We start from the raw sequence: 72,089 nt of genomic DNA, 5'->3' as shown, positions 1-72,089 counted from the left end.
TCCTACCAACTCAGAAGCGAGTTGGAAACTCTTCATTGCTCCTGTATAGATAAGAAAGTGGGGGAGGGCAGTAGCAGACAAGGCCACCACGGAAACTTGTTTCCAGCAAGCTTTATGTTGGAGTCTTGGCAGTTTGTGGAAGGATTTTGTGTTCTGCCTTCCCCCCCTCCTCTCTCTCTTTGGATTGAAAAACAGGGTGCGACGATTATGCGATGAAATACGGTAATATATAACGATAAAGCTTTATTTGATTGAAGATGATGATAATAATAATAATAATAATAATAACCCGTGACGCAACGGTCCGTGAGGGCCACGTCCTACCTACCGACTGCCGGCTTCACTTCCACCTGCCGAGGTTGGAATTATGGGGTGACGCGTGGTTAACAAGACAAGTCTTCAGCTAATCTGTGGTCTTCAGTCTTTGCAGGTTTCCATGGCCGCGTCACGCTACTAATTTGTAGCTCCTCAATTTCCTCACGACGGTGGATGGCCACCAACCCCATACACAGGCCGAAATCTCAGAACCAGGGGTTCCGGGTTCGAATCCTGGCCTGGCCATGAATGTTTGATCTTTGCAAATTAGCCAAAAGTGGCACAAAAAGCGAAGTATAATAAAAGAAAATCAATCAATAAATTGTTTATTGTTGGTTGACGTGAATTGTTAATATGCCTAAACTATTAAAATACTCTAATAGCAGGTTTTCTGTTGCAAATTATTATTTGAATTTTGAGGGCATCCATGACGAAGTGCTTTGCATACTGCTCTATGAAACCGGAGACCCTATGATCGATTGATTGATTGATTTGCTTTATTTTAATTCGCTTCTTGTGCCACTTTTGGCTAAACGCGACGATGAGGATGGTCGATGAAATGATGAAATTAATGAAGGGACACTCACAATGAACACCGAATGAACACAATGCCAAAGCCGGTGTTTAAGCAAGCTGTGCTAACCACTCTACCACGGAGGCCGGAATCCTTCTTAATGTATAGGAGAAATCGTTCTTTGACATCGAACTAAGAACAGTTAATATGCGTCACCTCGGAGTTATTATATTTTAAATTTCGAACAATCAATTGAGATTTATTCTTCACCATTATTTTGTCCACATCAAAACTTCCACACAATAAGATCAATTACACTAAGGACAACAGCATTAGAGTCTATGCTTTAAGGAATGATTAAGCACACAACGATGACGGAAAATAATTCACATGATTAAAGTGATGCATTACATCAGTGAAACATAAATTTTCGGTCATGAAGAAAGATTGAAAAACGCAGGGACACAATAATCGATGTGTTTATTTATTTTATTTCGCTTTTCTTCCACTTTTGGGTAATCACAAAGATAAGTATGAAAGGTGTGTTAAGATGAAATTTGTGAAAGGACAACTACAAACGTAAATGGATAGGACACAGTCCAAACCCCACAGACCATTATACTGACCTTATGTCATGACGCCAGATCCTCGTTAGTGTGCAAAATGCACTCCATGGTCACAATGACGTAAGCATTCGTAGAATTGATTTGTATATCATTCTTTCTTTTTTTCAGAAAAACGCGAGCTAAACTATTGCGCGTTCTGTGATATGTTCATTACTTCTCAGGAACACTCGCGGCCTTCAACCAGTTTTATCCTTAAACAAAATTGCGGGTTAGGATGTTAACAGATACTTCAAAGACAATATCCAAAAAATTACTTGTCACATACGCAGAATGTAAAACATTTTTATTTTCTCGTTTCTTCTACATCCTTGGGGAGTAAAGACGGCTGGAGCGTGGTGCTGGTCATATGACCTCCAAAATGTCCGAACTCGAGAATATGCGACACCCTACTGCCACAAACCCTTAAATGTGCCTTCATGGCACGGTTCTATACGCACGACGAACTTTACCTTACCTTTACTACTACTAAGTACTCATGCCCGGAATTTTTGTATTTTTGATCCCTCATTATGTCTCCATTGCTAACCTGTTTCATTTCCAGTCATGACAGCAATTAGTCGATGCAATAAAAATACGTCAAACTTAAAATGAAACAGGTGTCGGCGCGCGCACACACACACACACACACACAAACACAAACTCAAGGAGAGAGAGAAAGGCGGGGTTGGGGTGGGGGAGGAACACAAAATCCTTCCACAAACTGCCAAGACTCCAACAAGACGCTTTGCCGGAAACAAGTTTGCGTGCTGGCCTTGTCTGCTATTGCCCTCCCCCACTTTCTTATCTATACAGGAGCAATGAAGAGTTTCCAACTCGCTTCTGAGTTGGTAGGAAAACGGAAGTACATTTCATTTTATCCCGTCTGTACATCCGAAATGGTAATCTGGCGGTTAAGAAAGCAACGATGAGTATGAGCGACGAAATGGTGAAACTGATGAAGGGACAATCACAAAGAACACTCCTGCACAGGTCGGGATTCGAAACCGGAACCCCTGGCGTCGTAGCGTGCTGTGCCACTCTACCACGTAATATTTTTTATGTACTCATTTTTAGCTACTTCCTTTGTTCCTTATTTTATTAAGTGTATCCGAATATTAATGTTGCTGCTATGTAAAGTCCAACGTTCATAATTTAATATCTGACTAAATTGTATTTTTTCAAAATTGTTCCACTTTGTATCACACATCTACGATACCGAAGATATTTTTTTAAAAAAAATTCTAACGTTCCTTCATTTAAAATGTGTCTGACATGCCTTAAAATGAAAACGTCTTATCTGGCCAAATATTCGAGAGTCTACCTATTTAGCGAAGCGTTTTTCTGTTGTTTGCGACGTGAACAACGTAACGTCTCGAAGGTAGTGAAGTATAAAGACATTTGTAGACATGTGAGCACTTTTGTTATCATATTCACTGATTGTAAATGTCAAATGATGGGGAATTGCAGAATTACGCCTGTTTATTTGATGGAATTCTAAGTGAAAAAGAAGAGAGGAAATGGAGATATTAATACTAACATTTATTGAACGTTTTATCCTGGATGCGAACCCGGCTTCTTAAAGGTAAGTGATCTCACTTTGTATTTGTTGAATATGTATTTAGTGTACACATTTGTGCCTAATAAAGAAGTCCAAGAAAAATGTATTTTTTAGCTAATACGTTTTAGAATTATTATTTTTTTAAGTATTTGTAGGTGTGTTTTACAACAAAAGAGCATTTCGGTATCAAAGCAGAGGGACACAAGAAAGAAAATGCAAGGGCATTAAATGAAAACTCCTTAACTTCATTAGGGGTAACATCTGAAATAAATAAATCAATAAATAAATCTAAGCGTACATATGGTGAGACATGAATCCATAGGGACAAAAGTATATTTTTGGTGAAATGGATTAGAATCACTGCGTGCACCCTAGAAAGTTTGATAAAACACCTCAAGTGTTTTTCTTAAGAGAAGTGTAATACTACCAAATAGGACCTCTGGCAAGAAATCGCTAATAGGCGGTGTGTGCCAAACAAAGAAGACGACGACAACCTATCTCCAGTTCTCAAGGGCATTTAGTGGAATGAGTGATTATAAAGTTTTATTTTGGATTTGTTCAGTAATATGGTGCAGGCGATAATCGTTCAGGTGTGTATATGTATATGATTAATTGAATTAGGTTATTTTACTTACCTTTTTGTCATTTTAGTATATATATATACTAAAGCAAGATATATATATATATATATATATATATATATATATATATATATATCTTGCTTTAACCCACGGAAATAACTATTTCTGCTTCTGCATTTTTCAGCAGTGTACAAATACGCCACAAGCTGCTTCTACATGGAGCCAATCAGATTCGCAGTGTTCGATTTAAGGGAGGGGTAGGAGGTTAGAACTACATTTTACAGCGGAGGTAGATGAAGAAATTGGGATCCTTAAAACTAGCGTGAATGGGAATCTCGGTCTTTTACGATTGGTTACAATGGAAGGAGAAGGTTCTTCGCTATCCAAGGGAAGAAAGAGAAAAAATCCCGTTCGCATGTTTTTCTCCTTTGATGACATACGACGAGAATCTCACTGTCTTATTCCGGGCTGCGGAAAGAAAGTTGCGGTAAGTGCAATCTTCGGGCAGGTTGAAATGTTTCAGTTCTCGCCGTAAATTCCGTTATTTAGGATTTCAGGATGGGACTTATCTTAACTTGTCGAATCTCATAGCCGTCCTAGACCGAAGCCACCTTGATCGTGTTATTACTATTTAAACATCATAAGTGTTTTCTATCTTATAAGTTACATTCTTCCTCTCAATTGTTCTGCCAGTGAGGGTCAACGTAGAGAACGTGGTCTCGAAAAAGGAAACTGAAAACAGCTCGTCTAAATGTCGGAGAGCCTTAGTTTAGAGTGCAATGGGGTTATACGTCGTATAGAGCGACCACAAGGGGAAAAAAAACGCCGAAAAGTGTACGCACAGATTTTCCTTCTTCCATTCAGCTCTGGCCATAAGAAAGCATGCTTTACTGTGCCCCTCTCCTCCACGCGAGAGTACGGTGCACGCGAGCCGCGAGTCTGCTCAGGTTTATATCCTTGTGGTCCCACAGTAGTTTCTGTTCATTTCTGCAGGAATTCAATCTTATCATAAAAAACTAACTAAACTTTTTGCTCTGATTGTCGTGGATTAAAAAAATGTTAGGATGCAGGCGAAAGGAAATGGAAAATAATTAACGTTTGTAAATTACACGTAGGATTGTGCACGAGTGCACTCTTGCTCACACATCACATTCTGCTATGAGCCAGCGTATTTAAAGGTGCTTGAAGACTATGGGCAGATCTTTTCATGTCTGCAGGTTTGCCTTGGGAAAATTCAAATGCCTAGTTTCAATACATTAATTAATTTAACTTTATTTGGGATTCTATGAAATTATTTGCATGGAGGTGCATATAGAAACGTTCATTTCATCATGTTAACGTTTGAAAGCAACTGATATAGTCTGACCGTGGGCAATAGTTGCTTCGGCATTTCAAAACTCGGCTCCATATGCATGTGTGGGGGTTAGAGGAGTATTTTATTTCCTATTTCGGCAATTTTACGTAGCTTTCCTACCTCTTCAGTTATTTACTATGTTGAGGTTGAATAGATATTGGGACAAACTCAATGGTACGTCCATACCTTAGCCAGGGTTTCAAATAGCAGCTTAGCTGATCAGTCACGGAGCAGGCAACGACTTTAGTCTTTACGGTGTTCTTCAAGCAGCAATTTTAGTATGGTGTCTTGATACTAATTTTTTCATGGCCATTATTTTGTTGGCCGTGACGATATAAGTTGTTATTGAACATTGTATCTAAAACTCAAAGTTTGCTGATTTACGTGAATGCTGAACTCTTACTCCAAATTGAAATGAATGCAATACTCCTTGACTACTAAAAAGTGATAGCGATACTTGAAGTGAAGGTCGGCTTCCCCGATGTCGCAGTGGTAGCGTCGTCGCCTTGTATTCCAGGGGTCCCGGGTTCGATACCCGGTGGAGGCACACAGTGGTTCGGATCCAATTTTATAAACTGTAGGTTCAGTTCCGATTAGCCTTACTGTGCATAAAGTCTGACTGTTAAACGTGACTCAGTCTTACAGATAAGAATTAGAAGTGGAAAAATGTCGATTTACTTCAAATACCCTTCAGAGGATTTTTTTTTTAACAAAACTGAAAACCGCATTTTTGTAGTTACGTTCGTCTGATTCCCGTAGGACGATAGGTGAAATACGTTTCCCGAGAAATATTTGAAAGGAGTTGTGTTAAGATGTCAAGCATGTAGCCCACAGCCATGCTGTATGATGAAAGCATAGAGGATAAGCCCCACACTTAATCTAGGTTCACAACAAAGATAGCGACTGAGAGGCCTAGCGTAATGAAAGGCAAGGAAAACTGTTAATCATTGGAAGAGACAATGAGTTTCATGTTTAGATCATTCTATCATATGTATAATTAATGAAATTGCTTATAAAAATAAAAAATGGTACAAAATGCTTCAAAGTAATTGAAAATATCGTCTCCAGGAAAAACCGAGAAAAGGAATACGCCCATTCAAACTGCAAACCTCGATTTGCATACTATATAGAAGGAATTTCCACCACATACTTGAAATTAGTTTGAGAAAATCTAAAATACGAGGAATCCCTATTCTCGTGTTGCTATTTCCTGTCAAATAAGAGGCTGTTGCGGTCTACTTCCGCGCTATACATTGAAGAAACAACGCTTTATACTCCGAAGTAGATACCAATGGTTCATGGACGCCCGCATTTTTTTTCAGGGAAGGGCAAGCAAGGTAGTTTTTTCCAGGGGGGGAAACAAGGTGCATGTCCTACACCATAAGTGTTGTCTTTTAAAAAAAAACATTACTTTAATTTGAAGTTATGTTCATGCAATAATTAACATATATTATTGTAGCTGAAATGACATTATATGTGATATATATATATATATATATATATATATATATATATATAATTTTTGGTTGACTTTCATTTTCCAGGGGGGTCGTCCACCCCTTGCCCCTCTTTCGGACGTCCTTGCAAAGGTTCTATTTTTATTTCGCGTCTACCACTGTTAATCGCGATGATAAAGGATGCGATAGATGATGGAAGTGGTATAAAGACAATATCTTCTAGTCCAGGTTCTAATCAGACTTTAGACTTCGCATTGTATTACGCTAATTAATTTGCCACGGGATCGGCTACTTTGTGTTTGTCTGCTCATCAAATGATTAATTAGTTATTCAAACTCTATAGGTAGCAAAGCGATATAAAATAACGAAACGGAAAAAATCCACTTGACGTCTTGTAGTACTATCATCAACCTACAATTTCATGCTCACAAATCCACACAGGAAACTTCTTGTGGCATTAGTTTTGCGGAATGGCCTTGGGAAATAAAGATCGCCCATTTCCTTGTTCAGCTCTAGACAATTCAGGTGCCTTATCGAAGCTGCTCTTGAGCACGCAGGGTTTCTAACCTACTTCGCCGTAATTCAGTTGTTGTATCTTGATCAATATGCTGCATTGAACATTCCACTCAGAAATCCCATCCTATTCAACAGGGCGAGCTCACTACCATCCACTATGTGTAGGGTATTCTATAGTATTTTAATCAGGCGTAAAAAGTGCTGGGATTCCAATTTGTGACTAATCTCCATACATTAAGCATATTGTTATATAATGACAGTTAGTGGTCTCCATATATTTACGTATATGGGTATATTGTACGAATACACAAACTCGCACATAGATTTTACTTTGATATTAATTCTTTCAGTATGAATAAAACTATTTTCTTTATAGGGAGATCATAGTGGTAACCTAGAGAAACATATCAAGCGGAGGCATCAAGATAAGCTGTCATTTCTGCAGAAGAAGAAAATGAGAAATGCTATCTCTAGTAATCCGAAAGCCAATATTCTCCTAAATGTAAAGATGACCGCAGACATCCTCAGGCAGTCTTGCATCCGACTCATCTCGGAGCACGGACGTCCTTTTTCACTGATGAATGACCAAGCATTTCAAGATATAGTGAATCCTCTTTTGGAAGCGATGCCAGCTTCTGACAGGTGCGTATTTTCATCAATGTCGTCAGATTGTCCTTTACATGTATTCCTTAGTATGTTCACATTGTATACGAATGAAATTATTTTCATTGTTAGTAACGGACAGTCTTAATCAGTGTTCGGAAAGTTACTAGAGTCAGTTGCTTGGTTCAAAAAGTAGGTTCGGTGCAGCTACTCAATTTAAGAATAACTTACTTTTGCAGTTACTTTCTGTTGGATATTTTATTGCGAAAAATTGAACACACCCAATGATCATTAATTACAAGAAAATAAATATTTAAGAAATTTTATTTTGGATTTTATGTCTGTGGTATGTCATCGCATTGTAATATTATGACAACAATCAAGATTAAACCAAACACTGAAGTTTTAATGAGCAACTAGAAATGACGAATTGCAACAAAGCGTGGATGTCCTAAATTCAAAATGGAACGAAGCCCAGCTTTCTTGCCTTAGTAGGAGATTCCGAAAAAAAAAAAAGGAAACAAAAGCGTCCAGAAAAGAAATAGTTGGAAGCTAAACTACCCCTCTAAGAGAAAGGCCCTTAAATCAATTTGACGTATACAAACAAGACTAATTATTCAAATGCCAACAACTCTAAGCTGATTTTTCAAAGGATGACGCTTGGTCCGCGCATAGTCCATCGCAGCTATTTCTGGCTTTCAAGACAGAACCCACTCCTTAACTAGCTCAACTACTGTCCTCGCGTAGCTGGGCAGGACTGAAATTTTGGAGGGCTCCCACCAGGAATTTAACCCTGGACCGCTAGCGCCAAATGTTAAATCACTAATAATTTGGCTACGCGGGAGCCCATAGTTGAAACAGTGTTGCGAAATTTAACTTTTTCCCCCAACGCTACAAATTTTAAAGTTAAAAATTTGTCTTAAAGAATAGTAAAAGTAACGTCATAAAGTTACATCTATTGCAAAAATGAAACTCTGCTACGGTTACAGCTACCTTCTTTAGTTAGAATTCCTTAGAAATTCATTTCAGGTTACTTCAAATACATTGATTTTATTGATCCAGCCTCATGTAATGAAGGTAGAGAGTTCTGTATATCCTTACAATGTTTAGAAGGAATGCAATTACGTTAAGTTAGTTTTTCAAATAACTGTAAAACTAGTTACTCACTGACATAATCATGAGTAATTTCAACTGCAACAGTTACTCTTTGAATAAGTAAACTAAGTATAACTGTCTGGAAAAGTAATTTTCTGAAGACTGATATGTATGAGACACATTTTTTCATCAAATGATATTTAACACACTTTTGTACACTCAAACAAAACTAATTAATATAAAGTTTTCAAATATTATGTCAAATTTTCCTCAATTTTACAAAATTGTTACATATACAGTGCGTTCGTTTTAAACTCTTATAACACAGGTTAGGTCGGAATATGTAATATAAATACTGTATAATTGTCTGCATGCTAGACGTTACGGGACGAAAGTGCCGGCATCTGTCCCATATCACGTGCTAACTCTGCGCAGAGACAAAACAAACTCACTGTACTCCATATGCCTAGAGACAGGTTATGCTAACATTCTGTAGCTTTCCAGTGCTGGATGGAACTGAGCATGCAGTACAACTTATTTAGATATCCCCTATATACTATTGTTAATATATTTTAGAAAATAAAAAAAATATAGGTGTCACATATATCCTTTTCACAGCCTTAGGTATATCTGAATGAAGCAAAAATACCTATTGCCAAAGCCCAGTGCTGTGACCAGGGAGGGTGGTGTTATAACTTCCTCATTAGTTCAAACTTTACTAAAGAGCGTTGATTGCATCAAATAACACTGTTTATTGCATGCAAGCTGCGTTAGTTTCTAGACACACTGATAGAGGTTAACCTATTATGGTTTTAAATAACAATCTTTTTCACTTTCACCAAAAAAGTGTTCTGCTTTCTCATATTTGTAGCATTTGCCTAGTTGATGAAAGCTTGATAATATAATTAATTCATACTATTTGAAAAATATTTTTAAGAATTTTAATTCTATTTTGGGTTTGAAACAAATGTCTTGAAAATTTCAAAAATCAAGAAACAACTTATCAATTAAGGATGAAAGCAAATTTTATTCTCTGCAGGTTTATCGTGAACAAGGAAGGTGTACGGAACATGCTATTCAGTCAGGCCCAGCAGATCAGAGAAACAATACGCGGCGAAATGGAGGGAAAATTGATACATCTAAAAGTTGATTCTACTTCGAAAAATGGACGATCATTCTTTGGTGTCAACGTTCAGTTTGTTGTAAATGGGGCTCTCCAATTGCGTACTTTGTCAGTTCAAGAGTTATTTGTGTCTCAAACAGGTAGCAATTTGCGTTACGAATTGTTGAACATTCTGGATAAGTATAATGTGCCCGTGGAGAATATATATAGTTTAACTACAGACACTGGAGCAAACATGATTAAAGCCGGGAAACTTATTGGGGAAGATCAAGAAACACAGATGTCTAATATTTCTCAAGACACTTACGAAGATGAAGATATTGAAATGGAATTGACGAGTAAAGATTATCGTCTCCAATCCGTTCGTTGCGCGTCGCATACTCTTCATTTAGTCGTAAATGATGCTCTCAATTCCATTCCTGAAGTTAAGGATATTATTGTGACATGTCAAGCAGCATGCCGTGTCTTACGATCGCCTACAGCACGGCGTCAATTGAATGCAGAATCACTGCCGGTACCATCCCTTGATGTCCCGACAAGATGGAACAGCACAAATGATATGCTCCAGTCACTTTTTACACTTAAAAAGTTCATAGGGGATTACTATCAAGAGCAAGTTAAAATAAAGCAAGAAGACTGGATATACATTGAGGCTATTTTGACGTCACTGGAACCAGCCAAAGTAGCCACAAAGAGGCTGCAAGAAGAACAGATTCTACTTGGCGACTTCTACGGGATATGGCTGGAGTGTCGCCTTAAAACATCAACAATCAACACAGACCTTGCACGCCACATAGTAGAGGGCATGAACAAACGAGAAAAACAAGCATTATATGTCAATAACGAAGAGAGACTTCCATCATTATTTGAGTATCCAGGATTTCTTGCTTCTATTTACATGGATCCCAGGTACTTTTCTGTTTTAAGTGAAGAAAACATCCATGTGGCGAAGGTGTATCTCCAGAAGTTGTGGTTAAGACTTGAACACATGAAATCCTTATCAGTGTGTGGAGAGGTAAAGAAACAAGAAGATTCCAGCACTGAAGATGATGACAGTGACCATGTCACAAACTACTTAAAGAAACAAGATTTATTGCGGCGGAATACCATATCTGCACCAAAGTTTAATATTGCGTCATTATTGGACACTTACTTTGTTTCAACTCGAAGACTGAAAAGGACTGAAAATGTTCTAAATTTCTGGGAAATTAGAAAATCAAGTTGTCCCGAATTGTACATTTTGGCTTGTATTGTTCTCTCTACTCCTGCAACACAAGTTAGTGTCGAGAGACTCTTTTCATCTCTGAAATTCATACTAAACCCACTCAGGTGTAATATGGCAACCGAAATTATTGATGACATACTTGTTATTAGAAATAATTATATTTTCATGAAAAAAAATCTAACTAAATCTTCATTAAAAAGCAATCTCAGAAATAGCAGCACAGAATTGACTACAAACATTGTAGCAAACTTTGTGGAATCCAATGATACACCACAGAAAGATCTTGTACAACATGTTGAAAATGTGGGGAATATTACTGTCTAGATTAATAATGTATATAATTACTTGATTTTTTTTGTGATCTTATAGTTCATTATACATAAGTAGCTGTAACCAAAGAAAATCTTTTCAGAGGTTCCATAAGAAGTAATTTAATTAAAAGAACAATTTTGCTCGTACTTGTTTAATGTTTCCTAGTAATTAATAAATTTAGTTTTGAGTAGCTGTCTTACCTGTTCACAAAATTGCACAGATATACTGATGTTATACAAGAGTATGAAATATATTTTTATTCATGTCAAATTTGTGGAATTCTGTTTAGTTTTAAATTGACACCTGAAGGAAATGACAGTGTATTTGCTTTGTTTTGAAAGATACAAAATTTCTCTAGTTTTTTAAGTAATAAGGTCTTTTTTTTCCTTGTTTTAGAATTTACCTTGGAATGATTAAGAGAATAATAAAGATATTCAACAAAATTTTAAAAACTGTTTCAATATATACTTTTCAGAACCTCCGTTCTATTCTTATGCTTATACAGTACGAATGCATACTTTAAATATATGTATATTTACATTTTTTTAAAAAAAATTGAGCTTCGATGTTGTAGGGAGTTGAATATATGGCAAATATTGTTATTCCTTGGTTGGTGAACAAATCCTAATTTTTTTTTATTGTATTAATTCCCATGATATCTGTTTCTTTGTGAGAGATTAGTGTAAATTTTTAGATTTTTTATGATAAATTTGACAGCCATTTTAGAATGTACCTCAAAATGTAACATTTAGAGCACATTACTCAGGAACACCACTCAATAACAGACGTTACTGTTAGCCTCCTAATATGTAACCTAAAATCAATTCTTGTTTTTCAAACACGCTACTTCCTAAGGTTAAGTTTAGTTCTCTTGTTATAAAATTCTCTTAATAAAATATCAAAAAATGGCAACATCATTGTCATTATCTTGTCTAAGTAATTATTGCATGGCATCTGATAAATTATCAAAAGACGCACGCAAATGCAAATTAATGTACATTAATTACCTTGATGGACGCACGTGTCTGCCTGTGTGTGTATCCAAATCAGCATGTTACTTTCTAATGTTCTGGACAATGAGTTTTTGAAGAATGGAAACCGAATAGTCAATCACTCTACTACCAAATCATCCCGTGTAACAGCATGGAATGTAAATGGAGATGACAAATAGCATCCACATATCTTTTGAACTTGACTCATTTTGTTAGAATCAGTCGTTCCACATGTCTTATCGATACCTCAAAAATACTGAACCCACAATTGTAATATTAAAATGGGCTCCAATAACTATCAAAGTTTAATTTTTGCATGGCTGAGTTGGGGTCATGTAAATTCTTGTCCTCGCTAAAGTACAGTATGCGTACGTTGCACAAGACTATATAAAAACAAAGTAAATTTGTTACACACACATAAGTGCGCGCCCGCAATTGCATAGCTGAAAGTCTACTGAACACACACACACATCAACTTTCGAGCACTAACGATGACCATTGCCATAAGCACAATCTCTGGCGTGTGTCCAAACATGCACTTCTATGTTCACTATCTAGTAGTAGCAATTTATGGTAGAAATCAATGGTCACTAAAAGTGCATGTTACAACGTCTGCCCACACCTGGGAGTTAGGAATGGAAGACATCGCCATTATGTTATTAAGTGTCCTGTTCAAAATGTCCTTACTTTTATTTTTAAGAAATTTGCCAGAGAACGAAGCGCGATAGTTTTCAATTACATAGAAAATGATGCACCCCCTCAGAGGAGTAACCACAAATTCTTGTCTGCGGGGGGAGTACTTGGATAAACTATTAATAATAGTAGTAATAATGGCACTATTATTATACGTACACAATTTATATAGCCTATATTAATACATTACATAATGAATTCATTCGCCCCACAACAAACAACAAAAAATATGCCTCTGAAATGTGTGCGCTTCTTCTCCCCCAAACAATTGTTCATACATTTAAGACTCAACTGTTTGTAATAGTCTGACGTACTTACTTCTTGTTACTTCTCCCTCTGGTAATTTACAATGCATTACAGAAAATAAATTGCTAGCGAAGCGATCAAGAAAACTTTTAGATCCAAATTTTTGCAAACTGAAAACAATATTGATTTAATATGGCGCAAAAAAATCATGGAGGCCCATGACATTCTCTTTTACATTTTTTTTTCTATTTACATCGTTCGGCGTCCAGGGCTGACTGCCGCCGTCCCCTATACATCGACCACAAGGAAAAAAACCTTGGGACGAAAAGTCCCCGCGCAGCTTTCCCTTCTTCCCTCCACCTCGGGCCATAAGGAAGCATGGTCCACTCTCCCCCTCCCCTACAAGCGGGAGTATGGTGTACAGGAGTCGTGGGTCTGCGCAGGTTGTTTTGCTCATGGTTCCACTATAGCTAAGGGTTTGAAATTGACAAGACTGTAAGAAAAGCAGATATTGCGAGCGAAACGAGCTAGACAATTTTATATAACTTTATTTACATTTGTATAAAGATATAAATCGAAAGGGGGCAATTGCCCTTCTGTGCCTCCTTGCAGATGCTCTTGACCGTCTGGAAGAAATAATGCACGAAAGACGTGAAAACTAAATCCGTCTTTAGTATCGTTTTGTCCTGCAACTCTTAGATTCTGCAACCTTTCTTTCCATAGTTCAATGTTTGCAACCTTACCCCTTAGAATTGATTTCCGTCCAAGGTTGAGGCCCAATCTCCCCCCCCCCCCTGTGGTTGCGCCACTGCACCTTCTTTAGCCGTAGTTGTTTTGTGAACTTTCATTGGCTTAAAAATACTTCATTTTCTTCAAGAGCATAATATAGTTTAATAACCGGCGATAAAATTCCTCTCCCCTAACTTTCTGGATTAAAGTATAATAATATAGGGGCATGGAAATCTGAAAGGGGGGTGCGGATGGCCACCTCTCTCCTTTAGAAAACGAATGTCAGCTAAAAGTATATATTTCACACGTATAATTTGATTCCAGTCATAGTAATTTACATTAATTATTATAATGGGTATGCAGGAATGCGATAATTTCGAATTCAAGTGGTGTTTCTTGAGGGGGCAACACTATTATCGGGGTAATATGCCCCATGGAAAAATACCTCGCTTCTCCCTCCGTCGAAAATATCTGCAGACGTCCATGATTAGGGCGGGGCATTAACCCCCCCTTTGGACTTCGTGCGCACGCCTATGGCTACTCATTTCTACACTACATGGAAGGTTTATTCAATTTCGAGCCAAAAGTGTAATTTTCAAATCAGGGTTTTTAAACGTCCACGAACCCATCAACTAATGGGTTCTATTGGGTTCCGCAACAATACTGGAACCTGTTCTATCACAGTGTAAATTCGGTCCAAGTTGCGTATTGTTTCATTTCAAATATGGAACTTAGACCGTCTTTAAATTGATCCGGAACGAAGGACCCTGTGCCGTATTTCAATTGATCCAGAAAAAAGGTTCCTGGAACTTATTTAAATACCTTAAACATAAAAAGGCTCTTTACGGTCCAGATCCATTTATGCTTGCTAATATTCCCTGCTGAACCTGAATTGAATTGATTTAAAATTCCTGATCCTTTAACAACCCTGGTGGAAATTCATTAATTTACAAACAACCATATTTTTAACGAAACATTAATCCCACACAATATACTGACTTATTTTTCGCAATGTTCCAATGAATGGCAAGAGATTTGGGCTATTCCTTTTTCTTCCTTGATGTTTAATAGATTATATTTGTCACGCACCTATAACGTTACTAGCAAACATTTGTGAATTGTTCTTTCCTTGTAACGTTAACATCTACCATACTGAATTTATTTACGTTCCTTATGCAGATGGTATGTACCCAACTGCATTTTGTTCCGTTCCGCTACAGTGGTTTACATTTTGTTACATTCCTATGTAACGTTAATTAACCATATTGCCTTTCACTTCGTTCCGTTACGGAGGATTGCATTCATTACGTTCCTATGTACCGTTATTTACTACCATGTTGCATTTCGTTACGTTTTTTTGTAACGCTAGTATATACCACAATGCATTTCGTTACTACGTTCCTTGTATCCTTGTAACGGTAGTATATACCATATTGCATATTACGTTATGTTCCAATGTGCTCATTTCGTTCCGTTCCTTTATAACGTTAATATCTACCATAATACATTTTGTTACGTTCTCTGTAACGTCAGTCTGTAACATATTGCATTTCGTTACGTTACATGGGTACCAGCAGCTGAACCATACTCTTCCTCCTACAAAATGGAACGTAACGTGTAACGCAAATTGGGTACGTTACGACTCCCTGCCTTCGGGTTCTTTTACATCTCGGTTCTTTGGGGATTCTTTCATTTCTATGTCCAGGGTTGTCTTGGGTACTTGAAAACTTGTAGGCTGGTATAGCAGTGGTTGTTCTGCTGCATCAATATTGATTGGTGATCGGTGGATGGCTTCCGCTTATGTTGAGGCTGTCCTTCTTCCTAGTTTTCTACGCTTATCACAACAATTTGAGAGATGTTCTGTAGATTCACATATCCTACACGTAATCTTTTGACCATAGTACGTTACCCAATATCGATCACCTTTGATAGTGATGTACGATGGAATTGGTTTTTTAAGCGTCATGCGAAATCGCTTTGTACCGGTACGCGTAGGGTATATATGTTCATCCGTGTACTTTTCATCATCAACATATTTCACATCACCATATGTTGTCAGTGTCTGTTGTAGAACGTCCATTGGAAGTTCCATAGGAACTACATGTACATTCACAATTACACTATTTTGATCCGCCCATTCCAGTTTTACCTCATGCTCCCCATTGTCATCAGTGCATACTAATGTGCCTCCCGATCGTAATATTATCTGCTCGCCTAACACTCGCGATATTAACTTTATAAACACACACTTACGATATTGATCGATTTCAATACTAAGCACTTGATCTTCTGTTAGTGACAAATTCTGCTGTATCCACCGATGCAGTTGTATCGATGTCGGTTTTTGTCGCACATTCGTGAAGACCAATTTCACACTATTCACTCGCCGTACAGACATGGTTCAGAACACAGAAGATAGACAACCGGAATTTCACTCGCTTGCACGTAAATGCTCAACACGGACCGCACGTAGAGACGATGCACCGCGTGCCAGTGCTGGCAGCGAACTCAGGGGGTGCTCGTTTGGCGGCGCAGATCGTATGCGCAGTTGTCCGTGGATGCATGACGTCACCATCGAAACACTCGGCACGGAAAAGGCTGGTTTCTTATGCAAATATTGAGAAATTTGACAACGAATATCTTCTAAAATATAGTAGCAAGGGAAAAGTTACAACTTTTACTGTTAAGATTCATCTTTTCTAATCAATTTATCACAAAGTTGATTCAAATGTGTAAAATGGTTTTCAAGAAATCGTGTTACGAAGGAACCCCTGTTTTGTTCTCTCCAGGCTTCCAATGTAAGGGAGTTTTAACTTAAGCGCGTTGGATTTCTTTTTGCTCAATGTTTAGAAATAAGATTATTTTGTTCTTGTCAACTGAAATCATGCCTAAATGCTATGGAAATCTGTAAAAACTATTATCAGAAAACTAACGGAAGAAATCTAAAATATCACAGCTTGATTGATATAAAAAAATGCGAGATTGCCCATTTTTGTGAAATGTGCGAGATCTAAAAGTAGAACTTTATAATATTGTATGTAAATGTAAGGGTGTAATAAACGTGACTGCTTCCCAGGCACGTATGAAAGGGGGGCTTAGGGGGCTCAAGCCCCCCCGAAAGTTTTCGGTTTACACTAGATAAAATGAGATTTTTTGTTTCTTGGGGTGTCAAATAAAATAATGTGACGTTAATTTAAGGAGAGAAATAATTATCGAGGCAAGACGGAGAATATTCTATAACCCTGTTATTGGTAACAGCTCGTATCCAAGGTGGGAATCAGGGGGCTCAAGCCCCCTTTCAGAAAATTTTCAGTTTACGCTAGATAAAATTAGGTTTTTGGCTTCTTGAATAATATGGTGATAATTTGAGAGAGATCATTATCTAGGCAAGACGGAGAATGTTCTATAACCCTATTATTGTTAATAGCGCGTATCCAAGGTAGGGATCAGGTGGTTCGAGCCCCCCCCCCCGCTCCCCAAGGAAATTTTTCAGTTTACACTGATAAAATTAGGTTTTTGACTTCTTGAATAATGTGACGATAATTTAAGGAGAGGAATAATTATCGAGACAAGACTGAGAATGTTCTATAACCCTGTTATTGTTAATAGTGCGTATCCAAGGTGGGCATCAGGTGTCTCGAGCCCCCTCCCCCAGGAAATTTTTCAGTTTACACGAGATAAAATTAGGTTTTTGTCTTCTTCAATAATGTGACGATAATTTAAGGAGATAAATAATTATCGAGGCAAGACGGAGAATGTTCTACGGACCCTGTTATTGTTTATAGCGCGTATCCAAGGTGGGGATCGTAACTCGTGCACTCCCCCACCAGGAAAGTTTTCATTTTACACTAGATAAAATTAGGTTTTTGACTTCTTGAATAATGTGACGATAATTTAAGGAGAGGAATAATTATCGAGACAAGACGGAGAATGTTCTATAACCCTGTTATTGTTAATAGTGCGTATCCAAAGTGGGCATCAGGTGTCTCGAGCCCCTCCCCCAGGAAATTTTTTAGTTTACACGAGATAAAATTAGGTTTTTGTCTTCTTCAATAATGTGACGATAATTTAAGGAGATAAATAATTATCGAGGCAAGACGGAGAATGTTCTACGGACCCTGTTATTGTTTATAGTGCGTATCCAAGGTGAAGATCGTAACTCGTGGACTCCCCCCACCAGGAAAGTTTTCATTTTACACTAGATAAAATTAGGTTTTTGTCTTCTTGAATAATGTGACGATAATTTTAGGAGAGAAATACTTATCAAGGCAAGACGGAGAATGTTCTATAACCCTGTTGTTGATAATATTTGATAAACTTTTCTTACGCTTTCGGTGTTGTCGTAGCGAACTTGAACACTATGTAGAAGAGACTTGTCAGCATTTGGAAGCTGCACAACAAAGGTAGCGCCGCAGGTAGGGCGATTCGGATTCATTGTAATTTTTTAATCTCTGGAAAGCTCGAGAGGGAACGTTCTTGAAAAAGAGAAGGAGTCGAACTACTGCCAATATTTACGGATCGTGATATCTGCGAAACGTTCTAGAATATAATGAGGATATTAATACGCGGCTTCAATTTCCAGGTTGATCTGTACAACAGAATAGGTGGAGATTTCAGAGGTAAGTGTGACAATTCATACAGTCGATTAGTGATCAGTCAGTGTCCATTGGTTGATTTATAAGATCTAGTGATTCGAAAATGAAATGGACTAAATACCGTAAAGTAACGAAGTCTACCACTAGTTCCAGTTCGGTCCCAAAGCTAAAGACATTGACGACAGCGGAACTTCGAGTAGTGCTACGAGTAGTTCGGGTCGAAGGACGAAGAGATCGAAGGTCTCTCTCTCTAAAGCGAATATTTCTGCAGTATCGGGCTGGGCATTGGAGCGATTTATTAAAAAAGAAATAAGCTGCACAGATCAACTGAAAATCAAAGTTTTGAGTGATGATTTGGTTGTGCCAGGACCAAATTTTGTGTATGCAGTCCGAGAATTTCATGGCATAAAAAAATACTTTTAAGGCTACTGGGTTCGACACACACTCAACAGACAATTTTGGACACTTGCGAGTGCTTAGGCATGAATATGAACAATTTGGTGGGTTTCGGCTTTTATAAGAGCTGCAAACATGGGAGGACAAGACACATTAGTGGTGTTCAGGCTCGAATGAGAGAGAAATATTCGTGAACTGTCTGATTCCAGTTCCCAGCACACAGTTTGAATCTCGCGTTGTCAAGTGGATTGTGCATTCCGTGCATGTGTAACACCTTCGTAAAAACACTTCTGGTACATAGATGTTTTGATGCCTGATGAGAAGAAATGGATAAACATACATACTGAGATGGTTCCGGCACACAATATTAATGCATGGAAACAGAGGAGTTGAGTGGTAGAAAATGTCCCGATTTCACGTTCTGATTAAAATGACAGCCTTAAACAGTGGCGACGATTTAGGAGATAGTTGCTCCCCATTCTTTTGCCTCCACACTATCACACTATGGCCTCTTAATGCTTGTCTCCTTGTCCACCCCCCCACACACACACATTTTGGAACCCAATTGCCACCACTGGCCTTAAACATACAATTGTGATACCCCTTTAAAAAATGGTGTTCAGCCGCCGCCCCGAAAGGAATTCCTGAATTCGTGCCTGCTGCTTCCCGTAAAATGTCACTGCACTCTCCACGTTCTTCTTCTTCTGTCTTTTCTTTGGCGCCGTCAATAGCTTCAACACGTTGTTTTTTTATATTTTTATTTGTCACATATTTGTTTTAATTAGTATTCTGCTCGTCCGCCACCTGAACGCAGCAGCTACGGCTCAAAGGGCAGTGTAGTTACACCGGAAGAAGGCTCGGAAATGGCAGGCTTCAGAAGTTAACTCATCCAAATTAAATTAAACAGGTATGTGCTCTCTCTAAATTTAAATCATAGTTCACAAATAATTTGATTAAAAGTTGTAAAAGTATCTGTTTTATTTAATAGCGGGAACGCCCCCCAATTCTCGTTCGACAATTTCTCTCTCTCTCTTATCTGCCCCAGTAAAGCGACAAAATAAATAAATGAATCAATGCTCTTTTAGCCAAAATATGCATTTTTGTGTCGTATGTAACGGAATAATAAAAATGATTTCCCCGGGAAAATATGATTTATCCCTCCATCTTTACTATTGTGCTGTCACTAGCTACAACATATTTTGATTTCTATTGTTCCCACATATTTATTTTAATATTAGTATTGTGAATCATATTCCACTGTGTTACCTCACGTAGCCCCCCCCCCCTTACACACGTACGACTTCAGTTGTAAGTTTTAGACTAAGCTTGTCAAATATCCACTTATATCTTTGTATTCTTGAGCCATTTAAAAAAAAATCATTTCGCCCCTTCTTCTGGACTATTTCATAGGAATGTGTTCCCACTGGAAGCCCCTTTGCAGATCGAGATCCGGGGCTATAGCCTTCCCAAGCCAGCGTCTCCTCCAAATACTATCTTGGCCTCATGAAAGACAAATATATGTATTTCTACAAAATATTAATTTGACTTGGCAGCTTCTCTTTTCGAACAGGAATAAGTTTTAAATTTTAATAGCTTATAAATTTACACTATCAATTTTGAGTAAAGGTTTTGCGTAACCCTAAAAGTACATTTAGAGACTGCAAGGTCAACTCTCGATATTTCAGATATATTAATAATTTTCATCACAACGTCTTGTAATAATTATTTGTTACTTCAATAACCTCCTCGCAAATGTTTCTCGCATATTAAAACATATATGCCAATTTCTGTTTATTTCCTTGTAATGCTGACCTCCGTGGCGAAGTGGTTAGCACAACGCTTTACGATGCCAAGGGCCCCCAGGTTCGAATCTCCGCCCGGGCTTGGGTCTACTTTCCTTTCTTCAATTTCATCATATCATCACGCATCCTCATCTTTGCGATTAGCCATATGTGACAGATAAGCGAAGTAAAATAAACCAAATCTATTAATCAATTATTTTTTTAAACTCTTTAATTCTTCTTTAGCATGCCACGTTTTTGTTAAAATTATATTACGATTTGTAAAATGACGAAATTCTAAAGGAGAACACGCAACTTTCTTTGTAGCGCATCGGTCAGAAAGTTTCAGGAATATGGATTTTCCAAATACATTTTTTCACATGTACTTTGCCCCCTTTTAAAAGTAGCGCGTTTTCAATTATATTACTAATCATTAAAAGGATGCCTCAATACAATCTTGGAGGATGACAATTATTATTTTCGCCCTCCTAAAAGTAATAATATGCTTTCGCTCTCTGAATTTCCCATATAAATGCTAGGGGCCGTCTGCTTCAGCCGAGCTCACTGCTTCTCCGGTGACGTCACGCGTTCGTGCAAGATCGGCAATCTTCGGACGGCTTTACCTAATCTCTATATTCCTTGCAGCGAACTGTTCAGCTAATCGTATTACTGCCGGAAGATACTCGTATATAAAATCATTGAGTAATGAATCTTTTTTCTAACAAGTATATTTTTTTGCAACTAGATGGCAGCATCTAGTGATACTTACTTCTTTCATGTTCTCCAAGTACATTTATTTGCAACTAGATGGCATCGGTGATATATAAATTACTGTGTAGGAAGTATTTTTTGGGAATCTAACTTGCGTCACATGCAATAATTCTCATGTAAGCTAGTTTTTACTCAGACAAATCAATAGTTTTGTAAGAAGAATTCTTTGCATTCCAAAGTGTATGTGTGAAGATTGACGTACTTACGGGAGCGTGTGAATATTGAGGCATTGAATGACCTCTTAAGAATGAAATGAATCTAAGTAAGGTCATAGGTTTTCGTAGTGGTTTTATTTTCTAATTTATAAAAACTTTTCCTTAACCAGTAACTTCAAGCAAATTGAATGTTGTCAAGAATTCTCATGTAACCTAGCATGGGCGTCCGGAAGGGGGGGCAAGGGGAGGCCGTGGCCCCCCCTGGAAAATGAAAGTCAACCAAAAAATATGTATTTCACACATATAATTTCATTTTAGCCACAATAATTTGTGTTAATTATTGCATGAACACCATAAATTCATATTTAAGCAATGTTTTTTAGGGAACAACACTATTTTGGGGGAAATTTTGCCTTCGTTTGCCCCCCCTGGAAAAAATTACCTTCCTTGCCCTCCCTGGAAAAAATCCTGCGGACGTCCATGTAACCTAGTTGTTTTTCTCAGACAAATCAATAGTCTTGCATTCCCAACATTCCTCGAGTGTGCGCGCGTGTGCGTAGACGTGACGTCGACCTGTTAAGAATGTCACGTCAATAATACTAGCTTGGGAATGTTATGACCTTCTCTTTTCTCTATAAAAAAGAGAGAGATAGAGAGGGTTATGTAACTTGCTGAGCTAAGAGGAATTTCCTGAGAATTCTTTCCATTCTAAACATTCCTGTGTGTGTGAGTGAGTGTGTGTAGAGATTGATGCGCTTATGTATGCGTGTAAACATTAAGGCATTGGCCTGCCCACCTAACTCTTCTTCATTTAATTATTCTAATAATATATGGACATGAATATAAATTATGTAGTTCTAAATTATGTAACCTTCTCCACTAACCTGTTTTCGCATCCCTTTTAGGTCCAAATACTTTCCTTACAATCTTATTTTCAAATACTCTCAATTTATGTTCCTCTTTCAATATAATAGACCAAGTTTCACATCCATATAATACTACAGACAAAATTACTGGTTTGTATATTTTAACTTTTAGTTTCTTAGAGAGAAGTAACATGCATTTCCTGAATTAAGCCTACTTTTTATTTTATTTCCTCTTTAATATAATTTTCATTTGTTAATATTACTCCTAAATATTTGAATTTAGAAACTAGTTCAAATAAGTTGTTATCATATGCTTTCATTAGATATTAAATTTAGATTTTTTTAATTAAACGAAATAGGTTTGTTAAAATAATAATTGTTAGATCATATGATATTATTTCTTGTGATACATGTTTGTTGTCCGTGTTAATGTTTTTTTTGTTTGTTTTAACAAGATTCGAATTCTTGAAGGGAGGAAAGAGGGGGTTAAGTTTTTCGAGAATATCACGCATTCCATGTTTATAAGTAATTAACATTTTTAATAGAAAGCGTATCTTTTATCAATATTTCATGAGATTTGATCACCTGCAAAAGTTAATCCGTTTATCTCCTTGTTCTATCACAATAAGTAACTCAAAATGTAAAATTTTCCTCATCTTCTGCTTACACATTTTCTCTTTTCACACAATCTCTATCTCGATCAATTATATCCCTACCTCTTAAAAAACATGTTCTCTACCATCTTTAAATGTACAACAGTCGCACAAGGGGCAAAAAAGCGCAGTAAAATAAAGCAATTTAATCAATTAAACACTACAAGAATAAATTTACGCTGTGTGTTTGTGTTAGAAACTCAAAAAACATCCATAAACTCAAATCACCTTCTTTGGAAAAATGATTGCAATTAAGAAATTATTAGCCCCGTCTAGTTCGCTACACTTTTAGACATAAGACGGAGTGCAGGTACATTCCAGCGCCAGGCAAGTACAGTAGAACTGTGTTCAACCAAATAGACGAATAGCTGTATTCAAGTTCAAAAAATTCAACAATTGCCTCTGCTTTAAACATTCATTTGTTTAGTTAGCTCGCCCCATGTAACCATACACCACACACTACACCGCTCCAGAACGTAGTACTACACATGCAGACACCAAATACACTACTTAACACCAGACCAACAAAATAGACGAGTTCATGTTGCACTGTGTAACCGTTTATCTGTGGTGTAAAAACTAGACGCACATAAGTAGTGAGAATATATTATATTTATAACCTCAATTTACTAATTGGGGAAATTCCCCTTAGCAAACCAATCAACACAATTCACGTGACTTCGTCACAGGGGGGAGGGGTCATGACATCCCCGAGCCAGTATTATTGATGTGACATTCTTAACAGGTTAATGCCCACACATAGTTGTAAGAACATCAATCTCTACACTTCGGAATGTTTGGAATGCAAAGAATTCTCGTGACAAAACAAGTAATCAGGAAATTCCCCTTAGCCAACTAATCTACACACATCCCCGAGCCAGTATTATTGATGTGACATTCTTAACAGGTTAATGCCCACACATAGCTGTAAGTACATCAATCTCTACACTTCGGAATGTTTGGAATGCAAAGAATTCTCGTGACAAAACAAGTAATCAGGTAATTCCCCTTACCCAACTAATCTACACACATTTGCGAGACAGTATTATTGATGTAACATTCTTAACAAGTCAATGCCTTAATGTTTACACGCATACATAAGCACATCAATCTCTACACACACACACACACACTCACACACACAGGAATGTTTAGAATGGAAAGAATTCTCAGGAAATTCCTCTTAGTTCAGCAAGTTACATAACCCTCTCTATCTCTCTCTTCTTTTATAGAGAAAAGAGAAGGTCATAACATTCCCAAGCTAGTGCGTATTATCGATGTGACATTCTTAACAAGTCAACGTCACATCTACACACACGCACACACACTCGGGGAATGTTTGGAATGCAAAACTATTGATTTTGTCTGAGTAAAAACAACTAGGTTACATGAGAATTCTTGCCAACATTCAAATTGCTTGAAGTTACTGGTTAAGGAAAAGGTTTTTTTTTAAATTAGAAGAAAAAACCACCATGAAAACCTATGACCTTACTTAGATTCATTACATTCTTAACAGGTCAATGCCTCAATATTCACACGCTCCCGTAAGTACGTCAATCTTCACACATACACTCAGGAATGTTTGGAATGCAAAGAATTCTTCTGACAAAACTATTGATTTGTCTGAGTAAAAACTAGCTTACATGAGAATTATTGCATGTGACGCAAGTTAGATTACCAAAAAATACTTCCTACACAGTAATTTATATATCACCGATGCCATCTAGTTGCAAATAAATGTACTTGGAGAACATGAAAGAAGTAAGTATCACTAGATGCTGCCATCTAGTTGCAAAAAATATACTTGTTAGAAAAAAGATTCATTACTCAATGATTTTATATACGAGTATCTTCCGGCAGTAATACGATTAGCTGAAGACATATGACTGAGCGCTCTCGAGTTCACGTAGCTAATTGCTAGGGCCCAAATATTACTAAAATATCTTAAACTTGTATATTTCTTATACCGCCATGATGTTACTGATTAGTTACAAGCACAAACAGTGTGAATAACAATGTCATTCATAACACTTGGAGGATATGAGAATATGCAAGTACGGTATCGGTTCAGATATAAATGGACCAAATGTATACTGGAGTATTTTGCAAAAATTTTTAAAATTGACTCATGAGAGACAATTATTTTTTACACTTAAAAAAAGTAATAGATTTCGCTTTAGTTATTTGAAAAAAAGTAAAATTTTAAAAAATTGGGTGTCATAGGAGAAATTATCTAAATCTTAGAACTTTTATACAATAAAATTGAAATTTAAGCTCTTGCGTAAAACAAATTTTCAGTTTTTTACACTTGGAAAATCAGCTAAAATCATGATTTTCAGTTAAATTACACTAAGAGAGCTCACTATAAAATTGTTAGATTTTGGGGGGGGGGTGTTTGCTCGTGCCCCCTTTTTAACTACTTATCATAATTTTTAATTTTCAATTTTGCTGTGATTCTAAGAAGTTTGCTTCTTCACAAAATTTTCTATGCAGAGATCAAGTGAAGAAACTAATGTAGCAGAATGTAGTGTAATAGGTTCAAGGTGGTTTCATTCTCTTTGTATTAGGAGATATTATACTTGTATCTGTCGAGTTCTTTGAGTGGGTACAAGTCCAATTCGGATTAAAGTATTTGAAAGGGGTAAAATATACCCCTGTACCACCCTGTATCAGTATTTGGGATTTTTCCTTCGTCCAGTTCAAGTAACCATCATTCATCCTTATAGTTGTGATTAGCCAATAGCGGAAGGAAGAATGGCTACGTAAAAAAGACAAAACTTCTGAAGGGAAGTCATCCATTTACTTCTTTTATTAGAAAATTCATTGAATTTTAAAATCAAATTTGAAGGAAATGTAGACTTAAAGGGAAATTCAAATGAAACCCTCAATTTGTTTTTGTTTCTCATCTAGTAGATTTCTGTATGTAGGGTTGCACAAGTTTGTTACACTCTAGCACAGATCTATTGCTGATCTACATATATTTTCAACTTTGAGTTAGTAACTTGATACCTCGAGAAGAATAAGTATTTGGTGTCCACATGCAGTTACTTATGAGCCTCTTCGAAGGCCTTTCCATCTATCTGCCTGCGAACTGAGTCGAATGTCGAACTTTCTCCTCCATTAGTAAACTTGATGATGTGGTAAGCATGCACATATATAATGAATTTTCATTTCCCAAAAATGTCTGTATGTTTTAGGCTGACAGAGGGCAAGAAAGCACTCCTCTCCACTGGTGCAAGTGCGTAGAGGAGGTGCCATCTTTAAAACGACAAAAATGACGTTTGGGATCTCACTTGATTAGCGTTGCAACCTTGAGGTCGTTTTGTAAGAGTTGAAACCTCATGAAAATTTGAGCTGTATACAGTCTGCCCTGCAATATTTATTGGACCTTTAACGTTTCATTTGACTCGTGTAATACAACAATCAGAGTTATCTATGTTGTAAGTAATCTCATTTGAATCGCACTAAGCCATCGGGAGCAAATAATGAAGAACAAAAACACTACTAAATCTTGTAAGCAGGTGAAAAACTACCATAGCAGACTTCTCGTCCACTTCACGGACAGTTTACAACAGATTCGACAAACAGGAGAGAACATGCCATTGTCTTATCATCTATCCACCTTGACATAATTTCTATCAGCACCTCAATCTCGAACCATTATTATCAAGCCATTGTATATAAACTCTTGATTTTCTTGACACTGGTAGATGTAAGAAAATGCGATTTGAAACGAGTAAATTGCAGAAACAAACAACAAAGTCGAATACTATTGTCAATATGATCAACTGTGCAATCTTCTCAATTATAACAGTTCTTCGTGTGTACGACTTCTAACTGCGAATAGGTACACTTGCTTCGAACAAACACTTTTTAGTGACACGGTTGCATGCACTCTCGTGTAAGCCGTACATATCTTTCAGCTCACATTTTCACACATCGATCGGTTAATTCAAGCTCAACGTCTACACGATGCAAGGTGATGATTTAACCCATTTCACGCATATTTTTCATTCGGGGAAAATGTGTGAATGAAAACCCTTCTCATTTATACACGAGCTTAGAAAGCCGTGCATCATGGGAATAATAGGTAAGATTAAGTAAGGAAATAACATAAGTTCAAATTTGCTTCTGCTGTGTATTCAGTTTTTGTTCTATCTTATCTTTCTGAGTGCACATTGAACATAAAAATTTCTTACGGTTCTTTTGAAATTTTGTTTTTTTAACGATTTTATGTAATAAATATTTTTCAGGAATTCTGAATATTTTAAAATTTTTTTGGGGCCTACATCAGGATTTTACGAGCCTAATTTAAGATTTTTAGAACTTATATTAGCATTTCAAAACCTATTTTAGGATTTGTAGAGCCTATTTTACGAACCTAAAAGCACACTTTCTAGAACCTTCATTTGGATGTAATTCTATCTATCTAATGACCTTCTTTTGCACAGTGTTCATCGTGATATTGTTCTCTGCGCACTTACAGAGGTGTCATGAATTAAAAGCAACTCCCTCAGATAAGTCTCTGCAGAGAATTGAACCTGGAATCGTCTCTACAAACACGAGAACTCTCTACGAGTTGGCAACATTGAATAGATGCATTGTCTCATGTATTTTCAGAAGCGTTTGTTTACCTCTAGGGTAGTGCCTTTGAAACAATTGATACCTGGTTCTCGGATTCAGTTACACCAATATGAATTGTCCGCAACGATGTACGAGCACTTAACACATATTTTGTAATCACTTGGTACCACTTTTTTCTATGTACTTTTGAATGTTGGTGTAGTTTACTGCAGGAACTTCCTTTGAAGTCTTTCCAATAACGTAACCATGACCGAGTATTCGTTGCAACTACATATTCTAAAAAATCTCAACAATAGACCAATTTGAAAGAACATCAAGATTGTAATTTCATGTGCCGAAGATACTATGATCGTCCTTTGACTTGTACAGCGCTAACTTGTATTAGAATGGTCCATTTACGAAGGCATATCGCGCAACTAATGACATCCCGTTGCTGTTCCATTGTTCTGTATTCGACAGACAAACGATGTTATGGTAATCATCATAAATTATGTAGTCTCTAATTGCGAAGTGAAGTAATCGATTTTGCCCGCTGTTTATGTCCATTTTTGCTCTTTAGTCTCTTGAAAATGAATTCCTTTGAGCCTAGAACGTTAGGTTAAAGTATTGGATACTTTTCATTGTTCTTTCGTACTGAATAACGATTAGATAATCATGACGCATCACTCGGACGATCTCTTGATAGGCGATCCGAACAAAGCTCCCACACACAAGCTAAGCTGCTTACGATGGAAAGATTATTTTAAAATTTATTTTCGCAAGTATGACGATTAACATGTGCCGATTATACAACAAATCTTTGGCGACAAGCAGTTCAAATGGATTGTGCATAATTCTAACAGGTATTTATTATTATACAATGTTATTTATCGCTGTTGTTGTACTTTTACTTAAAGCATTCTAAAGTTACAAAACGTTTAAGCGCTTAGATTACTTTAAGAAGTACTATTGCCAAGATTTGTAGAAATATCCAAAGAAATGAAAATTGATAAAAGTATGAACAAAGTGTTATGGTATTGAAATGAACATTTTCACAATTTTTCTTGCATTCTTTTACTCGTTAGTATAGTTTTTAGTATCCATGCACAAGTATAATGTAACTGCAGCCGATATTCAGTTGAGTATATAAATTAACACAGGTATACAATTGCTTCAAGGAGTCAATTGAGTAACCAAGTTGATCCTCACCTCACAAGTTTACAAAATATACTCTCCTTAAATTACATAGGCGGGAAAATTTCAGCTTTCAATACCTTCACGTTTTAGTTTCCCAAACGATACCTTCTGATGTATTGTGGGCATCGAAAGTTCATTCTGATTAGCATTATTTACATTAAGAATGTTCATAAAGAAATCGTCTACTGCGAATATAAATGTTATACTATATCCAATCTTTAAAGTTTGACGTGATATATTTATTAGACGTTTGTCACCATTGCGCTGAAAGTTTGTATCATTGCAAAGGTTGAAAGGTTGAAAATTCAGACAGTACAATTGCACGCAACACTAACTTTGATTTGAGAGTACCAGTATTCTATCTACCAGAGAGAACACTGCATTTTAGAAATGAGATAAGATAGCTTTTCTGTAATGGAGATGAAACAATTTCATTGTAAATTTGTCATTCCGTATCAAAGTAAAATAAATAAATTCAATCAATCAATTACTTGATTCCACTATTATTCAAACTTTTTATATGTTGACAAAAGTAAGAATCTAAGTCCACTACTAAATCTAAGCAGCTCAAATAAGTTTGAGGTTATAATCAAGGGGTCCCGGGTTCGATACCCGGTGAAGGCACATAGTGGTTCGAATCCCACTTTAAATTGTAGGTCCAGTCCCAATTAGCCTTTCTGTACATAAAGTGGACACAAATTCAATCAATCAATGACTGAGGTTAAAATGCAAATCGTAAATCTCATACTCAGATGGCGCTTGTGGTAGGTTTATGGAAATTGTCGTAAGATTTCATTGGCTCTTGAAGTTTGCAGTCTCGAGGCTGCTTCCTAATTTTGTAAATGAACCAGAAACACTCCCAATATATCAATATTGGTTGTATGTCGGCTTCATACGATAGTAGAGATGATGCATCCTAAATAAATCACAGTCAAATATCTCGATTTGTTTATAATTTGGAGATAGATCATTTGCATTCTCAATGGACGAAATATTGTCTCTCTTTTATAATCTTATTAAGAAAACACCAAACAAGTGAAGATTGTGATCTTGAAAACTTTTCGAAAAAGTATTGAAAATTGTGAATATTTTAGACAAAGTACACACCTCTTCGATTTTGCTAATTTTTAACATTGTTTGTAATAGAATGTTTGTGCAAGATTAAAATTCAGTTAGGTAATTATTCATGGGTAACATTATAGTATAGGGGAGACGGATTTCTTCAAATTTACAGGAGAAAGTACTTACGGAAATCATATTCTGTAGCGTTGTGGAAGTTCGTGAATGTAGTTTTGATCCATTTTAATGCGAATACATGTTGTTTTCTGCGAAAATCTCTGTCCGACACGCTGTCTCTGCTGCCGCCATTTGCTTTCTGCACGAGAGTACAATGTTCCTTGTGTTAAGATGATGTAAACCCATAGTCAGTGTTTCAAACTCGCCGTGTTTTCACTAGAACATGACGTGTCGAGTATTTTTTTTTAACTATGCTTGCCTAACCTAACTTAACCTAACCTAACCTTACGGAACATGGTTTTTGGGGCTAACGTCAATGGTTTTCGAGGTATTAGCATAATGTCAAATCCGGGCACGAAAGTAGGTATTTTCCGGTGAACGAGGTTGCAAGACTGCATAAATTGACAAAATATTCGCACAAAACATTCGCACAACGCGCCCTGAACCAGTACGCTATCGCCCGCCATAATGTGTTACTGAATCGAAATAATAAGTAACAGTAAGTACTCGTAAATGTAAAAAATTGACATCTTAGTTAGAAATGCGTTATTTCACCTTAGGAAATGTTCCGCATTCCAAAATAGTACGTTAGCAATGTAAAAAAGTGCGAAATATATGATTTATAGGTGTCTCCGCCATACTATAATAGTACCCATTCATGTAAGCGAGACAATAACTTTTAGCGACAGAAGTATGGAAAATCTCTTGTGTTTCATGAGGTTACAGATACGCACAAATTGAATATATGTTATTTCTTTCTAGCACTTTTTCTCTCATTGTTGGTCACTCACCAGGTGGTTTGTCAGACTGGTGGCTTGGAGAATGCCAGAACCATTTCCGGAGGACTCAACACCTTTGCGATCCAATTAGAGAAGGTACTGTTGAAATAAGCCTTAGATTAAGTTAATAAAAATCTGTACACTGAACTCAATAATTCCCTATGTACGATTGCATGTCTTATTTTGTTAGGTTAGTTCAATGACGTAGCTAGACATAAGCCTACCGGGCCCCAAGTATTCCCGAAATTATGTCAAATTACATTGTTCTACAATGCTATTTTCACAGAAACGAACACAGACCTTCTTAATTAGATTTCAGGGTGGTGTATTTGAAAATGTTTACTTGTTGTTGATTGGCTCTTGCTTGTTTTTCAGGGTGGTGTAACTGAAACGACTCTCAAATGTTGTATTGTATCGCCTATAGCCTAAGTATGGATCTTATCTTTCACAATAACCATAAAATAGCATAATCTTAATTGTTACCCGAAATTGCTTATGACGTAACAATCCCTAAGAGTGTATGTTTATTTTATTAAGTCTCTCTGAACGCTTCATGTTGACCAGGGCATTCACTTGTTTTTCTCAGCTGTCTCAAGCCTCTTAGGCATGTTTACAATGCATTGTGTTGTGCCATGCAAACCTCCTGAGCATTCAGGAACAGGTAACACTTCTGGTTTTAGAGTCAGCGGTTTGCATGGTAGCAATTATGATAATCACACGATTCGGGGATTCGGCATCGAGGAAGAGCTCGATGGCCAGGGAATATAGAGGTGAGACAAGCTGGGAAGTGACGGACTTTGGAGATTGAGTGGAGAGAGAGAAGGTGGTCAGCAAGGCAGTAGGTGAGGAGTAGAACAACGCTCTGGTCGACAAATAGGAGAGAAACTTACAGAGGACTTCGCTATTTTCATTCAGCTAAAGACTTCAGATAGACAGGTAATTATCCTACACCCAGCCATGATACAGGTTCAACGGTTCGCAAAACCCAACGAGTAACCATTGTCTTTTCAGTAGTTTAATTCCTTTGTGTAATTTGTACCTTTCGCATGCCAAGCGATAACTCGTTATGTCAATGACGAGTGGTCTCATCAAGAGGATGAATGATGAGTAGTTTACATCACCCCAGCAATTAATTGCAGAAACAACTGGTTCAGATCCCTTCATTCTATAGACTGACACGTGGTAGAGATGCGGGCCTTTTCATTTTTTTTTCAGAAAATGAAAAGAGTTGCAGTTAATTTTTAACCAGTTTAAATTCAACCCCACCCCAAATATTGACACATGGTCAAACCACACCCCAAAAATTTTGCTTATTTACTTAGTTTCTTTAGTATGTCCTTGCCATATTTCATTTTGAAAATACATAGGGTTTAAAGTTTTAAAATTAATGGGGGGAGAAGAATTTACTTGTGCCATGATAGATGTCGAGCTTTCACCTTGCTGATGAACTCGACGAAACATTAGATCAATTATTAGATATAGCACGAGGGACTACAAGTTTTAATTTAGATGTCAGCGGCCCAGCTGCAAGTTCCACCCCCAAGTTTAAACGTAGCCCAATCTTAACTAGACGCCTTCAGCGACAATTATTGGAAAAACAGAAATGTGAACCACAATTAGAGCAACAAGATCAGGATATTAGAGATTTAGACCAAACACAATTCGCAACCATGGCTCAGTCTCAGTTTGTCCCCCCAACTATTTTAGAGGGTATCCCATTTCAAGGGATAGCCGGGGAAGATGTTTCAAAATTCTTAGATAAAGTGGATAGCTTTACCATATTAAATGGATGGAACAATGCCCGTAAGCAGGAATTATTTCCAGCCCTTCTGGCCGGACCAGCGTTACGATGGTACCAGACTTGGAAAGATGGTACAGAAAATCAAGAAGTTTCTTACGAGGAGATACGAAAAAAAATTAAGGATGAATTTACAGGGTCCTTGGATCAATTCCAGATCGAGGAACAAATTCGATATAGATTACACAAGGAAACTGAGCCAGTTACGAATTATGTTCGGGACAAACAATTACTTCTACTTAAGGCAGACCCCAAAATGAGTGTTCAACAACAGATCAAACAGATCATATTAGGATTACAGGTGGATTACATGAAAGATATCCACCATAAAGAGTATGAGTCCGTGCATGGGTTACTTAAGGATTTAAAATCCTTTGAAAAACTTCAGTTCTTGATGAGGCAGCGCAAGCTGAAAGAACTGAGGTACGAAGATCAAAGGGATAGTTTATTCTCTCCTTTGCATAATACACCAACTTTTCCGCAACAGCAGCAGATTTTACTGCAGAGTAACAATCTGGTTGCTGGTGAGTCTGCGCAATCGCGACCCACTTCAGACATTGAGGCAAAATTCAAAGCCTTGCAAAAGGAGGTTGAGCAATTAAAATTATCTAATAATCCTCAAAATACCAAAGCTCAAGTCCAGGCTCAGGAAACTGGTCTGGAAGCGAGATTAGCCAGTCTCACTTTGAGATTGGATAGCATGGAGGATCAAAAACAGAACCCTGGCACCGACTCATCTACTCCAAAACAATTTAGAGAACCTTATTATAGGGATAGCTATCAGTCAGGTAATAATTATAGAGGCTCCTATCGGGGTAACAATAATAGACGACAATACAATAGGGGGTACAGGAATGGACGTAATAATAATGGTAACAACTCAGATCGCAATAGGCGATATGGTAATACCCAACAATGGCGAGGACGTGGAAACTTCCGTGGACAGAACTCGCGGGGTTCCTCGTCTTCAGCAGGGCGAGGCCAGGAAAACAGGGAAGAGCAACGAGGGAGACCACGCTGCTCTATTTGTAATTACCCTAATCACACAGCAGCCACTTGTTTTCAGAACACGGAGGCTTTAAACGAACAGTGACTGCCCATAGAAGAGACGTATGCGCAGATTTCGTTGGCAAACAAATATCAGTCTCTACTTTCCCCTATGAGGAATTAATTTATATTAACGCAGTGTTAGGGGGACAACGTCAGAGGTTTCTTGTGGATTCCGGAAGCCAAGTATCCGTCACCAGTGATCGAGGTATTCCTACAACTGACAAACGTTTTAAAATTCATACGGCCATAAGGGGAGTAGCAAAAGAACAAATTGAAATTAAAGAGATTGTCCTATTAACATTTGCAATAAACGGCCGTAATTTTACCCATCCTTTTCGGGTGATTCCAAATTTTGAACATGGGACAATCCTGGGAAATGATTTTTAAGAGCTCAAAAAGCAAACTTGGATTTTGATCAAAATCGACTCACTTTGAGGAGATTTGGTACTCCTCCGCGGAACCAGTTAAGGACGGAACACAGAAAAACCTTTGACGTTTCCATAAAAGTTGCTAGTCTGATCAGGGATTTATATGTGCCGGAATTTGTAACTTCCAGACAAATTAGAATTAAACCTAGATCTCATTTGTGCATTCCTGTCAAATTGACAAATTCTCGTAATCAGAATTTAACATATTTGGAACCAGATTTACAGTTTCAAATGGACACAGGCTTAATGGTGCCTCGAGCCATTGTAAATCCGGAGTCATTTTTAATTTGGATTACTAATCCAAATTCTTACAAAATTAAAATTAGGAAAGGGGCACGCTTAGGTACCGCAGAGGCATGGCAAAATCCAGTACCAGCTTCACGTCATACTACAGATGACGGAGGACCTAACGTTATGGTGACCAAGGAGACTGGCACCGTGACAAAACCAGTGCACGACATTACTAAATTTGACATTAATCCAGCATTGGAACCCGATCAGAAGTTGCAACTTAGACAATTATTAGAGGAGTATGTAGATGTATTTTCTTGGTCTGAGCAAGACATTGGTTGTGCCACTAATTATACGCATCGTATAAAGTTAAAGGACGATTCGGAATTTCACGTCCCAGCTTACCCTATACCAGTTCACCTGCGTAAGGAAATTAATCAGCAAATTGACAACTTGCTAGAAGCAGGGGTCATCAGTCCTACAACATCACCGTACAATTCACCAGTTTTTCTTGTTAAGAAGAAATCAGGAGCTTATCGCATGGTGCAAGATTTTCGATTGCTGAATGCCAGGTCCATTTTCGACGCAGTTTCAATTGGAAACATTTCAGAGATATTGCACAATATGGCCGGTAAGAGCTACTACTGTAGTGCTGATTTGAAACAAGGATTTTTTTAAATTCCATTAGCGGAAGAATCGAAAAAGTACACTGCTTTTACTATACCAGCCAGGGGACAATTTGCGATGAATTTTACACCTATGGGACATGTGACTTCTCCTGCGGCGATGACCCGATGTGTTCAGCTCGCTACAGCGGGTATGAATGACAATAACTTTGCCTTTTATATCGATGACATGTTTGTTTTTGCCAAGACATTTAAGGATATGTTGGTGAATTTAGAGAAAATGTTTCAATGTTTACGATCTGCCGGATTGAAACTGGCTGTACCTAAATGTTCATTTGGATACTATGAGACAATTGCCTTGGGCCACAATGTGGGCAAATATGGCTATCGTATAAGCGATAGAATACTGTCATCCATTAAGAATTATAAGGTTCCCACCACCACGAAGAAGGTTAAAATGTTTTTAGGTCTTTGCAGCTACGTGAGGAAATATGTCAAGAATTTTTCTGATATTGCATCACCATTACAGGGTTTAATTCGTAAGGGCAAGAAATTTACATGGGGTCCTGAACAACAATCAGCATTTGAGAAATTAAAGGAAGCTCTAATTACTGCACCTGTTTTGTTACCTTACGATCCAGCGAAGAACAACAAGGTTTTCACCGATGCTTCATCTCATGCGGTCAGTGGCGTATTAATGCAGCCCAATGCAGAAGGAGAGTACTTGCCATGTGCGTACTGCATTAGAACATTGACGGACACTGAAAAAAGATTGAGTGTTATTGAACAAGAACTAACGGAAATTTTATATGCTTTCAAATCATTTAGATTTTATCTTGTTGGGCGCAATTTTGATTTATATACGGACAATAAAGCTATTACGTACATTAGGACATCCCGTAATTTGAGCTCAAAGCTTCTTCGATGGAGCAACCTTTTGGAGGATTTTTCATTCACTCCTATCCATGTTAAAACTACGGAGAACATCGCCGATCCCCTCAGCAGAGAATGTGGAGAAAACGTAGAGGATGGCAACACTGAAGAGGACATTCCCGAACCCAGGACACTTACTTTATTTGATGCAACCACAGATGTCGCGGAACATCAGAGACAGGATTCATTTTTTGGCCAAATTATTAAAGTTTTGGAGGACCCAGACAGGGACGATGGAACATTACCTTTATACATCCAGAGGCAGGTCTATCATCATGTGTTGGAAGATGGATTATTATATAGACAGCAGAAATTAGGAGCTACTACCAAGAAATTATTACGCATTCCAATGACGTTACGTGATTCTGTGATTGAGACACTCCACGCTTCACCCATAGGAGGTTCTCATCTTGGATTTACCAAATGTTACAACGTTGCATTACCACGAATTTATTTTCCAAATATGAAGTTATTTATACAACGGAAAATTAAGGAATGTATTACATGCCAGCAGAATGAACGCCGTCCAGGTCTACCAGCAGGAGAACTGTGCACTTTTCCCGCACAGAAGCCATTTCAGCGGATTTGCCTGGACTTTTCAGGTCCATATCCTCCTTCATCCAATCTTCGTCATCGATACATAATCGCTGCAACAGATTTTGGGACGCGCTATTTAATAGCCAAACCAGTTGCAGATTGTACGGCCAGTACAGCAGCTGAATTTGTGTATGAGGAAATAGTGTTACGCTACGGAACCCCACAGGATATCTACACCGATCGCGGATCAGCATTTAAGTCTAAGCTTTTCCAGGAACTTGGCAATAAATTGGGAATAACAATCAAGTTTTCGCCAGTCGGCTTACATAACTCCATAGGTCTTTCTGAACGGAACCACGGTGTACTGCAGAGTATAATGAAGTGTTATGTTAATTCAAACCATACTGATTGGGTCCAATATTTACAGCCAAGTGTATTCAGTTATAACACTACGAGGAATCAGAATTTGCGGTATAGCCCATTCTTCTTAGTACATGGATTCCAACCTACTTTGCCCTGGGAACTTGCATTACACACACCAAGCTGTGAAAATGTGGAGAATGCTGTACGGTTCCGAGTATTGGAGAAAGCACGAACCAATGCTACGGATAATTTAGCGAAGCGACATGTTGAAGTAAAGAAGTATTATGATCAAAAGAGGAAACAGATCAAATTTCAACCAGGTGATAAAGTATTAATTTTTGACAGCACCCAGAAAATTGGAACCGCACGGTGCTTTTCAGGTATTTATAAAGGCCAAGCCACAGTTATCCGAGAAGAGAATCCTAATACGTACCTGGTGGAATTTCAAAACAAGCGCGGAAAGACATTAGTGGACTCTATTGCCGTCCAGAGACTCAAAAAATATTATGCGCCAGATGACGGTGAAGGCGAGGAAAACTTGGCAGGTGAAGGTGAAGATGAAGATCATCAAGAAGACAACGCGGACTCACGCATGGATAATGGTCACTAAAAATGAAAATTTATATAAGTAACAGGTTTAACATTTTTAATTTCACTTGCGTGACATAATAATAAGTTATAATAAAATAGCACTAATAATATTAACAATTAAAAGCAGACTTATTATTTAATAATGTGCTTTAGGCACAAAAGTTTTTTTTGCAGTATGTAATAATACTAGCTCAGCGAATACATCACTAGAATTTTATAGTTACTCTTCAGACGAAGGTATATGATTATATTAGCAAAGTTTATTTTTAAGCGCCAGTTATGAGAATATTTATATTATACGAATATGTAGACGTCGACGTCAAGATTTTATTGCGCTCTACTAACAAGTATTTTCCTTCGGATATTGGATAGCTACCGATAATCCTGGAAATCCATTCTGCCATCGCAGAATGATTATGAGTAAACCACAACGGTTTTAGTTTCTAACTTTGCCACAATAATATGCTAAGCATATTTTAGAATGAGTAGAGAGAATTAAAGATTCTTCAAGTTTTAGTGATGTTAGTATTTTAATGCATTTAAAGATTGCATAAATAATAATTATTATTTTATTTCAGGTAGTCAGGAGTAAATCAGTCTCAATTTTTCCTTTACCTTGTACCTCAGTACGGTTCGATTGATTTTAAGTATTTAAACATAAAGTTAACACCTGAAATTAAATAAGATAAGTTTGCAGTAAAATTTAAAAGAAGATAAGTTAAACAGTGCTAATAAATTTAGAGAATAAATAAATTATATTAAATAAATAAATTACGCAGATAATTTGAGCCTAGAGTCAGAAATAATTAAAAGTTGAGTTAAAATATTTACTAATTAGACTAGGCAGGCTTAAAGTACGTGTTAGCTTTGAAGAACTGTTTGTTTTGATTGCCTAAGCAACATGAAAATCATTGCGATTTTAGTTATTTTAAACGGATTACTTCCACACGTAAAAGCTTCTAATTTTATTTATCTGTTGAACAAGTCCTTTGACTATCCTTATAATATTATTACAATTCTATTATTAACAACATTTATTATTAGTATTTTTATAATTTTCATAATTTGTTACTGTCAATGTCAACGCAAGAAATCTATTACTTATGACCATGAGTGTACCAACGAATTACCGTTAAGCAAACTTAATAATGATCCACCATCCATTGATCAGATTTACGATGATGTTGCACCGATTGTTGAAGTGGTACCATTAAAAACGAGTCACCCGCCAATTCCCCCACCCCTGCCTCAGTCCATTATTATTTAACCTAGTGTACAACAAGGAGTTCAAGATGTATCCAGAAATATTTTAGTCACTAAAGACGACAGTATAGATTTGCCGAAGAATATTTTATCCGTTAAAGATAGAGTTCAGAAATTTGCCGTAAGCAAGGGTCCTAATTTTGTTCAAAACAGTCGCAAAATGGAAAGTGAATTGCCTATTTCACCCTGTGTTCAGCCAGTTGTAAAAGTTAAAGAGTCATTTGCGAATCAGTCACCAGTAACAGTCGAGAAAGTTTCAAGTGTTACTTTAAAAGGAGAAAGTAAGCCAAATTTTCAGGTTCCCGAACCTGTTGTATCGTTCACAGACCATATTTTTTACGACTTCACGTTCGCCTAGAATTTTTATATTAATTACGATTCAAATTTTAAGTATAATTCATTTTTTACGTTTGATTGTACCTTATGCAAGGTTTATTAGTCATTTAGTTTGCTAGCAGCTTTCCAAGTTTTGTTATTGTACGAGCACGGAAGTGTTCAAGTAAACACACTGTCGCAAGCGCGACGATATTTTTTTCCTTTCCATCCCGCCTATGATGTAAGTTTCAAAAGTCCTTGACTTCCATTTAGATTCTCGCAGCGCTTACTAGACTTCGTTTGTAGTAATTTAAAGTTTTGTACACATTGACGCGTCATGTTGGTAGTTAGCGAATCATGGCGTCGCATTTTCTTCCTCCGTTCCTTTGCTCGCTGCCTGAAGCAGCGATTTTCCCCCTCCACCTCTCCGACGGCATCCCGAACGTACCCGAAGATGTCGACCGAAAACGCCGACAAGCGAGCCTACGATTTTCTTCGCTGTAGAGAAATTAGTTCAGTCCTTCCAAGCGACTACGAAAATGCAACTTTGCAGGAACTTTGTCAGCGAATTCCTTTCTCCGCACTGTAGCTCTCTCCCGAGTACTTTGAACACGCTGGAAGTTTAGAAAACACTTAGCATGGAAATTACTACAACCAGTGGCGTTCGTTCATTAAAATTTTATGGGACCAGTTTAGTTCCGCATATAGCCATTAGAATATGATTTTCACGATAGAACTTCATGTCAACAATGTTAGGGATATTTTTGTTACATACATAACTTTTGCCATAAATCGTCGCATTTATGCACTTCAGACTAATCACGACCAATTATTTTACAAGGGAACAACAAGACGAATTTTTTTTTGTTTTTCTCGCAAAATTTTCCCGTTTTTTATAGAGATATTTATAGTAAGTAATCTTTTTTGGGAAATGGACGCACTTTTCATTAGAATTACGATAAAGATAAACAAAATTTTGATCGAAATGAGGGAAATTTATACAAAGGGTAATTTTAGCACTTTATGCACATAGAGTAATCAAAATTTGTCAGCAACATGCCCAGGCTAAGCTTCGGTGATTAGCACAGGCATGTGCAGCAAAAGTCGCCACGGCATCGTTAGCCTGTCCAAATTTAAACAGTGTGGTTTACCACAAATGTTATAATTTGAGAAATCATTATTATTATTAGGAAATTTAGTTCATTTACCCAATTTGCACCTTATTTGACGAAGCAGCAATAAATTCATTACTTCTTACTGATTAACTTCGTGTTAATGTTAGTACAGTAGGTAATAACTAGTAATTTGTATTTATATTCTAATATATTGCATAACTATTCTCTATCTAATTTGTTTAAATATACCTAAGGGATTGACACACCATTCTTATATGGGTCAAGTATACTTTTCCGCGGCGGGTCTGTCTACACGACCAAGTGATTTGAGGTATACGGCGGACTCAAGAAGTTTTGAGTGGATACATTTATTTTGTTTAAAGGAAATTTGAAATTGAGAAAGTTTTTCATTATTCTTATTGTGTTTAAAATTTGAATATCACCTTTTTAATTCCCTGATGCTATATTTGTTACCACCTGGAGTTTCAACGAAACTCAGAAGTAGCATTTACTGAAAATTTTGTTTTATATTGCATTATATTGAACCACGGCAAATCGCACCGGCCTATCGTTTATTAGGAGGCCATTAGAGGCTTGTCAAAGCAACCTTTTAGCACTCTAATAGCTTGCTTTGCGCAACTCAAATTTTTTATATTTATTTTAAGGGTTCACAACATAATAATTTATTTTATAATTTAAACAGAATTTAGAACATGCTTGCAACACTTACCTTTGTTTATTAATTCTACATTTTGTAATTTTGAAGTGAAGTCTATTACTGACAATAAATTATTTCAGTTTATTAGAACACGTAATGGTATTTTAATATCAGGTTCAGGTCAATTTATTGTTATTCAGAATTTGAATAATAATTTGAACACGCACAGATCAATTCAGCTTAACGAAGGGCAATCTATATTTTTTAATTATCAGGATTTTTCGCAGATTATTGTGGATCAACAAATTTTACATACAAGAATTTTAGCTTTCGAACAAGTAAAGATGAAGGAAATTGAGTTACTACCTAATATTCCCAAGAATTTATCTGATTTCACTATTCCCCAATGGACTCCGCTTGAACTTGCCTTAAAGCAACTTAATCAATCAATTAGTAAGCGCATCTCATTTCAGGGATTAGTTTTAAACCCTTTGCCCATGTCTATATTAGTTTTGTTATTTGGAATGTTTTATTAACCGCAACCCTAGGATATTATTTGTATAAACATTATCAGCTTTCTAAACAGGTTCACTCAGAGCATCACGGTAATAATTAATAGTTTAAGGCAACACATTAATCATAATTAATTACGGTTGGATATTTTATTTCAATTTTCCTTATTTATTTTCAAAGAGTTATGGCAATTATTTTATCTATTTATTTAATTTATTTTATTTTGATGAGACAATTTAATTTGATTTTAGAGAAAAGGCAATGGAAATAAGTTGGTATTGTATACTTGCATGAACATGAATTATACATTTCCTATCCTTCACTATTCCCTTTCTTTGTCATAATTTTCCTTTTAACCTAACCTGTCTATACGGAGCACCATGGACAAGCAATGCCTACACCATCCATGGGCATTTTTCATGACGGACATCCGCAGGCAGTCCACTATTACCAGGCAGAAAGACTTATTACCATACTACAGGGAGACATGCAGACATTTTTAAGTACTATTTCAAGGAGAGACCCGTCACCACCAATTTGAGGGAGACATGCAGACATTTCTAATTATTACTACACGGAGACTACCTTTTACAGGAAGGATGTAGTCAACCACACATTTCCCAGTATAGCGGACTATACACTATCAACGACACCTAGTGATGGAGCTAGATAAAATTTCCCTCCACACTGTTTGCAGTTCAAACAACAACTTTTCCCCATCTCCCAAGTTCTACGGGTAATTTACCACATTTTTTACATTGCCCCAATGAAGTCAAGACGACAAGCAATCCAGAAAGAAGAAGAAGCATAGAAAACATACATTCTACAAACAGCAGTTCCGGTCACAAACAATAAATACAGAATTGTGCTACAGTGTTTCTACACATACACATGCGAGCTCCTATCATGTGTATCTATTTGGTCATCTAACATGCATTATGGGAAACAGTACTTTTCCATAGTCCTTATGCACATTTTCAGTTTTGTGCCATGCATGAGAACCAGTTTTATATGCATTCAAGTTTACATTATACTACAAGGAAGCGACAAGCGCCAGTGGTGTCAATTGACCAGTGCTAGCATCAATTAGTGCATAATTTTTTTTACGATGAAATTTTGCACTTTGAATAAATAAACGGACATGCAAGCAATAAAAAACATAATTACAGCACTTTCGAACATTTTAGAAAGCATGCTTTAGTGCCAATATTTTATGCATATGTTTGTCGCATGCAGTTATTATTGTTATTTTTTTTCTTCTCACCAACATGGAATATCGAAAGCGACACATTTGTTCGCAGAACATTTTTTGATATTTATAACTCGAGAACATAGTTTTTGACACTTGCAAGATTATTAATTTTTGTGTGCAGTCATACAAAGGTATTCACCAAGCCAGATATATGTATACAGTGTACAGATTAACGTAGAAAAGAAAATTGAACGCTATATTTATGTTTTTACCAGCGACAGTTTTCAGTGTAACTAATTATATGCATTGAATATTGTATTATAATACATTGGAATGTGCAACATAGCCGTGCAAGTTCATATATTCAACGATGTTAGGAGTGAACTGGCTACGTAGTTAGCTCAACGTATTACACAGGCTTTAACACAAGACAAAACATTGAGATATATATATATTGTGTCAATATTTTACATGCCTATCTAGGACGAATGTGACTATTCACATTTTATAGACTTACGTGTGTACCCTTGTCAGGGTTTGTAGCGTATTTACGGGCTCCAATCTTAAGAAACAGTGGGAGCTATGTTTTGTTTTGTAAGACGCTCCAGACGTTTGCCTCGCTGGGCGACACAGAGTAGAAACCGCTTGGCTAGGCATCACAGACTATTGACTAAGTGATCACGCAACGAGCAATTCTACATAATAAACATTACGTACGCACAAATGTGGTACATTAAGAGTTTTATCGCTTAACGACACGAACTTTTGTGATTTCTAGTTTTATAATATTACATATTATTGTGTTTTACATTGTATAAACAACGAATTTGTTAGTATTACAGGTATTATTTATTATAATGTTTAGGGAATAAATTTTTTTTTAGCAATTAGGACAATTAGTGATAGTTATGTTCGGTGGTCTTATTTTGTATATTTGGTTTTTCTAAGAAAATATATGGAATTGGCGAACCTGGGTCATGTCAAGCTTTGCGATTTGACTTTTAAATTTTCAAAGTAGAAAATTTTTCTCCGCCGGGGCGAACGTAACAATCCCTAAGATTGTATGTTTATTTTATTAAGTCTCTCTGAACGCTTCATGTTGACCAGGACATTCACTTGTTTTCCTCAGTTGTCTCAAGCCTCTTAGGCATGTTTACAATGCATTGTGTTGTGCCATGCAAACCTCCTGAGCATTCAGGAACAGGTAACACTTCTGGTTTTAGAGTCAGCGGTTTGCATGGTAGCAATTATGATAATCACACGATTCGGGGATTCGGCATCGAGGAAGTGCTCGTTGGCCAGGGAATATAGAGGTGAGACAAGCTCGGAAGTGACGGACTTTGGAGATTGAGTGGAGAGAGAGAAGGTGGTCAGCAAGGCAGTAGGTGAGGAGAAGAACAACGCTCTGGTCGACAAATAGGAGAGAAGCTTACAGAGGACTTCGCTATTTTCATTCAGCTAAAGACTTCAGATAGACAGTTAATTATCCTACACCCAGCCATGATACAGGTTCAACGGTTCGCAAAACCCAACGAGTAACCATTGTCTTTTCAGTAGTTTAATTCCTTTGTGTAATTTGTGCCTTTCGCATGCAAAGCGATAACTCGTCATGTCAATGACGAGTGGTCTCATCAAGAGGATGAATGATGAGTAGTTTACATCACCCCAGCAATTAATTGCAGAAACAACTGGTTCAGATCCCTTCATTCTATAGACTGACACGATAATTAGATTTTAAAACATGCAAAATACAATTTCTATGTATGCTAAATTACGATATGACATAGATTTTGCACTTTACCTGATTTTTATTGTATATCGCGATTTTTATTGTGCAGGTAGTTTGTGAAGAACACAGCGAAAAATAATTTTCTGGAAAATGTGTTCCATGACATTTTGAAACAGTAATATTTAATGAATATAGTAGTCACAATTAATATAGGATACTGACAGATTCGTGGAAAAAGTCGTTATGTCCATGCTATTTTCCAAGACACTTTATCGAAAGTTTGATCCCACTCAAAAATAAATCCTGACTACGTCCCTGAGTTCGTTATTTGACTTCAGTGAAAATATATGAGTGTAGTGGTCCAAGTGAATGATTTCAAACTGTAATGGAAATAATGTTGACACAAAAGCGCCGATTTACTGATGGAATCTCATTGCTCTCATTGCAGTTAATGAATACGAATTTAGAAATCTTTATTATGCCCTCCCAAACAGGCAAAAATTCAGAATATCTCATTAGCAATAAAAATGCCCGAAAATGTGTAATAATTGGCGGCACATTTATTCCAATCAATTTGGAAATGTCGAATTCCACTTTCTTTTTAGAAAAAATCGTTACTTGTAGTTATAGGTTCAGAAATAACATATTTTAGCAACTATTTGACATTCTTGATTCTTGTTCTATTGTTAACCATTTCTATTTCTTAAAATTATATTCCAAAACTAAAATATAATTACGTGGAGAAATAGCAGTTGTGTATTGACGGCCTGACACAGATTTTCAACGAGTGAAGCGTGGCCAGTACATTGAGTCCCATCGCCGATGTTTTCCGGTTTTGTAGACCGAGAGTCCTCAATACTTCTAGGCCGACATCGACATTTTTGGGGATAAAATCCGGGCTTGCTCGTACCAAAGGCAAGGCATCTAAGTATTCGGATACATACTTCAGAAAAATCTTTGATGAATGTAAGAAAACAGAGAATATATTCTCACGAAGAATAATTTTGATTTGTTCTTTGGGGGAAAAAATCAGAAATGTATAGGTTAGGAAACAAAATATTGGATTTATTTTTTTTTTATTTGATTTAGTTTATTTTACTTCGCGTTTTGTGCCTCTTGGCTAATTTGCGAAGATGGGGATGAGTGATGAAATGATGAAATTGATGAATGGACATTCACAAACAACCAAGCCCGACCGGGATTCGAACCCGGGACCCTTGGGGTCGCAGCTAGATGTGCTAACCACTCGGCCACAGGGTCGGGCTCAAAATATTGGAGGAGGGAATTTGCTGACTACTTCAATTCAGTTTCGACAATGGATGTCATTTTAAGTTTAAAGACATGCTCTCAGAAAAATGTCAGATAGCTTTGCAATCTAATTGTATTGCGTTATGGTTGCGTCGCTTTTCTTCCGCTTGTGGCTAATCGCAACGAAGAGATTAGATAAAAATTATGAAAATGATACAGAACGTAAAAACGACCATCCCCTGGATTTAGATAGTGCTCCCGCCGCTTGAAATTTTTATTCTCAAATACAACGACTCACTACAAATATCTTCTTGGTATGGACAAAAGGAAATATATGTTGTTTACGTTAATTTAAAGCTTTGTACAAACGTTTGTGTTATCTTTTTAAATTAGGTAATTAACGTACGTTTATCGATTTCAGGCGCTTTCCAAAGCTGAAGGAAATGTTGCTTTTTCCCCTTTACCTGTATATTCAGCATTGGCTGCCCTCTATATGGTCGCAAACAAAGAAGTGTCGAGAGAGATGAAGAATGCTTTGGCCTTTCCGGCTAGTCATCAAGCTCTCTTCCATGGGTTGCGTGAATTATACATTGTAATGACGGTAAGATATAGAATTTAAGTCTAGATGTCAGTCCCAATCTCAATACTGGGCAATTCCATGTGTGACGGAATTACCTTTTAGACAGCTATGTAATTACATATTTCCCTCATACGATTACATATATAGTACAATGTGTGTATTTTCGTGCTTTATGTATTGTCACAATGTAGTACAACTCCAAACTTGCAAAAAATGTAAATTATTTGGATGTACTAAGCAGATAATAGTGTTTAAAATCCATGTGACGGAATTACCTATATGTAAACCTTCTTTGCAGGTGCATACTGACATTTTCCAATTTCTGTGAATTATGAATTTTTGTCTCAAATATTAATATTGCGAAAAATAGTTCAAAGCATGCTCATCATGCCAGGACACGAAAACTGAAATTGTTTTTGTATTCTGATACTTATTTTTATCCCAAACAGTGTGTGACGGAAATATCATTTGTCCAAATATGCTATACAGATATAATTGTTATTGATTGATTGATTGAGTTAGTGTTTTAAGTCCACTGTATGCACAATAAGGCTAATCGGGACTGGTACTACAGTTTAAAATTAGATCCGGACCACTGCCTCTTCAATCGCTTCCGTTCATGGCCTTCCCTTTCATTTGATCATGAACTTTTTCTTCCTTCTCTCCCTACTTCTGCATTGACATTAATCTGCTGTCTTAGCCATTATACTCCAGAAACGTTATAGATTAAACTGTAAATGAGTTAGCAATATGCAGATAATAATATGCTAAAATTACGATACTTCACAATTACCATTTGGAGCAATTCCCAGATATCACTGGTAATTCCGTCACAGAGATGTACAGCCATTCTACGAACATTGCTGGATATGTAAGTGTTACACATGTGAGTAGTACCAAAACAAACCTTTGCAGGAAAAGTTTTACTTCAATGTATCAACAATTTATGCGAAAGAAACTGAAAAGTTGTGACGGAATTACCATTTTGCCTTGCATATTAAAAGACGCGTATATATCAGTTTACATACACACAATAACGTAGTGAAATACACACACCATTCTGCTCTTCTAGGGCGTACTATCATATTAGTTCCTTCTTCCCATATACAGTGAGTTATGGATTGTTAACATGCACAATCAACATATCATGTCATATACATCGCGGCAACTTGAAAAGTACTGTTTCTAACCACCTACCATATTGTTTTTAATGAAACAATGGCATTATAATTCTTGTGTGATATCATCTGCATTTATATGTACAAAGATTTTCAGTTTTTGGTCTGGATGTTGACATTTCCGCGGAATCTCCCAACTCTCCTTTCCCCTCTCTTCCTCACTCTTGCTCTCTACCAAGCTACGTATTGAATTTTCGGTGCTTGAGTTAGAAATGCGTTATGTATTGGTGCTTGAGTTAGTAACATATTACAGAAATTTCATTAAGTTTAACGGTACTTCGTTATTTTCCGTTACCTTGATAAATTCAGAACTGAAGGATTTATTTGTCATACTCTGTTGTGTTGTTTTAAAGTTGTGCATGTAAGGTTTACGCTGGTGAAACATGTGCTGCAGAGAACAAATATTATAGACTACTTGTGCAAACAGTTAAATGTCTTTATTTTATGACAAATTAACGGTAACGAGTTACTTTTGCAAAGTAATGTTGTTGTTTTTAAGAACTTACACTACTCTGCTTATACCGGGTGAACCATTTAAGTTAATTACTCGAATGACTTGTACAATAAAGAAATCCTGCCGTCGCAGAGGGAGTTGGTGTATGAAAATTCTGCAATATTGTGGAAGGAACTGAGAATTTTCGAAGTGTGTTATCAAAATTGTATCTGAATTTATGAAATGTATACGTCTAACTCTGACAATGTCATTTTCCACTATCACAATCTGCAATCTCTTTCCGCTTGGAAGATACAGCAATGACACAGAAAAGGCACAATAATTGCTGTTAGTGACAAATTTACAGGGAGAAGTGAACATCTGTAACTAGTGGGATGTCGTAACGTTTTCCAAAATCCTAGTAACAAACCCTATCATTGACTAGTGTCCCAACACGTTAGTGAAACAATAGTTTATACTTATTAGCTAAAAACAGTTATTGATACAATTTGTTAATGGAGGATGCGGTATGCTAGGTACCGAACTAATACTACGAGTAGTTGACCTGAGGCGTTTAGAAAGTCTGAAAAGGTAAGATCGAAAAGATAAATACGTTGGCGTTTTCATGAAGTGGTCATGATGTACGACTTTTTGCTCTAGCTGCATTGTGAGACTTAGATAAATATGTTCAGTTGCTCTCCCACTTTTCGCCACTTTTGCCACAGCATTATGCTAAACCTTATCTACATAGGGAAATTACTGTATTCCCACCCCCCTCCCCCACCCCCGGTTTCGGAACTCAATCGCCGCCACTGGTGCTGCTTAATGATATGAGTTGTAAATAACATTGACATTTTTACTATTCTACGTAGATTCTCTTCATTGATTTGTTGTTTTAAGTACAATTTATGGACAGAAACGCTAATCGGGACTGAACCTACAGTTAAAAGTGGGATCCGAAAAAGTGTGCCATGTGCCTCCAACGGGTATCGAACCCTGGACCCCTTGATTACAAGGCGACGACGTTACCACTACATCATCGGAGAGGGTTTTCTAGAATTTCTGAATGATGTCATAATCGTATTCGTTATACTGACACTCTGTTTTCCGGAAAACAATTTGTTACATTTGTAAATCATAAAAAAAAGTACTCTTCATTACTTGGCTCGTCACATCATAGGAGGTTAACATATTTTTAAGTTGTAAATTTTAATAAACTTAAAAATTTGGGAAGCGAGTGCCTCCCTCTTAGGCCCGCTTTAGACGAAAGCATTTTCCTTAGCATTTTTCTTAACATTTATGCCATGACCAAAAAGCTACCGTGTAAAGTGAAAAATCTTATGGCATTTCAGATGCCATGGCATATTTCATGGCATTTCTCAAGGATAGGCTCGGTCCGTAGCATTTTTCGTAGCGTAACCAATCAGAAGCGACCTCTAGGTCACGAGTGCAGATATAATGGCGGACGCGTGAGATGTAAACAATATATCACTTCACATTTTTAAAAGCCGATAACTATTGAACCGAGAGGAATAATATTTCGTATAAAACGTTATTATGTACAAAACAATAGCGCTGCTTAAATATATACTTTACAACGTTCAGATTGGGGAGGGGCGAAGGGGGCAGTTGTCCACAATTTTCGTCACTTTTGCCCCCGCACTATGCTAAATCTTATCTACAAAGGGAAATATACTGTCTTTGCCCCCATAGTTTCGGCACCTTACCCCCCTCCCCCAGTTTTGGGACCCAATCGCCGCCGCTGTGCCGCAAAAGCTAGCCGAAAACTTACATGAAATGTTTGCGTGTAAAGTACTATCTGCTATAAGATTTTTGGAAGCATTTACATAGAATTTATGCTAGCAAAAATGCTAAAGGAATTGCTTTCGTCTAAAACCGGCGTTACGCCTACGTCTGGCGTAACTACAGATGCGTGATCTATGTTACAGGGAAACCCCAACATCACCTTTCATTCAGTAAGAGATCTCTACCTTGGGAAGGACTGCAGCGTGTCGGAAACCTTCCGAACCGTGAGGGGGACGAAGGGCATCAAGCGGAAGGCCAGGGCAGCCGTACTCATCACTTCCTGGCTGGTGATGCAGACGCGATCCAAACTCAGGCATTTGCTTCAAAGAGGTCAGCATTTTACAATATGATTGTCGTTATTAAGTCTAAGGTGGGAGAGATTATGGAGATCGAAAAACCGGTGGAAATGGTAAAGTGTGTGTGTGAAGTGCAGCAAGAACATCAATTGGAATGTGTTCACTATTTCATTTTTTTTAAAAAAAATATTATTTTAGCGTCCCTTTTCTCCCACTTTTGTCTAATCGCGACGATGAGGATGAGTAATGATGAAATTGATGAAAAGACACTCACAAAGAACACCCAGGCCGGAATTTGAATCCGGGACCCCTGGCGTCGCATCGCGTTGTGCTAACCATTCCGCTACGAAGGTCGGCTCTATGTTCACTGAACCTAACACACCTAGAACCTTTCTGATCTTATTTGCAGAAGATAAACAATTTCAAGTTTTATAGAGCGATCACAAGGAAAAAAGCCTTGGACGAAAAGTCCCCGCGCAGCTTTCCCTTCAGTTCGGGCCATAAGGAAGCATGGTCCACTCTCCCCCTCCCCTCCAAGAGGGAGTACGGTGCACAGGAGTCGCGGGTCTGCGCAGGTTTCTTTCCTTGTGGTTCCACTATAGTCGTGCTTTCAGAATTGAAAATCGTCCAAAACATTTCATCTAAAACTTTAAAACTCAAGAAATTCTAGTACAATAGTCGAGATTTGAAAGTGCTAAGTACATTTCTATATGTATAGATATTTACATATAATATCTTTATATACCTGAATAAGTTACAGAGAAAACTTAAAGTATTAACCAAAAATCAAAATTTCGTTGATTCAGAACTTTAGGGCTAACTGTCAATTCAGAAATAGAATAAGAATGAATAGCAATGTTTAATTAGACACATTATATGGTTAACATTATAGTGTGTATTTTACATGTTTCTACAAGCCTTTAAAATTAACTAGCCTGAACCAGAACTCTGTAATTATGACATATTAAATGAATGGCTTATTGCAGAAAGGGATCTGAGTCACATTTTTGAGGAATCGGAGTTAATGGTATTTTTGATCTTCCTAGTTACAGACAGTAGTATAAAAGTATATACTACTGGGACGAGAAAGTATGAGCCCCCCTCAGGCAGATTTCACTACACTTAAAACTAGCTCAACATGCCCATATGAGCTTTTTGCTCAAGTGTGGCACCCTGTCTAATCCAAGATTTTTGTAAAAATGCCTTCGGGAATTTCCCGTGAAAGTATGACCCCCCTCAGATTGATTTGCCTACACTTACAAAAGCTACATCTGTGAGATTGTTGTCCATAAGCTTGTGAAAAATATGCCCCTCTTGATATTTTTTTTGGCTACACCTAAAACTAGGCCAAAAAGCCACCCACACCCACCCACATACACACCCACACCCACACACACCCACACACACACACACACACACACACACACACAAACACACACACACACACACACACACACACATGTTTACTTCTGGTTTATTTCTCTTGCATCATGTTGTGCAACGAATTATGATGCAAGAGCTTTTGCATCATGTTGTGCAACAAATTATTATCCAATATTATGCAACAAATTATGATGCAAGAGCTTTTGCATCATGTTGTGCAACAAATTATTACCCAATATTATGCAACAAATTATGATGCAAGAGCTTTTGCATCACATATCAGTTAGTATTGTGAGAGTGGCTGAGGAGTACAGATGTGTTGTTGCATTGCTCCTCATACAGGTCTGATATTTGACACATTTTGCTTGTTTGTTGTCATTGTTTTTCTAGGACATGCCTGTGTAGACATGTATTTGTGGTGTCTTTCTAGAATTGCTCTGTGACTCTCTCATTTCTTACATCATAAACATATGATTTTTCACTTATAAGAATAACACTACATGTGGTGTCATCAGGGAGTGCATCGTGGAATTCACAGATAATTTTAATGTTTGTCCTGTCATTAACCACAACTTGTTTCCTTTTTGAAGTGTTGATGACAAACATGGGTCTCTGTGCTTTGAATTCATCTGGTGTGTAATACATGTCAGTATTGCCAGTAGTGACCCTTTTGTATGCTGAAAATGCTTCATATAATTTAAGAAAATCATCCTTGGACATGTCTAAATTATAATTTTCTCTAGGAAACACCTCATTTCTGCCATTTTTAAGATATATGTTCTTGATGTTGCAGCAATCAAATTTACTTGAATTTTTTTCCTGATTATTGTGTCTTCCAGTCTGAAACAGTAACACCACAAAATCCGGCATGTCATATTGTCTACTGGAGAATGAGTTTGTAGCATCAAATTCATAATAGGCACCAGTGGCAGGCTTCTGTACACATTGATATGTATAAAATTGTAAAGGTACCTGTGGATTTTTTAGTATATCAGCTTTGTATTTAAGAGCATAACTGGCTTCATATTCAACAACCGGGATTCTTAGCTCCATAGTCTGAATAATGCACTTGCCTTCATCAGGTAGGGTATTAGGCAGAGCTTCCCCTGTAGAGTTTAATGTACTGTACCTCATCAAAGCATTATTATCATTTGCAGCTCTTCTAAATGTGATTCTTAAACCACCCTTCCACATAATATCTTTGTAATCTGAGAAGAATCCTGGCAACAGGCGCATGGGGAACAGCACTGTGTGGCTTTTAGATATTATTTTATCACCAGCCTCAAATCCACCTATTTTGTAGTATGATGCCTCGGTTTTGGATAATTTTAGTGTGGCCAAAGCTGTAGAGGTAATTCCGGGGTAATCCACTCTGTTTATAACAACACCATGTTTTCTGATCTCAATTTCAGAGAACAGATGTGGCACAAAATTGTCTACCAATCTTATATTTGAATTTGCCGGATAATCTGTACCATCGAGCTTTACAACATCAAACTTGATGTATAGATCTGCTCTGTGGGGGTGTATAAAGCCATCCCCTACATCAAGATCAACCTCAATCTCTGTGTTGGGCTGATTTAAATTTGCAAATGTCCTCCTGTTTGGGGGGAATGATTGTAGCTCATAACTCTCAATATTTTCCATTTTATTTATTTATTTATTTATTTAAAAACTGTTCAAAATTATTAATGCAGAGCTGGGTGATACAATTGTTGTGCATGGCGAGTTGATAGGACCTCAAGTCCAGAACAACATATTTTACATACCAGAGGGATCAGAGGTCTATGTCTATGACATCTACAATCTAACAACAAGATTGTTCTTAAGACCATACATGAGAACCCTCGATATATTAAGTGAGGCTGGGTTCAAGAATACAATCAAGGGTAGAATAGTGCATTTAGATGATAACTTCTGGGAAGGTATAGAATCTGAGAAATCAATTCTTTTTCCACACCTGGATCATATAAAAGGATTTGTGTTCTATCACAACACAGCCCAGCCTGTTGTCTCAAATTACAAATTCCGGCAGAACATATTCAAGTACAAGACCCAGTGGTACAAGAACATGACCCTGCCCGGTAAACATATGTCGGTAATCAAAGAGCATTGCAGCAGGTTTTTTGGAAAATTTGACATATTACATTACCTGAAATATGCAGACAAAGATATAAAGGATAAATTTGTGGATGATATATTGTTAACATCCCTAAGAGATTACATGTGTGAGTACAGCATAGATGCAAGCCATGTTGCAGCTATGAATAGTTACATGAATGAATTTTTTAAACTGCTTGTCGATAAGAAGTGGCTTGTTGAAAATAAAAAGAAGAAATTCCTAAAGTACTGGACTATTTTACAGGTAGATAATCCACACATGTCTTAAAATTAGAATATTCAATCATCACAGATTTACCTACATATTGTTATTATCCCATACAAAACAAGTAACAATGACAACAAAACAGCATCATGTCTATTACCCAGACATATTGAATCGTGAAAAATATGCACACCCTATAAATCCTGAAGATGAGTGGGTCATCACGGAGAAGCTGGATGGGTCTCATGTATCTCTTGTGTATCAAGAAGGAAAAACTGTTGTACTCTGCAGCAGGAACATATACAATGTCAAAAACAATTTCTGCAATATAGAAAATTATACAACATATATGAATGTGCTGTTTAGCCTTATAAGTGCCGAATCAAGTGACACAATTGTTGTACATGGAGTGGCGATAGGTCCCAAAATCAAGAACAAGATATCTTACAATTCTAATGGAGTGCAGGTTTATGTCTATGACATCTACAATGCAACAACAGGATTGTTCTTGAGGCCCTACATGAGAACCCTATACATATTAATTGATGCTGGGTTCAAGAATACAATCAAAGGCAGAGTTGTGTATTTAGATGATAATTTCTGGATAGAGATAGAATCTGAAAAATCAATTCTGTTCCCGCATTTAGACCATATAAAGGGATTTGTGTTCTATCACAACACAGCACAGCCTGTTGTTGATAATCACATGTTCAAGCAGAACATATTCAAGTACAAAACTGAATGGTACAAAAACCTGACACTTCCCGGAAAACCTATATCAGTAATCAAAAATCATTGTAGAAGATTTTTTGGAAAATATAATATGTATTTGTTAAGAGAGGCAGATTTAGATGTACAGGAGCAATTTATTAAAAAAATATTGCTCAAATGCATAATGTCCTACATGGATGAATACAGCATAGATGCAAGCAATGTTACAGCTTTGAACAATTACATGAAAATATTCTTCAAGTTTCCCACTTGGCATATTAAGAATAGAGATAGGGAAATGTTCAAGAAATGGGTTTTATTTAAGGTACAACATTTAGATCTGTAACATTTTAATTCTGTAATAATACATACATACATGTACAAGTATTGTTTCTATAGGTACAATGGCCGGGAAAACAACAAAATTAAATAATGTCTATTACCCAGACATAATAAATTTTGAAGTGTATACAGCCCCTATAGATTTTGAAGATGAGTGGGTTATGACAGACAAGCTAGATGGGCCCCATGTGGGTCTTGTGTATCGGGATGGAGAGGCTGTTGTGCTTTGCAGCAGGAACACATACAATGTTCAAAACAATTTCTGCGGTCTAGAAAATTATACAACAAGCATGCAGTTTACAATGCATGTTCTGTCCAAAATTATCAATGCCAGATCAAGTGATACAATTGTTGTTCATGGTGTGGCCATAGGACCCAAAATCCAGAACAACATATCCTACATATCTGAAGGTCCACAGGTTTATGTCTATGACATCTACAATGCAACAACAGGATTGTTCTTGAGACCATACATGAGAACCCTTGATCTATTGAGGAGAGCAGGTTTTGACAACACAGTCAAGGGCAGAATTGTGCATTTATGTGATGATGATAATTTTTGTGCAAAAAATGATTTTTGATTACTGATATAGGTTTTCCGGGAAGTGTCAGGTTTTTGTACCATTCAGTTTTGTACTTGAATATGTTCTGCTTGAACATGTGCTGTGTTGTGATAGAACACAAATCCCTTTATATGGTCTAAATGCGGGAACAGAATTGATTTTTCAGATTCTATCTCTGTCCAGAAATTATCATCTAAATACACAACTCTGCCTTTGATTGTATTCTTGAACCCAGCATCAATTAATATGTATAGGGTTCTCATGTAGGGCCTCAAGAACAATCCTGTTGTTGCATTGTAGATGTCATAGACATAAACCTGCACTCCATTAGAATTGTAAGATATCTTGTTCTTGATTTTGGGATCTATCGCCACTCCATGTACAACAATTGTGTCACTTGATTCGGCACTTATAAGGCTAAACAGCACATTCATATATGTTGTATAATTTTCTATATTGCAGAAATTGTTTTTGACATTGTATATGTTCCTGCTGCAGAGTACAACAGTTTTTCCTTCTTGATACACAAGAGATACATGAGACCCATCCAGCTTCTCCGTGATGACCCACTCATCTTCAGGATTTATAGGGTGTGCATATTTTTCACGATTCAATATGTCTGGGTAATAGACATGATGCTGTTTTGTTGTCATTGTTACTTGTTTTGTATGGGATAATAACAATATGTAGGTAAATCTGTGATGATTGAATATTCTAATTTTAAGACATGTGTGGATTATCTACCTGTAAAATAGTCCAGTACTTTAGGAATTTCTTCTTTTTATTTTCAACAAGCCACTTCTTATCGGCAAGCAGTTTAAAAAATTCATTCATGTAACTATTCATAGCTGCAACATGGCTTGCATCTATGCTGTACTCACACATGTAATCTCTTAGGGATGTTAACAATATATCATCCACAAATTTATCCTTTATATCTTTGTCTGCATATTTCAGGTAATGTAATATGTCAAATTTTCCAAAAAACCTGCTGCAATGCTCTTTGATTACCGACATATGTTTACCGGGCAGGGTCATGTTCTTGTACCACTGGGTCTTGTACTTGAATATGTTCTGCCGGAATTTGTAATTTGAGACAACAGGCTGGGCTGTGTTGTGATAGAACACAAATCCTTTTATATGATCCAGGTGTGGAAAAAGAATTGATTTCTCAGATTCTATACCTTCCCAGAAGTTATCATCTAAATGCACTATTCTACCCTTGATTGTATTCTTGAACCCAGCCTCACTTAATATATCGAGGGTTCTCATGTATGGTCTTAAGAACAATCTTGTTGTTAGATTGTAGATGTCATAGACATAGACCTCTGATCCCTCTGGTATGTAAAATATGTTGTTCTGGACTTGAGGTCCTATCAACTCGCCATGCACAACAATTGTATCACCCAGCTCTGCATTAATAATTTTGAACAGTTTTTAAATAAATAAATAAATAAAATGGAAAATATTGAGAGTTATGAGCTACAATCATTCCCCCCAAACAGGAGGACATTTGCAAATTTAAATCAGCCCAACACAGAGATTGAGGTTGATCTTGATGTAGGGGATGGCTTATACACCCCCACAGAGCAGATCTATACATCAAGTTTGATGTTGTAAAGCTCGATGGTACAGATTATCCGGCAAATTCAAATATAAGATTGGTAGACAATTTTGTGCCACATCTGTTCTCTGAAATTGAGATCAGAAAACATGGTGTTGTTATAAACAGAGTGGATTACCCCGGAATTACCTCTACAGCTTTGGCCACACTAAAATTATCCAAAACCGAGGCATCATACTACAAAATAGGTGGATTTGAGGCTGGTGATAAAATAATATCTAAAAGCCACACAGTGCTGTTCCCCATGCGCCTGTTGCCAGGATTCTTCTCAGATTACAAAGATATTATGTGGAAGGGTGGTTTAAGAATCACATTTAGAAGAGCTGCAAATGATAATAATGCTTTGATGAGGTACAGTACATTAAACTCTACAGGGGAAGCTCTGCCTAATACCCTACCTGATGAAGGCAAGTGCATTATTCAGACTATGGAGCTAAGAATCCCGGTTGTTGAATATGAAGCCAGTTATGCTCTTAAATACAAAGCTGATATACTAAAAAATCCACAGGTACCTTTACAATTTTATACATATCAATGTGTACAGAAGCCTGCCACTGGTGCCTATTATGAATTTGATGCTACAAACTCATTCTCCAGTAGACAATATGACATGCCGGATTTTGTGGTGGTACTGTTTCAGACTGGAAGACACAATAATCAGGAAAAAAATTCAAGTAAATTTGATAGCTGCAACATCAAGAACATATATCTTAAAAATGGCAGAAATGAGGTGTTTCCTAGAGAAAATTATAATTTAGACATGTCCAAGGATGATTTTCTTAAATTATATGAAGCATTTACAGCATACAAAAGGCTCACTATTGGCAATACTGACATGTATTACACACCAGATGAATTCAAAGCACAGAGACCCATGTTTGTCATCAACACTTCAAAAAGGAAACAAGTTGTGGTTAATGACAGGACAAACATTAAAATTATCTGTGAATTCCACGATGCACTCCCTGATGACACCACATGTAGTGTTATTCTTATAAGTGAAAAATCATATGTTTATGATGTAAGAAATGAGAGAGTCACAGAGCAATTCTAGAAAGACACCACAAATACATGTCTACACAGGCATGTCCTAGAAAAACAATGACAACAAACAAGCAAAATGTGTCAAATATCAGACCTGTATGAGGAGCAATGCAACAACACATCTGTACTCCTCAGCCACTCTCACAATACTAACTGATATGTGATGCAAAAGCTCTTGCATCATAATTTGTTGCATAATATTGGGTAATAATTTGTTGCACAACATGATGCAAAAGCTCTTGCATCATAATTTGTTGCATAATATTGGATAATAATTTGTTGCACAACATGATGCAAAAGCTCTTGCATCATAATTCGTTGCACAACATGATGCAAGAGAAATAAACCAGAAGTAAACATGTGTGTGTGTGTGTGTGTGTGTGATGGGTGTGTGTGTGTGTGTGTGTGTGTGTGGGTGTGGGTGTGGGTGGGTGTGGGTGTGTATGTGGGTGGGTGTGGGTGGCTTTTTGGCCTAGTTTTAGGTGTAGCCAAAAAAAATATCAAGAGGGGCATATTTTTGACAAGCTTATGGACAACAATCTCACAGATGTAGCTTTTGTAAGTGTAGGCAAATCAATCTGAGGGGGGTCATACTTTCACAGAAAATTCCCGAGGGCATTTTTACAAAAATCTTGGATTAGACAGAGTACCACACTTGAGCAATAAGCTCATATGCACATCTTGAGCTAGGTTTAAGTGTAGCCAAATCTGCCTGAGGGGGGCTCATACTTTCTCGTCCCAGTAGTATATACTTTTATACTACAGACACATCTTTTAGTGCAAAAAGGGCGTCAGTCACACGAGGCTATAGCCAAGAAAATGCACAGTGAAAAGTGTACTTTAATGCAGAAAAGTACCTGAGTTACTGACTCGGGTCCTTTTCTGCAATAATCTTAGCCGTATTTATACGTTGTATGAACTGTGTACGCTAATCTGTAATGCAGCTCGGGGCGGTAAAAATACTGTCAAACTTATTGACACCAGTAACATTATTGTTTCGCAACGTGGTGGCCCCATGTCTACAAAAAATGTGCCATCTGTGAAAACTACCATGTGTTCCTACAAGAATAGGCAGTATTTTCAGACTTCCAAGTATCATTACTTTGAATACTCTGTTGAACATAAGGGTACTGTCAAGGTATCCGAATTCATCAAAGGTTTGACGTCTTACACCTTCTATCTGTCCAAAGGTGCAAGAATTGTAATTCCTACGCCACGTACGTTCCCAGTTGCACGTATGCCGATCAAGCTTACTAAATTGAAGGACACATGAACTACCTCGTCGTATGTAGCAGACGACGTCAAAGGATTTTATGAAGATATTCATCAGTGGCCCACTACACAAGGCAATGAAACAGACTCAGATGTAGAATAACACATGCATGTATGAGCTCGTACATTATTGTACTTCAAACACCGACAATAAAGTCCAGAAAGTGCAGTACACTGTTATTTATTGATGAATCGATAATTTTCTGTGGCATATATAACATAACCTAACCTAACCTAGCTTCTGTGGCAATGACAAACGGGCGTTTGTAGGATATTTCTTGTCTTATTTCTCACAGTTTTCACTTTTATTGCAGAAAGGTACCGGAGTCACAACCTTTTCATCTCCACTGTCTCTAGCAGCATACTGCAGGAGGGCGCATTGAGGGTTGCAAAATTAACTTTTCTTTATGCTGAATATTTGAGCCAACAGCGGTACATTTCTTTCTTACACTATCAATATTATACTATTTTTCTTGTTTTTCTCAGAATTGTGCAAAAGTAACTCAGGTCCCTTTCTGCAATAAGCCATTCAAATGTACTAGCTTACGAACTCACTGGATGGTGTTGGCATGTTATTCGTAACCAGAGGGTGAGATGGTTGAAGTCAATAATGCAATCTCATTAAGCAACTTAGTAGTGGACTTAACTGAAATAAGCTGCTTTGTAATTGAAATGTATTGTTAGTTGGTATGTGCAATTGTAACAATTTTGATAATCTGCCTCTTTTTGGGTCTTACAGAAATCCTGCAAACGAATACAGCGTTGGATGTGTTGAGCATGTCCTACTTCAACGGCAAGTGGGCTAAAAAGTTCGTCACCAAGAAGGACTATGAATCTTTCTACGTGAACAGCAGCAAGAGTGTTGCAGTTGATGTTTTGCTCGGTGAAAATATATACAGCTACACGGAGGATAATTACCTTAAAGCGAAAATCGTAAAATTACTTTACGAGGTAAAGTGATGTACTTTTATACATTGCAAGTAACATTTACTTAAGATAAAATGACGATAGCCTTTCAATGTATGAAAAACTTGACAGAGCTAGAGTCGACGAGCTGTATCTTTGCGGGTGAACCCTGCCCAAGCCCGGCTGCGCAGTAGCATGGGGGAGGAGCTACCGGCTGCGCGTCATTATCCTTGCGTTCTGTCCTTGATGACGACCACTCAAAGGGCGATTAGGTGACAACTACATAAACGAATCTCTCTCACACTCTGCGCGGAGTAGCCAAGGCCACCCGCAAAGATACAGCTCGTCAACTCTAGGGCTGTAATACGCTTATAACTTTTAAGTTTCACTGATGATCAAAATTCGTTTTAATTCAATCTTCTTAATATTAACAATGCAATTAGTTATACAAAATATCAACATTGTGCATTATATTATAACATTCTACCTAGATGAGGAGATAAAGCAATCAGGATGACGCAGGTTGATTAAGTTATTTTCAAGTGGTTTTAATATGATCTGTGAAAACAAATTTCGGCGTAGTCTTACGTCCGTGATCAGTTGATTCACTGATATGGTTTATTTAACATCGGATTTCTGCCGCTTTTGGCTAATTGCAAAATTGAGAATGAGTGATGATGTGATAAAGAGGGATACCCACAAACACCCACCCACATGCCCAGGCCGGGATTCGAACCCTGACATCGTAGAGCGCTGTGGTAACTACTGTGATCTGTGGTCAAGTACACAGTATAATGATATGAGAGAATACGAATTTCGGAAGTTCCGTAGATTTTGTTTGTATTAGGTATTTGGTAACTTCGTTGAAATACTAATGTATAGATGCAAAATATCTTACACTCAAACTGATAGAAAAAGTATATTACTGCTGTGCAAAGACAGAATCCCTCGATGACAGCCTGGTCTTATCTGTGGCCTGGTCGATAACTTGAGAGAATCATTTCATCATTCGTCCCCAGAAAAGTTTCAAGATTTGCTGTAAAAAGATTTTATAATAATATTTATCTATTTTCCATTTAGCAATACACTAATTTCACTATTTTAAAAGACCATCAACACCAAAGTCAAATTATCTCAATTCGCTGAAACAAATATCATCAGACAAGCTTTGTAGTATAATGAAAATACGAATAATTATAACGTCACAGCAATTCCGCATATAAAATATACGTGGGTGAATCAAAAAGTAAGTTACACCCCCTGTAAAAAACAAACAAAAAACATTAGAAAGACAAAAATATTGGACGAAAACGCATGAACATTTAACTTTCTTCGACATAGTCACCAAGGTGTTCCAAGCACTTTTCGTATCGTGCGACCAGTTTTTCGATTCCTTGTGTGTAAAAATTCCGTCCAATTTATTTCAACCACTTTGAGACTGCTTCCTGCACTTCCTCATCTCACGCGAAACGCTGACCCCCTAGGTCTTGTTTCAGAGGACCGAAAAGGTGGTAGTCACAGGGTGCCAAATGGGGGCTATAGGGAGGGTGAGACCACACTTTCCACTTGAATTTCTGCAGTAAATCCTGTGTGACACCAGCTGTATGGGGGGGTAGCGTTGTCGTGAAGAAGAACAACCCCATCACTCAATCTTCCGGGCCTTCGATCTTTAATGGCTTTTCTCTGCTTTTTTAAAGTCTCACAGTATGTTGCGGCATTGAATGTTGTTCCTCGAGGCACAAACTCACTGTAAACAACGCCTTCGGAATCGAAGAAGATCGTCAGCATGACCTTTCGAACCGTTGGACAGGTTTTGGCTTTTCTTGGTGGTGGCGAATCTTTGTGGATGCCCTCTTTGTCTCGGGAGTGTATTGATACACCCAGGACTCATCTCCTGTGATGATTTTGCTCAGAAAAAATGCGGACCATCCATGGAATAACGCCGAAGAAATGACAGAGCAGCATCAAAACGTTGATTTTTGTGTCGCGTTGTCGATAATTGCAGGCCACCCGACACGCGGTTCGTCGTTCACGTTCGATCTTCCCTCTTCGAACATCTGGCACCATTTTGCGATCATGGGGCGTGACATCGCATTCTCACCATACACCTCGACAATTTGGCGATGGATCTCACTCCGATTATGCCTTTGTGCCCACAAAAATCGGACGGCTGAGTGCACCTCAATGTTGAACGCCACCTCAATACGACGCTCCATACTCACACTGTGACTACTCGCATACTCAACCAGCTGATGCACGGCTGCTTCTGGTGTGTGAAGAAAACATTCCAGACAGTGTTGCCACCAAGCGTGATTTTTTTTTATCTCTCTTAGTACAGGAACACGGGTCGGGTGTAACTTACTTCTTGATTCACCCTAGTAGTTGGACTCTCATAATGAGAGTAACAAAGATACAAATTGGGGAAATATGACATCGACAATAATCAATAGAGAAAAGAAAAATTGTGCTCTAAAAAGACGATTTATATGTGGTTTTATAATTTCAGGGTAATCGCTTGAGCATGTTGGTTTTCTTGCCTGACGATAAGAACGGACTGAATAGTTTGATATGTAACTTGGACAGGAACGTTCTCAATAATGTGAATGGAAAACTGACACCCCACAAATTGCATGTATACTTGCCAAAATTCGCTATTGATACGGAAATTAAGTTGGACAACATTTTAGTTGAGGTAAGTTCAGTAGCGGAACTAACAGGCTCTGACGCTCCCAGCTTCAATTATACATCCCTATTCGTTAAAAGTTCTTTTTTCTAAAATTTAATGCACCTACCCATTTATATTAGGTGTGCACAAATAAGAAAAATACATAAAAGTAATTAAAATCGATGATAAAACTGCTATAAAAGTTAATAAGACAATACATAAACAATAGAAACCATGATATTGTAGCTTAAATGTAGTCATTTTTAATGGAAGTAAATTCTTGTGCCAATTTGTTGACTTCTAGTTTCGCAACGCCAGTCCACACATTTTTTCTCTATATTTATTTACTTACTGAGAAAATTTCCGAAAAGGCAACACAAATATCCATTTTACAGCTTAGCCAAGATAAGAATGCCTCCTACAAACTCGTGAACTAAAGTGCACAGACATTTGTTTTCTCGTCTCGGTTCCCTTTCTATACTGCCTGTGAACCCTGCGACTACAACGCCACAGGATCATTCGTGTCTTTTTCAAGCTCTACTCTTAATTCGTACTCTTAATCATTTTTATTTAGAAACTTCTCAGCTGGCAAAGACGCCCCAGGTAGGAAGAGATACAGCATACAGCAGAGCATACAAATTAGCATTTTGTTTTCTATTATCGGAAGGGCCGCAAGTCTATCAAATTAGCTATCCGGTGCTTCTTTTTTTTTTTCTTTGGTCCGAAATATTCGTTTTCCTCCTTATCCTCGGGTGAAATGCTGTAAAGTGCATAGATGTGGAGCAGTTTCGTTAATAACCAATTCTCCGATGTCTGTCTCTGTATTCGTGCGTAATGTGTACAATCAATTTTTCATGACCACGTGTAGTTCGATTAAGAAACATTTTTCTCCCCCTACAATGAATTCGTAGGGACTTCCCGATGGCGCAGTGGTAGCGTCGTCGCCTTGTAATCAAGGGGCTCCGGGTTCGATACCCGCTGGAGGCACATAGTGGTTCGGATCCCACTTTAAACAGTAGGTCCAGTCCCGATTAGCCTCTCTGTGCATAAAGTGGACTTAAAACAACAATTCAATCAATCAATCGCAGTGCGTTCGTTTTGGCTCTGGGCCGAGATACCGCGTGAACTACTTTAAACAACTCTCATAACACAGGTTAGTGCTCGTTATGCAATATAAATATAATTGTCTACATGCTAAAGATATGTGCGTAAATAAGCGAGACGTTACGGGGCGATAATGCCATTATCTACCACCTGTCACGCGCTATCTCGGCCCAGAGCCAAAACGCACTGTAGAATGTATACGGTATTTCTTGCTTAGATTTTTATTGAGCTAAGTTTCTTATATTGCTTTATTTTGTCTTATTTTCATTCATTTCTTTCAGCTTGGTATTAAAATACCTTTCAGAAAAGGTGATTTCGGAAAAATATGTCCTCGTGCTGACAAAGTAGAAGAAGTGCTGCACCATACCATATTAGAGATTGACGACAGAGGGGCAGAAGAAATGAAAGTTACTTCTTGTAAGTACAACTTTCATAAACCCCTGGGTTAATGTCGGCGTATATTGTGATAACTTATCACGAACAATCGATGCAAAATCAAATCTTCTTTGGTTCGACTTTGTGACTCGTGGCTCCAACTCTTTCCTTAATTCTACTATTTGAATTTCATTTTTCCTCCATTTCCTTTTTCCCTTTGCTTTCTACTTCTTTCTTCCTATTCACTTCCCTTCACTTCACTTTCTTTCCTTTTCACTCCTGGCCTTACATTATCCTTCCCTTCTCGTACTTTCCATCGCTTCCCTTACTTTCATTCTATTCATCTCCTTGCATTTTTCTTCCATTCTCCTTCCTTCCCTTTCCTTCCTTTCGTTTCATATAATTTCCTTCTCTTCCATTCGCTCCACGTTATTTCACTTTCTTTCTCTTCCTCTCATTTCCATCCTACGCTTCCTTTCCTTTGTTCTCCTTTCCATCTTTGCTTTCCTTCCATTTTCTCCCTTTCCATTCTTCTCCTTTCATTATCCCTCTGTTCCCTAAATTTCCATTCCTTTCCTTCGCTTCCCTTACTTTCTCACTTTTCCTCTGCATTTCCTATCTTCTTCCCTCCATTTCCATTCTTCCTTTCCCTTCCTTTGCTTCTCTTTTCATCATTTTCTTTCACATTCTCTTTCCTTCCAATTTCCCCCTTTTCCTTATCATTCTGCCCTTGCCTTCCTTGCCACCACCCACCGACTCGATCAACATTCCTCTACTGTTCCTGGTTTCCGTGTCAGCATGATATTTGGATCAATCCCATTTCAGTCTACTCACCCTAATAAATGATTTTAACTACAGGGTGATTCATATAAAACTGACACATGTCATTATAAATATATGCGAACAACAATAAATCTAGCAACAAGTTATTACATCTTACATGTAACATAAATATGGATTTTAATAACCTTTACATTACATGCTGAAAATATCCTTCACCCCCTCGCGTCGTTCCTTGTCCCTGGTTGTTCGTTCGGGTATGCTGTTCTCAATACCGGCTATATCGTATGTAATGCTCTCTTTCAAGTCGTCGAATGTCAGAGAGCGTGTAACGTACACTGGAAGATGTCGAAGTGGGGTTCAAGTCAGGTAATGTCGGTGGCCATAAGCTTTTGGAAATTATCCGGTCATTGGATCAGCGCGAAGGACTGATTTTGTACATGGCACGTGGAGTCATCCTGTTGAAAATATATTTGACACAGCTCTATGTCATTCAATTTCTCAACAAGCACCATGACAATTCATGGCGTCTACTGAATTTTCACAGCGACTGTGACAATATGACGACGAGAGCTTCCAGATCCTTCACAGCTGCGCACTCTCTTGAGAATATATAAATCTCCCAGATGATCTGCGTCATGCGAGATTAACACGGAGCAATACAATATATTCCTATTGCAATAAAACGTGAATGAAATGTGTTGGTTTTATGTGAATCACCCTGTATAATCCACAATATAGTTAATATACATTCCAATTGTGTGCAAATAAATTATTGTCATTTTCTTTTCTCAGCAGATGGCCCGACATTGGAAGTAAGAATTCGGCATCCTTTTATGTTTCTTATTCAAGAAGAAAGAACGAAATCGATTATTTTCATGGGAACAGTCAGAGATCCAACCAAATGGTGATGCAAACATATCACGGTGCAAGGTTTGCTAGAAAAGTTTATAGGACTAACGTGTCACTGGAAGAAAAAAATACAACCACTTGTTTTTAAATATAAAAAGTGAAATGTTGTGTTGTTTTTCTGTTATATTTTCATTGATACCAATCATAACAGGTTTTCTCCCTGCAATAAAAATGGGGCAACTAGATCCTGAATTGCTCGAGTTTCCCTTGAAAATCCTTACAGTTAGACAACGCCTTGCAGAGAAGCTAGGATCTAGGTGTTCCGTTTTCATTCCCCGTGACTGTACATGTTTATAACTTCTCTTCCGTTCTTTTATTTAGGAATGGCACATTCTCGGTCTCGTCTCAAGTTGTAAATTCTTGCCTCGTTTTCAGTCGAGTCTCAAAGTACAAAAAATATAAACAACGTGTCACTGCACAAGACTTCACAGCTTATAGAAAGCATTAACGCAAGTAATCTTTCATGATAACGTTTTCATGTGTGACGCTTCGACTCGACGCTACGAACCCTGTAAGAACGGGATTTTATCCTGTATACATGCGGAACCACGCAGCACAGTCTCACCATAGTCACTAATAGACTGACTTTGCGATTGCTATTCACAAAATTGCATCTATAATCAGGTAGTTATCAATTGATATGTCTGAAGAAGCAGAGTGAAGTAAATTTGGTTTGGTTAATTGTTCAATATCTTATCAAAGTCTCGAAAGAGAATGAGCGTCTCTGACAAATAGGTCTCCGTCTCGTTCTGATTTACAAAGACTTGTCTTGTTCTCGGTCTCGTCTCGAATTTTGAGACAAGATCGAGACTGTCGTCTTGGTACTGTCTCTACTTTTATTGTATAGTTGACTTACGTAATGTGCCATTGTAGTTCTTAATATAATTTTTGTACATGTAAGAGTTACAATGCACTTAAATTGAATCAATCAGTACATTGGAAGAGTAAAATATTGTTTGAATGTCAGCCAAGTGAAAAATATTTTTAACGTTCAGGGTAATTCAAAATGAATGGTGCAAGTTTACACAGTTATTATGACGTCACTATTTGCGATAGAAAATCAAACAAGGCCTCAACATAAAAAGAAACTATGAAAGTTTTCTTCTCACTAAGTGAGTTTATTCTACTTTGCCGCTGTTCCACCAGGATCGCCAGTGCATGTTGCAAAATGGCTATTGACCAGTAGAAGGTGTATTGTGTGTTGGAGCTATCACGAACTGGTTCATTCAAAATGGTGCATAGACATTTCCACATGCGTTTTGGTAGTAATGCACATGTTTCACCCTTTGAAAGATATGCCAAATTTGTTAATTGTTAGTGTCTTTCAAACCATGGACAAATGACTTGCTGTCTCGTGCATAGCATGTACTTGGTTATCGTTTGGATGTTTACCGCATTACACGTGGTTTCCATGTTGAATCTTTGTAATGTGAGTCATGTGAGTAAAACTTCCACGGTTTTTCTTCATGTTGATGCCTTGTCTGATTTTCTATCATAAATGCTAACGTCATAATAATTGTGTAAAGTTGCACCATTCATTTTGAATTACCCTGTATATTAAATATATCTTCCTTAACCTATCAAAGAGGCAGAACGTCTTTACAAATGTCCATTGTAATAGGTAGAATAGATTCGAGATGCTACGGAAACAGAGGAGCATTGTCCTTTCTTAGGAATATTTAAATCATCATACAAATTACGAAACAACCCTTCTTGTAGAAAAAGTTAATGGTACGAAAAAGCAGGTGGTAGTTAATCCTTGATGTAATAATATTATTCAAATAAAAGAAGTGCTTGATTATTATTTTTCAACCATAGGGAAAATTCGAGAAAAACAAGTTGTGTGTTAAAATTGAACTTTAAATACCTTGTGTTGTAATTTGTATTACGTGGGAAATATTTATTTACACTTCAAGAAACAATATATGCAAAACATTAGACATGCTAAACTACAAGTGAAAAGATATAGATTTTATCACATTGCTGAAATTCATATTGTCTTGCGATTACTACATTCTATTTAAAGAGTTAAGCGTGACTAGAGAGAACAAAATGTTCGATTTGTTTAGTGGCAATAACAACAACCGTAATCCTCCGCCATCTTGTGTTTTGATTATCAAGTTTTTAATTATAACGTTCTGAGTTGTGAAATAAGTTTCAAGTGAATCCAAAGAATATTATCGTAATTGTTCTCATTGGCAGAAGATTCAGTTCTACCAAAAAGCTTAACGACGTGACAAGAAAATCGTACTGAGTTTAAATATGTTCTTGTCGGCACTGTCACTCGAAAAACATGAGTTTGAAAATAAAATCATCAGGTGGCGTTGTAATCAAAATCGTTGTTGCAAACAACAGTAATACATAATAATTTTACGGAGTTGGATATAATGTAAAGTAAATTAGTAAAAATAACACTTCACTATATTGGTAGCAGCATTTTGCATAATTGCAACACGTGTACAGTAGATAATCTGTGAATTTGCACAACGCACAAGCGATAGTAATCAGTGTAAACAAAAGTTACGTTTTCAGAAGTTTCCTTACAAGTTTATACAACATATCGGAAGGACATATCAAACATCTCTTCCTCAAAATGAATGTGCTAAAGCAGGGGTTTCCAACTGGCGGCCCGCGAAGCCAGTTTGCAAAATACATTAATTTTATGTATTTTTATTAAAATACGTTCTATTTATGGATTTCCTTAAACAACTGGCGTTTCTAACAGATATCACAGGTCATCTGAACGAACTGAACTTGAATCTGCAGGGGAGAAACCAGCTGGTGTCAGATTTAAGGGGAAACACAAATGGGTTTCGTAATAAACTGAAGATTTTCAACGTTACTTTTGAGAGGAATAACCTGGTCCATTTTCCAAGCTGTCGGCGGCTAGCAGAAGATGAAGAAACACTGGACTTTTCTGAATTCAGTGCAAATATTAAAGAAATAATGGATGAGTGTGATTCCAGATTTAAAGATTTTGAAGATCTTAAAAGCAGCATCCAGCTATTTAGCAATCCTCTTGACGTTAACATCGAAGAATAAGAAGCTTCTCTCCAACTTGAATTATGTGATTTGCAAGGCAATTTCCTTCAAACTAGGAAAGAAAAGGGGCCAGAGTTTTTCAAATACCTTTCAAAGGGACGCTTTCCAAACCTACGTAGTTTTGGGCAAAGAATGACATCGATGTTCGGCAACACATACGCGTGTGAAAGTGTTTTTTCTTCAATGAAGTTCATTAAGAACCGCTACAGAAATCGACTGGTAGATTCTTCACTGCTTCACATTCTGAGACTTTCAAATAGAGAAATTGAAGTGGACATTCCAAGTTTAATAAAAGAAGCAGATCGGCTTCAATTTTCACATTGAACACTTACTATGAGGGATTCTTATTTGTATGGTGTGTTTTTAATTTCTTTCAATTCATCCATAAGTATTGGGTTTTTGTGAAATAAATTCTAAATATACAATTTTGATTTGTGATTCCATTGTTTTTATTGCCTCATTTTAGAAATTTAGGTCATGCGAAAGTACTTCATTTTCAGTTCAGTACTCACAATTTTTGTAATTTTTAATCCCCGTCCCCTCTCCCCCACACAAAAAATGCGGCCCGTCAATCAACTGCTGGATATAATTTTGGCCCTCGGACCTTTTGAAGTTGGAAACCACTGTGCTAAAGGAATATCGATTAATCGTTCGTTGCAGAGTTATCGAAAACACTTCGAGACAAAGTTGAAAGAGCCATATTTCTTGCAGTGATGCAAATCTACAGAGCTATCACACATGAGCGTGTGAATCTTTGATTGAAGGATGGAACGAGGCGAATATATTTGTAGGCAATCGCATTTAATATTCTCCTAAATAGAGCACATAAAATGTATATTTGGCAATGTGAATCATCTTACCTTGTCTGCAATAATCTTGTGGATCAACCTTCCTCACAGCTTAAACTGGCCTTCATCTCCATATATCCTCAGTCACACTACTCTCTGGGTCTGCCCTGATAAGAGGCCATCCAACTCCACTGGTCATAGCACTCAACAGTAGGGGAAAAGCTTTGTAGTGCTATAAAAGAAAAAAATACATAACTTTACAGTGATGATAATGTTCACCCTAAATTGAGTCTACATTATTTTCACTGTAAATAAGAGTACATACACCGTACAAGACACAAATATTTTAAAATTCATTGTATAACTGTTGTAGAACATTTATTATCATCGTGATTGGTGCAAATTGACACTAAAATGTACAATAATTTACGTAAAAGTAAATGAAAGTTGATATTCAAGTAGCAACGGGTTTACACTATTGTCATTAAGTAGCACCACATGCAAACAAATAGCGAAAAATGTTGAGGTATTGCTTTCCCTGTACTTTGTAATCGTTTCACAGTTAGTGTTTTTACAGTGGAAAAAATGTAATTTTACAGTGACACCGCGACGTCCTAGCTGCCAGTGATTTCACTGCAAAATTACTGTCGCCTTTTTACAGTGTAGCTCCATGATTGATTGATTGATTTGGTTTATTTTACTTCGCTTTTTGCCACTTATGGCTAATCGCGATGATGAGCATGAGTGATGATATGATTAAATTGATGAAGGAACATTCACAAACAACATCCATGCCCAGACTGGGATTCGAATCCAGGACCCCCAGCGCGCTATGCTAACCAGTCCACCAGGGAGGTCGATAGTAGCTATACGATGTAGCAGAAAACTGCACTCCAGTCAGTGCAAAATCTGGTATCATTGAAATTTACTAATTGAGGCAACGTTCACCGTAAGCTGTTACAGTTAGGATGCCTTAAGATGATACAGACTACATTCAAAGAAGCCGATTGCCTAACTTCTCCTTACGTCACTAACTAATAGCCACAAGTTTCAATGCCGTTCCTTTATTTCCCGGTTTAATGACATTCCCAGAGAGAAGCAACAAGCAGGAGCTAGTCTGGTCAGTTTTAGGTCCAAAGACATGCCACAAGATAGAGAGGTGAGTTGAAAATGTCTCGCAAATAGAATATGGATCTTAACTTTCAACGAGTGGCACTGTATGCATTATGCAGCAAGAAACTGTAGCAGATCCGGTCTAAGGGGAAGGCAGACAACTCATTTAATGTGGGGGAGGGGCAAAATAAATTATTTGTTTATTACGTGTTTATCAGACATCGCTGCTCCAGATTAAGAAAGCAAGGGAGATTTTCAGAATGAAGCAACAATCAACACGTGTCTCTTGCAAACCAATCTTCATAAATAAATGCAACTCTTCGAACCGAAGCGACACGACAAGCTGCGCGTGCCGTTTGTCACTTCCGTGTCGCTCTGACAGAACCGTTTTTACTTTCAAGCATCGTGCATCAGGTAATGTCGCTTCGGTCTGTTGCTGGAGCACAATGAATGCTTGCTTATAAACTGGGGAAGATTTCAGGCTGAAACGACAAGCGGCAGGAGATAAGCGGCACGGAGATTTCACATCCAAGAGGAAAGCGACAAGCAAAATAAGCCTCTTCAGTCTAAAGCGAAACATTCACCGCCTCTTATGCAAATAACAAACCGAGGAGATACGATGCGCGGTATTGAGAAAACGGCCTCGTTTGAGAGACAAGCAAGGGACAGGTGTAGTTTGTATCCCTGTGGTTCGAAAGGTTACTTGCAAGCGGAATGTGTCGCTTGTCTCTTGTCGCTTTCGTCTGAAATCTCCCTGAAGTGCCCGTGTCGCTTGACGCTTTGGTGTGAAATTTTCTAGTCGCTTGTCACCGGCCATTTGTCGCTTCGGTCTGAAAGCTCTCAAAGATATTCAGTGTTTCAAGCTGTCTTGAATTGAAGGAATACTTTTTTTTTTACAGAAAGTTAGAATTTTATTTTATTTTATTTATTTTACTTCGCTTCTTGTGCACTTTTAGCTAATTTGTGAAGATGGGGATGAGTGGTGATATGATTAAATTCATGAATAGACATCACAAACGTCCATGCGCAAGCCAGGATTCGAACCCGGGACCCCTGGCGTCGCAGTGCGATGTGCTAACCACTCCGCCACGGGGGCCGGTACAGAAAGTTAGAAATGAGTGTTATTCATATGACAAGAGAACTTCTATTATCCTTTCATAGGTGAAACCTTCATTTACAAGATACTCAATTACGTACTGTAATCTAAAAATTAGACAATATTCTCTCCTGGTTTCGAACAAAAAACAACTTCCTAGCAATTCATGGATGTGGATTCTTTCGTCCTGGGAGATCCCCAACTGGTTGTGAAACGTGTTTACGGTCTCCAATGTAGGAATTGCGTATTT

At 37.4% G+C, this 72,089-nt stretch overlaps 1 protein-coding gene across 3 annotated transcripts; it reads left to right on the top strand.

The window, feature by feature from the left end:
* Positions 1-27,037: 27,037 nt before the first annotated feature.
* On the top strand, positions 27,038-65,907 carry LOC145986532 (serine proteinase inhibitor 2.4-like). 3 transcript variants are annotated; one of them, XM_083120653.1, is made up of 8 exons: positions 27,038-27,225; positions 30,894-31,006; positions 45,922-46,101; positions 49,641-49,827; positions 59,798-60,009; positions 62,471-62,656; positions 64,015-64,150; positions 65,684-65,907. In XM_083120653.1, the coding sequence occupies exons 1-8, from the start codon at positions 27,213-27,215 to the stop codon at positions 65,797-65,799; spliced, it is 1,143 nt and encodes a 380-aa protein (XP_082976779.1). In that variant the 5' UTR covers positions 27,038-27,212; the 3' UTR covers positions 65,800-65,907. The 3 variants fall into 3 exon arrangements, with proteins under 3 accessions (XP_082976779.1, XP_082976778.1, XP_082976777.1); XM_083120652.1 differs by lacking the exon at positions 27,038-27,225 and adding an exon at positions 28,372-28,561 and having other exon boundaries at positions 65,687-65,907; XM_083120651.1 differs by lacking the exon at positions 27,038-27,225 and adding an exon at positions 28,372-28,561.
* The last annotated feature ends 6,182 nt before the right edge of the window (positions 65,908-72,089 follow it).

This window comes from Lepisma saccharinum, chromosome 4 (assembly GCF_977018435.1).
Source record: "Lepisma saccharinum chromosome 4, izLepSacc3.1, whole genome shotgun sequence".
Taxonomy (NCBI): Eukaryota; Metazoa; Arthropoda; class Insecta; order Zygentoma; family Lepismatidae; genus Lepisma; species Lepisma saccharinum.
The sequence above is the reverse complement of the archived record's forward strand: the minus strand, read 5'-3'. Positions and strand labels throughout refer to the sequence as shown.

What these genes read in the sequence shown, in the direction of transcription:
- LOC145986532 (XM_083120651.1), top strand. Translation starts at nt 28,483, where the DNA reads ATGACGATTAACATGTGCCGATTATACAACAAATCTTTGGCGACAAGC. An exon ending in TCGTAAAATTACTTTACGAG is followed by an intron (nt 60,010 to 62,470) that starts GTAAAGTGATGT and finishes TTATAATTTCAG; the next exon opens with GGTAATCGCTTGAGCATGTT. An exon ending in TGGACAACATTTTAGTTGAG is followed by an intron (nt 62,657 to 64,014) that starts GTAAGTTCAGTA and finishes CATTTCTTTCAG; the next exon opens with CTTGGTATTAAAATACCTTT.